This window comes from Coenobita brevimanus, chromosome 76 (assembly GCF_032717465.1).
Source record: "Coenobita brevimanus isolate Jiangsu-jjx chromosome 76, ASM3271746v2, whole genome shotgun sequence".
Lineage (NCBI taxonomy): Eukaryota > Metazoa > Arthropoda > Malacostraca > Decapoda > Coenobitidae > Coenobita > Coenobita brevimanus.
In genome coordinates, this window is record NC_137029.1 from 30300199 (window position 1) to 30372287 (window position 72089).

Below are 72089 nucleotides of genomic sequence, written 5' to 3' on the forward strand. Positions count from 1 at the left end.
TGCACATGTTACTGTACTGTTAAGTGAAGACAAAGGGGAACTGCAAGGCTTGGTGAATGAGTTTGGGAGTGTGTTTAAGAAATGGAAACTAAAGGTGAATGTAAGGAAGAGAAAAGTATGGTCTTTGAGAAAAATGAAGTCACTGGATGTACAGTGAGGCTGGATGAGGAGGAAAAGGAAACTGTGAGTGCATTTAAGTACTTGGGTAGTGTGATGAGTAAGAATGGAAGTTTAGACGGTGAAGCGCTTGAAAGGGTAAAACAGGGAAGAAAGGTTGCTGGTTCTTTGAAAGCAGTGATAAGGAACAGAGAAGTGAGCATGGAAGTAAAAAGGTCACTGCATGACAGTATTGATACCTACTTTAATGTATGGAAGTGAAGCTTGGACCTTGTTGGATGGACACAAGTCAAGACTGAGAGCAATGGAAGCAAGTTACTTGAGAGGAGCATGTGAGCTGCGTGGAGAGACAGACTAATGAATGAGGATATGAAGGAGTGCTGTGGTGTGGATGAGGATGTGATAGAAAGCATTAGGAGAAATACAGTGATGTGGTTTGGCCATATGGAAAGGATAGAGAGCAAGAGACTAACAAGGAGTGTATATGAGTGAGGTGGAGTGGGGGAGAGGAAGGGGGAGGCTGAGGATGAGCTGGAGGGATGGAGTGGAGAGAAATATGAAAGGGGTATGGGCTACAAACAAGGCAGTGAAGTGGCACTGGACAGGGTGACATGGAGGCAATTTGTTTGTGGCCATCCCTTACAGGACTGAGGCATCTGGCAATATAGATATACTTTTAACCTTTTTCACTTCTGTAAACTTTCATCAAAGTCCTCCATACATACACCACATCCTTTCACTTTTCATACGCATGCACCAACTTGCCAGCCTTGAATGCTGTACTGTCCTTCTAATCTTACTACCTATCACTATGCCATTACTTATTGTTGCTGCTGAGTAACCCTGGTCTGTCTGACCAAGCAACTCATCAGCCACCAGCAAGCAACCACTCCTGCAGGTTTGTCCCATGCAGTGAACTGTTCACCTTGTGGTAAACCACACCACAACACAGCGAGGCATGGGGAGGAATGCGCAGATTTGGTTCCCAGATGGATGCCACATTTGCGTCTCTCTACCCAGTTCACATGGACACCATAGTGCATTCCACATTAGCCTGTTACTTGGCTATATGGTTATCACCCCGCACTGTAAGTGATTTCCTGGGTAATAGGAAACCATTAGGCTTGTCACTCAGTGTCGAGTCCCCTTAGGATGTAGGCAGCATTTCATCAAGTGAGTGGATGGTGGTTGCCACCACCATTAGGGTTAAAGAACCTTTTATTTATCTATCTATATACTGTATCTAGAGCCAGACACCATGATCCTGTAAGGGGTGGCCATTTGTCACGAGTTTGTTGTTTACCCGTTTTATGGGGACAGGCACTAATCCTCCGCCAACCCACTTTTTGACACTTAAGGAACACGTATGAGTTGGTCATATGGTTACCACCCAATGCTGTAAATGGTTTCCTGGCTTACAGCAAACCACTGGGCTTGCAACTCAATGCAAAGCCACCTGAAAAGGAAAAAAAGAGCAATAAAAGTGTCAGGAAAGATGGGAGAAATAAGAATAGGGTTGACACAAAAAAAAATGATAAAGGTGAAGGAAGAAGTAGACAGCACTACATCAAGTTAGTGGACAATGGATGCCACCACCTACCACGAAAACCAGATACTGTATTAATAAAATGGAAATGTCAACAATACGATATCAATCAAAGTTGTTTTCTTTATTTTGTACTGTAGACAATATTCAAAGAGAAACAATTTAAAGTCCTATAGTATTTCCCACAAGGAAACAAGGAAGGAGCCTTCAACTTGGTTCTATAAAATGTATAAAAATTATATGCCACTTGTTTTCTTTTTTTTTTTTTTCTGGATTACATGGAACTAAATTCTAGTCTTCAGTTGTTTTTATATAATACATCTTCACAGAACCTTACCACTGACTTAAACCAAGTAAAAAAAATCTTATACATAGCAGGCTAATACATGCACTTACCAAAAGCTTAAATGAAATATTTTAATGGTATATCAGTGTCAGAACTCTTTGCAGCAATACTGATGAAAAATGCTAACTTCTGCTACCAGTAAACAGTGTCTTGACTGACGATGTAAGAACACACAAGGGCACTGTAAACTAACAAAATCCTGCTGAAGGTTCTACTTTGTACTGTCTTACACCTGCAGTTATGACTCCAGAAACAAGTATATCACAATAAATGGGGGTACTGATAACACCTTCAATCCAGTTCAAGTCTGCAGCTTCATCTTGATCCATAACTACATAATTCATTCTGTTTTTACACAGAAACAAAAATTCTTGGTTAAAGCAATGTTCATAAATTACAATTACCTACAGTTTCTCAATTACATATATCATTCCATAATGTCTAAAAAAAAAATACAAAAAAATAATGATAATGCTAACAGCATTATACTCAAAGCAAAGGCTGACAAACTGAAGTAAATAAGCTGATGTAGTCCTGACATGATTTTACTTGAAATAAAATTTTAAACTTTGTTTGAAACAAATTCATTCATGAAATAACCAAAAAATAAAGGTCTAAAAATGCAGCCCTCATTATTTATAACATTAATAGTAAACACTCAAACCAATAAGTAAGGCAGAATACCAAATAAATCCTTGGTACAGCACACTACATCTGGATCACTGTCACCAATGTGAAATTTTCAACCTATTCCACAAGAACAGATTAGCTAGCAGTAAAGTTTAAGCACTTCTGCTTCTGAGAGGATTACAAGAAAGATAACAAACGGCTGATTCAGCAGTTGGCATAATGGAAGAAACAGCCAACAAAGTTTCATTAGTTGTGACTATCACTGAAGCCACCATATGGTACCACAAGAACTATTACATATTAAACTATCATAGAAGTTCAAACTCTTTTCAGGTACAATATATATGGCTTTAGGATAACCTCTGTGCATTACTTCTCTTACCAGACATTTGACCAATCACAACAACTATCCCCTACAGGAAATACTTCTTAATCATAACAGTTACTAAGTTGTCCAACAATTGTTTGGACGGTGGTGACTGGTATGGTGGGAAGGTCTGCAACAGTGTCGTCTCAACATGCCGGGCAGCATCACAGTGGCTGCCTCATAAGTGCGGTGTTGTCATTGGTTTATTAAAGGAACCCGTTGGAAGAGGGCCTTGGGGGGGGACCCTTAGCCAAACTCAGCAGCAGGTTGACTCCTTCATTCACCTCTGGGTCCTCAACCAGCATCCTGGTTAGTTCCTCCTCATTCACCTGCACACCATGAGCACTACCTGAAGGGAAAGAGAGAGAGAAAAAAAACATCATTCCATTCTCTTTTTTCCCACCCAGTTGGGGGAAAAAAAAAAAAAAAGTCAAGATGCCCAATTAAAAAATAAGCCACATTTTGAATCACCCATCATTCAAGCCCATGGAATCCTGACTCCACCTTAGTGAATATATCATGGTAGGGCAAGCAGCTGCCTCACTCATGCATGTTCACTAAATTATATATATATATATATATATACACCTACCGGTATATATAATAATAATTACAGGGAGTGGTCGATGAGTTTCATACTGAAAACTCCAGCTTTATCAGTAGGGTTGGTAAGCAAGAATGTGTGAAAGGTGCCACATAGTAATAGTGTAGAATTATGCACTGGAAAAGAAGAGGATACAGCAAAGTTATACTTTAATCCTGCACTGAATATGGAGTATTTACCAGTAATTTGTACAGTATTTGTTAGTTTCATCTGAGTTGTGATGACACTTGTTTAATGTGTGGAAAAAATAAAACAAGAACTTATTTTTTCACAGCTTACCTGCATGAGACATAAAGAGTTCCTTGAGGAGATGTAACTCTTTCGTCAGGGTCTCAATATTCTTCTCCAGTTCATCATTCTCAGAGCGCAGCTGAGTGACCCTGTCCATCATCTGCTGTGTCTTCAACTTTGTCTTCTCCCTAGACTTCTTAACAGCCTGGTTATTGCGTTCTCGCCGTCTGCAAGGGGGAGGGAGGAAGACTTTATACAAGCAGTCATCACCTCAGTCCCTCAGCACAATGATGCTTAATCCCCCTGGCCTAATGATTTCATTTTTATTTAGACAAACTGAGAGGAAGGGGATGGGTGAATGGCTGAGAAAGGTTACAAACATGAATGTGGAGGGATGAATGCCTAGAAGCAGAGTGATGAAGCTCTGGGATGACACATAGAGACTTTTGGGACAGGTGTTTATGAAGAAAAATGGCTCAAGATCATCTCACACGGAGATCTGCCATCATGTGAAAAACCTGTATATGCTGGCATGGTCCATGGTTTTTAAATGTAAAGTACGGTAACCTATCTCATGCCTATTTTATTGACCATCTGTATCTGTATTCGTCCATAACAGGCCCAATGCAGGACTGAACCTTCTCAGAGAGGGAAAGTGATAACCAGAATTAACCCATTTCTGTTCTCATGAAACATGAATGGGGAAAGGGTGCCTGTAGGAAGAGTGATGCAAGTGAAAGTCAGTGTTGCAATGACTTTGTGTGTGTGTTACAGTCTGTATGTGTCTGTGGTGTATGAGTCTGTATATACACAGAATTAATAAGCCATTATATATGCTACAGCAATTCACTGTAGCTACAAGGTTGAACTCACTTTCGGTACTCCTCTGTGCTCTTGCATATGCTACGGCGAGAGGTGGTGGTGGGACCATTAGAAGAATCTTCTCCACTTTCACTGCTCACACCTTCCATCTTTGGGGCCATTACAACTCCAGCTGGAAAAATAAAATAAGGTACTAGTCATAGCAGGCATGATTTTTTTAGTTCCACAATCATTTCATTTTAATATACATCCTTTCTTTAGGTACATATACAGAAAAATCACATTACAGTACACTGGTTTATGGCTTATGCCTTTTACAGACACAATAACTGCCAACATATTCTTTTACATTAGCATCAGTCTCATGTAACTGAAAAAAGCAAATGAAGGAGAGAGAGAGAGAGAATCTTATCTACAGAACAGTATAGATCTCATCTTACTTGCTTAATTAATGCTTTTCTAGAAGCCTGATTGCCAAGTTAATGCTTCAATGCAGTGAAGGTTGAGATCCAGAAACTTCCAAACTGATTTCTTCGCTAAATGAAGTGGAGGTGAGGGTGGTGCAGGTGTCTGAGGATGGATGGCAGCTGGGTGGACTGCCAGGAGGATCTGTGAATTCAACCACCAGGGACTGTCCCCCCCCAAAGCACGAACCTCTCTCACTTGTTTAACCTGCAACAGACAAAACCAAATTAAGAATAATGTGCCAAGGAAAATGCTATACATCATCAATATCAAGAAAGAAACCTGTAGAAAAAAGAAACCTGTACTGTGCCTGGAATAAAAGCCCAGACTATCTAGAGACAGTCATGGCATATTAGTAAGTTGTATGACAGTCATCAGAGAGCCTGGGGTTTGATCCCCACCAAAGAACACGAAAAAATTTGGATGCATGGCTAGGCAGTCGCTCCAACCAACACATTTTAACAACTGCACCACCTATTTATATTTAAAAAAAAAAAAAAAAAAAAAAAAAAAAAAAAAAAAATCAAAACACCCAGTATATTTTCTGGCTAAAGGTTTGACAATATTTTACTTGCCATTTAACCATTTAGAAACGGGAAGCCACACCTAAGCCGCGAAACATTGCCTGACAGCAAGATTTCATTCTTAACGTTCTGAATGCGTTTTTCCCATTTTTAACCATTGGTTAAAAAAAAAAAAAAAAAGCCCAACAGAATTGTCTGGCTGGGGGCTTAGTTACCGTTTTTTTTTTTTTTTTTTTTTTCATATTCAGAAGTAAAGTACAACACATTTCAGCCTGTGTGATACAGTACTTTCAAGAGTATGACACGTAGTAAAACAGGCACAGATCTTGCAGTCACTGGCTTTAGTGATTTCATAACATCTCTTCCTTGGCGAATTATTCTGCAGAGTACGGCTCAATAACCTCTTCTAATATACTGTTGGAACTTGTATTAATATTAAAAAGATATTTACAAACACAGGGATGCTTGGGTGTAAGTCGCAAAATAAATCGCAAAGGTGCTACGAAGACTTCAATGCGTTAGAATACGGCCGACGTGCATCGATTGCAACTCGCACTTGTCGTGCCGCAGCTACTGACAATGACGCAACACTCAAGCCTTGTATTGCGTCACTTATATTCACTGGTAATACTAAAATCTCAGCGCACAATGATCTTCTACATGACGATTCACTAGAGAGCCATATCAATCCTATCGCATGCAAAGCAATAATAAATATCGCTTTATGTGACCTTCACCAATATACAGCGTTCCTTTATCCACAAGCATGTACCGGTATCGTCAATATGGCATATTCATTGTTACTGATACAAACTACAGTATTTCGTTAACGATATGACATCCAAGATAACGTTAAGACGTAACATTCAAAATTAATAACGAAGAGTGCTCCGAAGGTTCCTACGCTACCCAGAAAACCATATGCAGAAAACATCCTCTTAAACGATTTACCTGAGTTCACACTAGTTTTCTTCTCAACTATTACGTCGTACAACACAGCAAGCAGCCCCAAGCGGGAAAAAGACGTGTTTATGTGCGACAGTTGGTGTAACAGGACTGGTGTCACGTATGTACCGCCCTGCCCGCCAGCTGCTCACTCGCCTGGCCGCCTCCACGTCCGAGAGGCCCCCCCCCCCTTTTTTTTTTTACAACTCGTTCATGATTCCACTTCCTTGGCCTTATAGTATTAACTCCAACAATATTGTGACATCTATCTTTTGGTCAACTTTATTCTTGTTGTTACCAGATGATTTTATTAAACTCGTACTGAAGGCTACAGTGTTATCACTTATCTCTTGTTGAGGGATACATCTAACCCCCCAGTGGAACAGTATCTTCTGACAATAAATAGTAGTAAGAATGACGCTCAGTTTGATGGGATTATCACTACTGTAGTCGAAAAAAAAAAAGATGAATAAAATTTATTTTATCAGTTACAAATGAGTACAAAAGTAAAAACAGGCTGATGCATACGTAAGCATAAAGGAAACACACACACACACAATTCCCTTAAAAAGCAAACAACAAACATATCCCCTTGCTGAAGTGCTACATGTTGAAAATCGTTAAAAATCAATATTAACGGTACGTAATAAATAGTATTAATGTGAGAGCCACAGTAATTACTGACTCCAAGGGCTGGACGTCTACAAATATGAGCCTACGAAACCTCTAAAAAATGTTAATATATGACAAGGCACAGATCCTCCACTGTGTTAATAAACAAAACATTTGACAGAAGAGTTGCTTTGTTGTCATTTGGAATTCTGTAATTACGCAAATTCGGATTCAACCAGTGAATGCAATGTACCTCACACTCAGTCACATGTACTGTTGGTAAATAAAACTGATATATTTAAAACAGATCAAGCAAGCTAAACAGAACGCTATGCTTTAAAGCGATCAACACACCCCCACGAGGGATCCAAGCCATGACGCTGAAGGGAATGTATTCACGAAGATTTTTAGCCAAAGTCAGATTGCTTGTATTACGTTATCTTACCCATACAGATGTCAAATACGTCACAACCAAACTAAGGTGACTCTCAAGTGAAAAATACAAAACAGAGTAACTTTACTACTACCGAGATGTTTGTCGTAGAAATTGGCTAAGACCCTAAATGAATAATCCCACAGGTCATAGAGAACTCAAGCGTACCAACCCTCCCGCACAATGTGTTCCTCTGTGAACGGGGTGGTATCTGAAGCCGAATTTTATATTTTATATTCCAGTGGCCCACTGTCTTCGAAATATATTTCTGTGCTACTGTGCCATAAATTTACGTTCCGTTCGAAGTCATAATCTGAGTCACGTACTGTTTATCGTACATGTACTACCTCCTTTAATCAACTGCTGAGAACATATTTTGTCCCGGAACATACAGTAGATTTGTAAAACCAACAACCCCCTTGTGACTGCCTGACGACAAGAGTTAACTGATGATGTCTGGTTTACAGAGGATACCTGTTAAGTATACCTGGTGCATCTCAAAACTCCTTTCAGTTCAGATGATGGCCAAATGCAGTCGAACTGAAGCGTCTATTTTACCAATCTGTTTTGACCCGCTTCAGTTGTGGTCATGTGTAGTCATACGGAAGGGTGAATTTTCATAGTAACCAAGGAGATTCCTCCTACCTCATGACAAAGCTCAAGTTCATGTAACCACAACCTAATCAAGCTGTAAGGGGCCCAGTTGTCCGACAAAAACATACCGGCTATGGTAACCAAGGTGGATCGTTCCCACATCATAACTATGGATAACATACTTTCCAGCAACCACGACATACTATTCAAGGTGTGGAAGTAGCCAAGCCTTTACGTAAAACTAACATACAAATCGTAAGTCATCCTTACGCATGACTGATGATACACGATAGTATTGTAAGGGATGGTCCTATATATTATTCCGTCAGTCAAGGTCAACTATACCTTGCGAAGCCACAAAAAATACCACCTAGTTAGAACCGCGGTGGGGGAAGGAACGCTCTCTTCCCTCCGTCGCAGAGTTGCCACATTCAAGTGCTAAACTTGCTCTCAGGCGGACAAGCCGCTACATTAATAGAAAGTCTGGGAAATATTCACGTGCAGTAATTCTTAATCCCACACAATATCACTGCAATGGCGATAAAATGGTTAATAGTTGCTGAAATCTCAACGATATTCATATAAACTGGAATAAACATGTTCAAATTTGGCCATGCTTTCTTCTCGCTAGACGCTGAAGGTTGTCGCCAAATGTTCAAATTACCACTTACGCCTTGTCAGAACCGCCATATCATGATAGAACTTTCAGGTAGAGGTATACCCCTTTACTGCGATGACGTTCCCCATGGACTACTCGTATTTTATTCAGGTTCGGGAAGATCTGCAAAACTAGATTCTGTTTAACCTCGAGTGGTAGGAAGAATAGGGTACCAATGTTACGTAATCTTGTGAAGGGAATATACTCTCATGAATATAACTTTTGTCGAAATCGTGAACAACTTTCGGTGTGTGTGTGTGTATATATATGCCCAAGACGGCCACCTCTGTAAAGACTTCCAGAATATTACACAAATCCTTACAGCTATACTGTATCTATTCTAACCTAATGAAGATGCCTACACTATCTAACCTAACGAGGATTCCTAACCTCATTTAGCTCAGCTGCTGGCTGAGTGTAGTAAGTACTGGATAGTCGATTTGACCAGTAACCACGGAGACTCATTCCTACCTCAAAACTTAAACTCATCGAATTTCATGCAACCACAACTTAATACTGTACTGAAGTTCGTCCAGTGTAAACGGAGTGCAAACGTAAGACAACAGTCGCCAAAGGGAGGGGAATGTTCCTTGACCTAGCGAAAAAAGACGCCGCTACACTGGCAACCCTGCTCCTCTGCCCGCGCGCCAGCCCGCCTGTTGCTAGGCTCTCTGTTCACGTTTTGGGGCCAGCCAGCTATTTTCTACAGCTGAGAGTCTGACGGCCAGCCAAGACGTTAATGCAGGCGACACAAATACTGTTCTGCCACACCCACAATGCTAACAGCAGGTATTCGATGAAATAAAATAAATAAATACCGGGTACCTATCTGACAGGTAATAGGAAGCGTTGTGCCCATGATGCGGAGTCAGGATTCTAGGGACTTGAATGGCGAGTGTTTATGTAGGGGGAGGGGGAGGGCCGCTTTTCATTAGGCAAGCTGCTCATTAGGTCTCCCTTTATCGTGTTTTTACTTGCTTTCTTGACCGTATCTCATCACACCAACGGTTGGGGGTAAAGGGGTCGGGATGATTATAGTTTTGGAAGCTGGGGCTGACGTCTGCTAGGAGTCACCTGAACAAAATCTGGTGCAATTCTGACTAAGGTACCCCAATGCACCAACAGCATTTAAGGTGGGGAAAAAAAAAAAAAAAAAAAAAAAAAAGAACAGAAAATTGGGGAAGAGGAGGAGAGGGGTTAGGAACAACTGTAGCAGCAACAGCTGAAACTAGGTAATAACATTAGTATCACAAACAACAAGAGCACTCAATAACGTGAGATGGCGCTGGATGAAGCAAGCAAATTATTCCACTGCTGCACCGTTGACGAAAAATCACAAAAAATAAGTGCAATGAAACTGCAATAACCATTAAGGAAACGCAATTACTCAACCTATTTTTCCAAATTCATGAAACAGGAGCAAGTTGAAGGCGCTGGAAGATTGCAAGGTACCGTACAGTATTTCTTAATAATTTTTAGGTAATTCATCTGCTTCTTCAAAAGGTAATTCTTCGTTTTCATTAAAGCTACTTCTTCTTCAAAAGGGAATTCTTCTCCGTCATCTTCATTAAAGTTAATTCTTCAAAATGTCATTCTTCCTCATTAAAAGGCAATTAATCTCCTCCTCTCCTCTACAAAATCGCACCGCAGACGGAAAGTAATCGCAAAAACAGAACTGGTGGCGCCACGGAGGCTTGGCAGGCTTCGCAGGGTGAGATACACGCAGCCTGGCTTATCACTGGCCTCATCATAAGTGATATCAGTTCACTGGGGCCAATTAATCAGCAGTATAGAGAGGGGCCTAGGTATCAGCAATATTAAGTTCCTTTTTTTCGGGAACACATATAGACTGCTTAATTGATAACAGTGTCCATCCATCTATTTATTTATCTGCACACACACACACACACACACATCGTAAACTTCTGAGTGGCTAAATTTATTGGGAATACTGACTACATTATATCAGTAACACTACAGGAATACAGTAATGGGCGTTGTTTCTTGTCACTTTTTATTTTTTCCGACACCTACTTATTTATTTTGCCCTACGCACTTCTCTGCTTTGTTCAGTAGAAAGTAATGACTGCGGCCTTACTACTAAAGACTGAGAATTTAAACAGGATCATCACTGAAGTGTCACTGGAGGATTTGAAGCATCATCATCTTGCCAACTTATCCTTCTTAAGCCTTGGTATTTCATGTTACGTATAAGTTTTTAGATATTGGCCTAGTTTGCTGTAACGTACGAGACAAGGGTATCGTATGTAAATTAAATAGCAGGGGAAGATGTGTTACGAACATCGCAAACAGTTTCTTTTTGTACACTGGAAACAACGAAGAAAGCTCTGATGTTATAAGGCTGCCATCCCTACAAAATAACACCTCCGTCACGGCTCCAAGCAAAGCAAGAGGCAAGGAGAGAGCTGGACCGAATCAACCTTGACACACAGATCTCCTGCAGACACTCCAGACAGCCTCGATAAATTAAGCAACTGCGAAATACATATACTCCAAACACTACTCTCTCTTGCCATGCCTCAAGAGTAAGATGCTGAATTGTAAACGTCAATATTATACCACTACTATCCAGATCTTCTTATGAATAATAATAATAATAATAAAAATCATCATCAACCATTTCATAATCATAACGACGACGACAAAGTACTACCCTTACTACAAATAATAATAATAACCAAATACATTCAGCATGAAGAGATTGCAAAGTTAGGCCAGTTAGAGTGAATATAGTGCAGACTGAAAATACTCGTAGTTAGTGGCAAGGTCCACTTATGTCGGTGCAGTAACGATAACACAGATGTCCATGTCCTTGTGTCCTTGCAGGGGAGGGCCGTGGCTCATTACCATCGGCCGTGATGTTATTGTACCCTGCGTAGTATTTCATGTGGCTCTAGGGACTCCGTAATGCCTTTTCCTCGGCTATTTATTCTGCAAAAATCAATATCCCCCCGCATGCTTATTATGCAAAATGTGTCCATGTTAAGCAGATATGCAAAACAGACAAAATAACGTAAAAAGGGAAAAATAAATCGCTCTGGAAGACACACATAACAAACGAGAAAAAAAGGTGAAAAATGGAAAATAAATCGCTTAGGAAGAAGCACATAAGAGAAAATAAGGTGCAATGTGAAAAAAAAAAAATCGCGTACAAAGATACACATGACAAACGAGAAAACAAGGTGAAAATGGAAAGGAAATCGAAGATAAACACTAGAGAAAATAAGGAGTAAAATGGAAAATAAATCACTTATGGATATACTAACGAGAAAATATGGTGCAAAATGGAAAATAAACCGCTCAGGATGAGGTGCGACGAAGCCTCCTGTAGCATCTTGAGCCCTGGAGACAATACACAAGTGAGATAAGGCTAATATTTCTGGCGAGCACGTTTCTGGGGTGTGGTCGACGGCGGTGTGAGCGAGGGAAAGTTGCCACACGCCCTCTCTAAGCAAGGACATGAATAAGACCGTCTTAGCTCGACTGCTGGTGAATGCGAGGGAGAAGCAGCTGCACCCTCTCTCTCTCTTACTTGGTACAGCTGCGAGGATACGAAACAGAACGTCTCAGCTCGACTGTTGGTGTACGAGGGGGAATAGCTGCACTCTTGTGGTTGTCAGAGCCCCACCTACTAACTGCCAGTGAGTTTGAGATGTGGACATTCAAAAATAACCTATCCTCAACAAAGTACTCAGCCTTACGCACCCTCAACATACGCTATACCATTGCTTTCCGTTTCACCGTCTGTCATATCTATCCTACCCTCCCCTCTCTTTTACCCTTTACTCCATTCTTACCCTTGCTGCCCTGCTGTATCTCGCCAGTCAAAAGCAGCCCAACACTTAACTGAATGGGCACAGACAGGTTCACTATTTCTGGTACTCACAACTGTACTCTGGCAATGACTATGTTTGGATCCTGGGTACTGGAAAATTTGGGGGACGCCGTGGGATGTTGGCTTCGAGCTCCACTGAATGCCATTGATGCTGTGTGTGTGTGTGTGTGTGTGTGTGTGTGTGTGTGTGTGTGTGTGTGTGTGTGTGTAATAACCATACCTACACCATACCACTGTCTGCTGCCACCATCTTTCTGTCTCACTGGCTGCATCCTGTGTCTATCCTACACCCCTCCTAACATCCCCAGACCACTATCTCCCGTCTCACCGTCTGCATCCTGTCGCTCTCCTACCAACTCCTAATGCTCTTTGACTTCACTTTTACCCTCACTTATAGATCTTGTTTACTGTCGCTTCCACCAACCGATTCTTTTCACTCCAGAAACCAACACCCGTAGTGGAGGAATTACAAACTATCTCCTTTAAGACAATCAGTACAAGAAGTCAATAGCCACTGTAATCGGATCACACTGTTTAATTATAATATTTTTACCTGTATTTCCAGACGATTTTATTTAGCTTAGGAGACTTTTCGAACCGAAGGGGTTTAATATAGCCTTCATTAACCTCTTCACTATTGAGCTGCTCTCCAAACTTCAATAAAATCGTCTGGAGATAGCCAGAGTAATTCTCTCTCTCTCTCTCTCTCTCTCTCTCTCTCTCTCTCTCTCACGCCTTTCAGTTTAGTTGATGGCCAAGCATAGCCAGAATGGAGGGTTGATTGTAAGCAAGGAAACTCACTCCAACCATATAAGACTTATCAAATTTTATACAACCACGACTTCGTACCTGACATGTAGGGTGAGACTAATTCCTACCTCAAAACTCACTGATTTTATACATGGCTTAGTGCTTGTGCGGAAATGGCCCAGTTACCTCAGATGAAAACAAAGCGACTAGAGTAATTCTGCATATTACCCCTGAACCTCTTCGCTACATCTAACGATCATGCAAAACCAATTACCGATTAGCTTAACAACAACATCTGGGTTCTGACAAGGTTTCATGATGACGTAAGGAAAAAGCCAACCGCAAACGTACCCAAACATTTCCCAAGAAACCTGTCGCAATAAAAAAAAAAATATAAATAAATAAAAAAAAAGCCTCAAGTGACAGGTGAAGGGCAAGGCGATAGAGTTTCATGATACGAAGCAACACTTGAGTCACGCCACTTCTAATTCTCACACGCAATTAATGTGATAACCATTCAGATTATAACCCAAGGAAAATGCAGTTGAACCTTCAGTGCCATCGCTCTCCTCTTAGGGCACATGAACTCTTTTTGGAGCAGCAAGAAGAGTAAGAGGGAAAGGAGAGAGAGAAAAAAAAGGATGTAACTGTATTGAGTTAATATAGATACAACAGGCGATTCTTCGAAAGTAAAATTGCACGTTAAGAACAATAAAAAATCGAAGCCACAACATCAAGCATAAAAACCAGTGGCATCTACAGCAAGGAGAAAAAAAAGTCACCACACTGAAGACAGATAACCGTATGATAAACCTCCAAGTCATTATTACCCAAGGTAAATGCAGTTAGCCCACAAGCACGATGTCTTATTCTGGTCTTGCTAGGGTGAGAATATTTGTTTTTTTTCGGGGTAAAAGACTTCCCACAGATTTAATATTGAGGCGATTTCCACTACCCCCTTCAAGACCACGCCAAGCTCATATTTACTACCGTCCAGTGAATTTATTAAGTTTGTCCTCCACTGAACTGAAAGGGTTAATGGAAAGCAGATAAACCAGACACTATAAAAAGAAGGAAAAGTTCAAATTTAGTCTTATCCATGAAAGCAACTCCGACATGCTTCACTGCACTCTGCCGGGGGAAGAAGGAAGAGAGGGAGAGGAGAGGAGAGGAGAGGAGGAGAGGGAGAGAAGTGGGGAAAGAAGAAGTGACGAGAGGAGAGGGAGGGAGAGGGAGAAGGGTGAGGGAAAGGGACAACAGTGGTGGACAGGAAGAGGCGAGGGAAAGGGGAGGTGGACGGAAGAAGGGAAAGGGAAGAGGGAGGAGGGAAGAAAGAGGGATAGGGAGGAGATGAGTGGGAAAGGGGATGAAGGGGGTGAGAAGGAAAAGGTAAGCGAGACCTGGGAAGAAAGATGGGTGAGGAGGGAGCAATGAATGGGAGTGGGTACAGCAGAAAGGGACGAAAAGGGAGATGGGGAGGAATAGGAGGGTACAGGATGAGTGGAAGAAGAGGGATAGGTGAGGAGAGGCGAGGCGAGGGAGAAGGGGGATGGAAGGAGGAGCGGGAGGGAGAAGGGGGATGGGAAGGAGAGGAGGAAGGGAGCAAGCCACTGCGCAGAAATACTTGTTGTGCAGGTGAGGCGAAGCGAAGTGAAGCAACACACACGAGGGCAAGAACCTTATGATGAAAAAAAAATTAACCCACCCCCTCACACCAGCCATCCAAATACTGCTGTTGTCGCTGTGGTCCCAAGTTCATCTGATACATGAACCCGGTGAACTGCAAGCTTAATCTGTCCTGCAGCCCACCACCTTTTGCGGGGGACAGGGAAGTAGCTGAGGGCCGCTTGTTTAACCAGGCAGTGATGCCACGTGGTTATATCGGTGCCACAACGTGAAGGCGTCCCTCTCCAGCACAAGACCACCAAATAAACACGACATATCACGACTTGCATAAAAGAGCAAGGAAAAAAAGCTACGAAATAATTAGCACACAAAACTAACACATAAAGACAACAGTAATAACATAGCGAGTATTGGAGGTAACTAACAGATGGAACGAGGAAAATAACGGCCAGTCCCAAAATTTCCTTGCTAAGTGTAGGAGACCGAGGCTAGGTTGTCCCAATATTCATAGAAACTATCCTTCACTATCCCACGACCACTCGTAATATATATATATATATATATATATATATATATATATATATATATATATATATATATGGTATAAAAACTAACACGGCAATCAAACCTATCCATAGAAATACCAATGTCCTTAATTTTCCCTTCTGTTACGTGTAGTGGGGGGAGGCCAGGCTTTAAGATTCATATAAACTATCCACACACACCCGCGGAATTTCCTGGTATCAAACAATCATGATATACGAGAACTATCATTACAGAAGAACAAGGGAGATAACAGCCACTATTGTATTTCCCCCTGTCAAGTGTAGCCAGGTGTAGGGGGGAGAGGCTAGGCTGGTTACACTTCCTAGATCCCTAAAACCACCAGATATATAAATGAAAGGAAAAAAAAAAAACTACCATATTTCCCTTAGAGAGGAATAGGAGGTGAGTTAGATAATGTGCAATTAACCCTTTCAATACGATGACATTTTGGGAGGGAGGGGAATTGGGGGAGGCTGGAGAGATGGGAGGATGGGGTGGAGTTGTATGAGTGAAGGAGGGGGGGGGGTGAGTTGGAATAAAGATAGCCTGGTGGAGGACAGAATGACCTGGAGGGAATTCGTCTATGGCCACATCTTCCGGGATACATGGATGGACAGGTAGATAAATAGACAGACCAACAGGTACATGGAGAGAGAGAGAGAGAGAGAGAGAGAGAGAGAGAGAGAGAGAGAGAGAGAGAGAATCACCAAAGGATCACATACACCTTAAGAGGACACCAGTCGTGATCACATACAACTCAAGAGGACACCAGTCGTAATAAGCAGATAAACAACGCGGATGCAATGACCCGTGATAAGCAAGCAGGATATATAACTGATAACAAGAATAAACAGGGCACTGATAACAAGCCTGATAAGCAAAAAGATACCGACGCATGAGGTGTGTCCCGTTATCTTCGTGGTGACCTAATCAATTATTTTTTTTTATTACATCTACAGTCTTTACTGCAGTTTATTCAGCTGACGAAGGACCCTCATACCCCGATAAGTCCTGATAAAAGATAAGGATTAATTACGTGTTTAGTTTTACTGTCTGTACCTGTTACTTCTTGGCAATAAAACAAGTTACAATTTATTATTTTGTTTTGGTTCTTGCTTTTTTTTCATCTGAGGGAAATGGACATCTGTTAGGAATGAGTACTCTTGGGTCCGTATTCTCGTCGGTCAAGGAAGCTCCCTAACACCCTTTCCTAAGCGATTTAATTTGCTTAATAGACCTTACTCTCCTATTCCGTCTCATATAAAGCCTTCTAACATCTTCATACTCTGCATAAACAACGTACAAAAAAATGTTAACCAGCCATATCCAAAAATAAATCGCCAAAGAAGAGATGTTAGGAAGCCTCCTTACCCAACTAGACTACGAGCCTTGGTTACTAGCCAAATCAGATTTTTTTTTTTTTTTTTTTTTTTTTTTTTTTTTTTTGGTGAACAGAAGGAAAAACAAATTAAAAAGAATCCAAATACCATATTACAAGCGTCCTCTATTATAAACTGAAAAATTGTAGTTTGGGGGAGACTAATCTGAATACACCTGGACATCAATCGAGATGAAAGGGCTACAAGTATTTGTCAGGTTAGAGAAAAGGCACTATAGTCTTCGATAACTCCTTCACTACTTTGAGGCACTCTATTCCTTTCACTATAATCTGGCCTAAAATTGCCATATTTCAACCTTTAATGCTGAGTTATAGCTATAGGTTAACACTACAATACGATGCTAGTCACAAGGAGTGCTATGGAAAGATGTAGAGGGGGAGGGAGGAAGAGATGGTGAAAGAAAGGGGAGGAAAGGAGGAAGAACGGGAGGGGGAAGGAGGCAGGGAGGAAGAAATGGAGGGGAAAGAAGGCAGAGAGGAAGAAGAGGGGAGGGAGGAAAAGGTGGCCGCGCAAGAAGTGAGATTCTGCCATCGAACTTTCGGAGATAAACTGCAAAAGGACGAAAATACAACAACAAGCTAAGTAGTTTATTTTCATTTTGCTACCACATTATTTCCATTTCATTCAGTTTAGTGGAGATCTTAACAATTATAGGGAATAAATAATGCCTTCATTAACTCACTACGACGTGGTTTTCCTACAAACACACACAATCCGGTGGTAAAAGAAATGTAATATAAATGGCATCGTAGTGAGTGTTTAGGACACAAATCAAAATAAGCATAAATAACTGACGCATCCCTATTTAGCACCACGCTTATCTGTATTAGCTTGTTTGTTCCTCCTTGGCAACGGGGTCTTGGAAGGGTCTGCAGCACCCTTCCCTTAGCGATTTATTTTGTATGTTCAGTCTGAGATCTCTTTCACCTTTCAATCTCCATATTTTCTTGTACCCCTCTTACACTAAGGGTTAATTAGTCACATGGAGAATTAAACAAAAAACGTCACATTACTGAAGGAGTTAACGAGTCACATGCAGACATAAACTAGAGATGCCACACTGTCACATTCAAGGGGTTAACACGCCACAGAAACAATACGTCACATTACAGAACGGGTTGAGTAACATACAAAAATAAACAATAGATATCACATTGCAGAAGCGGTTGAAAAGACACATTCAGAAATAAAAGACGTCACATTACAGAGAAGGTTAACGAGTCACATGCAGAAATAATGTCAAGTACAGAAATAAACAAAAGACGTACTGTAATATCAGAGAGGGTTAACAAGTCACATGCAGAAATAATGTCATGTACAGAAATAAACAAAAGACGTCAGTGTAAAAAGAGGGTCAACGAGTCACACGCCTAAACAAACCAAGACGTCCCATGCAAAAATAACACTGGTAAGGACGAGGTGGCAAGGAGGCTCCCACGCTGACGAGACTACCGCCACAAACCCTAAGGTCATCAACATTCCAGACGACTTAATGGAGGACGTAAGCACCTAACAACGAGAAGCCTTCTCCGGGACTGAGTAAAGGTCGTATTGGCCTTTGCAAAACACGAAACACCCCCTACTGTAAGATATAAACCTCTTCTAAACACAATAAATGCTCTACAGGAAAAAACTGACCTTGCGGGTAAAGGAAAACCGTATACATTAGAAGACATGTACTGACCTTGCAAGACGGGAGGGGACTATTACTTCTACATAATGCAGCTAGTACGAACACCTGGTAACTACTTAACAATCTTCACAGGACGAAAATGGACCCTATAGGAAAAGATGCTGACCCCATATATGACCTATGCTGAATACGAAACAAGCCCTATGACGCACGAGAGGATTCTTGTTAAACATTAGACAGACCTACGCAACTAGATAGGACCCAAGGTAAACACGTGACCTTTTTTACAGGAAGAAACAAATGCCCAAGGAAAAGTTGAGTATTTTATATGATTCCTGCTAAAAAAGCAAACGTTATGTATATACACAAAAACACAAGACCTTACCTAATACCAGACAGGCCACAGAGGACCATTGGTAAACATCTGACAGGCACCACATGACACAAGACGCCAAATAATCAGTGATGGATGCGAGACACGTCCTACACAAGACACAGAATCCTTCATAAACATGAGATGGACCCTAATGTAAGAGATAATATCCTTGCCAAGTAACAGGGATGCTAAAAAACAAAAAACAAAAAAAAAATAAAAAAAAAAACTATAAGAGGAGGAAACTGATCTATATAATCCTTCAGAAAACGAACTAAATCCTATACAGCCAGACAGAACCCTACACAACAAAACAACCTTTGCGCAACAGGACGAGCCATATAAGCCGCGACAGGGCTCTTGCAAAATACCAGACATGCTATAGAGGTCGACACTGACGTCATTTGAAAAGGAGACTATCCTATTGGTTCCAAACACGTAACAAACCGCATACACCCACAGAGAACCATTGCACAACACTAAACAAGCCGATAAGATGAGACGGGGACCCTACGGAACGGGAGACAATATGTTCAGGGCGAAAGAGACCCTATGTGAAGAAGGGCTGCCCTACACAACCCCTGCTACATACAAAACAAACCCTATACAAGCAGAAATATACCCTACACAGCCACACACAGCCCTTGCACAAGAGGAGACAAGCCGGATAAGCAAGACGGAGCCCTCGCAACCAGCTTGCCCCCAAGGGTTAGTGAACTCGTGATGACATTGCGGAGTCAAGGTCGCCCCCCTCCACACACACACACACACACACACACACACACACACACACACACACACACACACTCTCTCTCTCTCTCTCTCTCTCTCCCTGCATCAAAACATCCCTAAAGGCGCACCACCACACCACCAGCAGCACCATCCCCCACCACCCGTACCCCGTCCCACAGTCCCCCCAACGACCAGGCCCCATCCCTCCCAAGGTCGCTGCTATTGCCCTATTGTTTATTTTCACACACCCAGCTCGCACATACGGTGACACGGCAACTCCCACATGGCAACTTTTAACGCTTTGTTGTCAAGGAATCATTTATTTTATTTTCTCTGGGGGGGGGGGAGATCAACTATCTTCCCACTTCTGTCCGAAGCTCAGTGAAAACCTGCGAAATCTAACTAAAGCCTTTGCTGGGTACGTGAGTGTCTCGTAATCACTCGACTTTTCCCGCGATGTTTTTAAATTTCAACCAAGCTTAATAGAGACATACCATTTTTATCCTACGTCTGGACAACCAGATCATTTGCTCAGTTGAAGAAGACCCGTGCCTGACAAAGTGTTCACCTCTTCAGCCCAAGGAAGAATTCTTTAACTTCTAATCTGACTCAATTTTAAAAAGACCTCGAGTTGTATTCTCGTAGGTTAAGGAAGCTCCCTAACACGACTTCCTGGCCGATTTATTTTGCTTATTACACCTTGACGTCCTTTTCTGAGTTAATTAAATCATTCCCATACCCCTATACTCTGCATATATAACGTAGAAAACGGTAATAGCCAACCGTATTAAAAAATAAGTCGGTAAGGAAGAGGTGTTACGGAGAATGAAGAGCCTTAGATTCAACCTTTGTTAACCCGTCAGGACGCTCAGGTGAATAAAATGCAAGGTAAGTCCTCGGGCTGAAGAGGCTAATTCTTGCAAAGTGTAGGGATCCGGGGCTAGGCTACAATAGATGAGAATATATAAGGGGTAGATGACCAGCCTAAGTCCTTTGTGGTATTGCTCTCTCTCTCTCTCTCTCTCTCTCTCTCTTCACACGACTCTGAAAATAACATCTAATTGGTTTAACTTTCACAACATACATTAGTCTCCCTCACAATGCCTTGGGGTGCAAAGATAATTCTCTCTCTCTCTCTCTCTCCATTCTTCCATCCCCTCATCACTCCCACACTAACTACATTCCTCATCCTCACTCCCCCCCTTCCCCTCTTCATAGCATCATTCTCCTCCCCACCCTCACCTCCATCTCCTTCCTTTATCTAACCTCTTCACAGCATCTCTCCTTCCCCTCCCCACCCTCATCCCATTCCCCTCTCCACCCTCATCCCACTCCCCTCTCCACCCCATCTCCTCATCATCAACCCCTCTTCGCAATACATATCACCTCCTCTCCTCACAGCTCCAACCTCACCTTCTTCCCTCACAACGCCATGCTCACCCCCTCTCCTCTAAACCTCACATTCTTTCCTCACAACCTCACTCTCACCTAGACTTCTTTGCCTCCCGTCATCCTTCACCTCGCGTCGTCTTTCAACTACTCTCACCTCCTCTCCTCAGTACCCCAGACCCACTTTCAATTCGCATCATTTTCACCTCCACTTTCATCAACCCCATCTTCATCACACTAACCGCTTGCTCAGTTCAACCTTCTTCCATTTCACCTTTGTTCTCCTCAAACCCTACCCTCTTCAACACATCTGTTTTTCATTATCCTCAGTCTTTCTCACTTTCACCTCTCTCCAGCATCCCTCCCCTTCTCACCTCTCCTCCCTCGCTCTCCTAACATCAATACTCCTCACTCTCCTCATACCCAGTCTCTCCTCCACACTCTCCACAGTTTTATCACACCCACTTGTTCTTCAGTCTCTTCCATCTCCCTCACTTTCACCTCTCTCCAACATCCCTCCCCCCTAACTTCTCCTCCCTCACACTCTCCTAACCTCAAACACTCCTCACTCCACTCTCCTCGTCCCCAGTCTCTCCTCCACACACTCTCCACATTTTTTCGAGTGCTCATTAACCTTTCCTGTGAGGTCAGAGGCATCAATCACTAATTCTACATAAAATATCGACGCATTAACTATAAATACAACAAATTCTAGCCTGATGTACTTGTACGGTTGGTCAATATTTTTTTTTTTACACGTCTTTGGGTCCGATTTTAAAAGGCGGTATTACCAGTGGATTATTATTGATCAGGTCTGAGATTAACACATATATGATTAATTTTTTGCCATAACTGGGATGTTCTCTCGCAGGAAGACCTAAAGGCATGGGAATATTATGCAATCTCCTTCCCTCGTCTTTCCTGCATAAACAATTCACCGTTACGATAGGAAATTGACCTTTGTGAGCAAGAGTCAAATTAAACGCAATGAATCAGGGGACTCTCTCTCTCTCTCTCTCTCTGCAATCCCCTGACGATTTTTTTCAGCTTATGATAATTTTTTTTCGGCACATGGGTGTAGATATAGCCTTCAACAAGTCCTTTATTGAAGTACGTTGCCTATAACCTGCCAAAGATCTCTAACCCCTTTCAGCTCAGTTGATGACAAAGCGAAACCATTTTAGACGGTTGATTTGACTAGTGACCAAGGAGACTCATTCCTGCCTCATAACTAAGGCTAAATTTCAGGCAACCACGGCTTTAGTATTCAAGATGTGACCCATTTTTGACAAGTGAAATCAAACGCACTAAGGTAAAATTCTCTCTCTCTCTCTCCTGGTGGTATGCTGATAAACTGAAAAGGTGTCATCGTACTAAAGGAATAAAGGAAATACAGACTGCATGTAAATATATGGTGACAAATCCTTACTTCTGGCCTATGATATTAAAAGTTTAAATATTTTCTTGCACTTTTTTGTCGTACATCTGGTATATATGTTTTATGATGGATGTGTTAATTAAAATGGTGTGTGTGTGTGTGTGTGTGTGTGTGTGTGTGTGTGTGTGTGTGTGTGTGTGTGTGTGGCAGAGAGAGAGAGAGAGATCACACACACATACACACTAACCTTTGACCTTTCTAAGAAGTGCTACGTTTGGAGGTTCCTCGGGGCGGGTCCGACTTGGCACTGAGCACTATCGTAAACAAAACAATAAACAGGAGAAAAACAACAACACAACATTCAAGGGTACAACGAGAAAGAGAGAGAGAGAGAGAGAGAGAGAGGTAACACTAACGTAAACAAAACAATAAACAAGAGAAAAACAACAACACAACATTCAAGGGTACAACAACCATAGAGAGAGAGAGAGAGAGAGAGAGAAAGAGAGAGAGAGAGGTAACACTAACGTAAACAAAACAATAAACAAGAGAAAAACAACAACACAACATTCAAGGGTACAACAACCATAGAGAGAGAGAGAGAGAGAGAGAGAGAGAGGTAACACTAACGTAAACAAAACAATAAACAAGAGAAAAACAACAACACAACATTCAAGGGTACAACAACCAGAGAGAGAGAGAGAGAGAGAGAGAGAGAGAGTCCTTATAATCGGAGGAGGTTCATCAATCCCTATACTCGGTTCATTTCTACGTGAGAGATCCTTAACACTTCTCGGCTCAGGTGATGGCCAGGTGTAGTCAGACTGGATAAACTTTGACTAGTAACCAAGGAGATTCATTTCCACCAATTTCACAGTATAGTGCCCTAGTTCCGTCAGATGAAAGAAGAAGAAAGACTAAACCTATCCCTTTTTTTTAACATTCAGTAAAGGAGTTCTCTGTTTTTTATTAAATAAAGTAAGTATTCTCCAGCTTACAGATATCACGTAAGTACTAAGTTGAATTAAATCACGTTAAAAAAAAGTAAAATCAAATTATATATTATGCATATTACGTAAATTATTAAGATTAAATTATGTACGTAGACGGAATATAGAAGGCGCTAAGACGCGAAGGCAGACACATCATCAAATATACACTGAAACGTCTTGAGCTGAAACCTATGACACAACTAAGATATTAAAAATAAACAATGCAAAATGATTACCGGATAAACTACACGTACCCATAATACTAACACAACCTTGCGACCGATACAGCAAACATTATGAACAAAAACAAAAACAAAACAGTATATTACGTTTCATTCCAATCCCCCCACCCCCTCCATTACACGGCGTGGGTACAGCCATGACTCAGCACCCACGTCGCACCCAAAGTCGTACTGTCCTGGGGTCGTATTGATTTATCTTCATAATCCTCCTTAACACGTGGTTTGTAGTAAAAATCATCTGGAGGTACCAATATTACTGAAAATGTAACTGAGCTGAAAGAATTGGAAATATAAATCAATAATGTACATACATTATATACATATATATTATATATACTGTACATATGTATTGTATATAAACATATATATATTACATACATATATATGTATACATATATGTACATATACACATAATTTATAAAACGCAAAACAAAAATAAATGTAAAACGATAAAGTACCCTGTAAGCCATTTCCAACCAACATCCTCCCACAGTAACAAAAATAGTCTCGAGGCAGTAAAAAAATGTCACGATTATATATGGAGGTTTGGAGGGTGAAGTGCTTGAAAGGGTACAGCAGGGAAGAAAGGTTGCTGGTTCCTTGAAAGCAGTGATAAGAAACAGGGAAGTGAGCATGGAAGTGAAAAAGTTACTACATGACAGTATTGTGATACCAACTCTAACGTACGGAAGTGAAGCTTGGACATTGTTGGAAGGACACAAGTCAAGAGTGAGAGCAGTGGAAATGAGTTATTTAAGTGGGGCCTGTGGAGTCACGTGGAGAGACAGGCTGACGAATGAGGATATAAAGGAGCGTTGTGGTGTGGATGTGGATGTGATAGGAAGCGTTATGAGGAACACACTGAGGTGGTTTGGCCATGTGGAGAGGATGGAGGGTGAAAGACTGACGAAGAGAGTGTATATGAGTGAGGTGGAGGGGGGAAGAGGGAGGGGGTGGCCGTGGATGAGATGGAGGGATGGGGTGGAGAGGTATATGAGAGAGGGGGGTGAGTTGGGAGCAGGGCAGTGAAATGGCGGGGGACAGGGCGACTTGGAGGCAATTTGTTTGTGGCCACCCCAAACGGGATTGAGGCGTCTGGCAATAGATAGATAGATTATATAGCTAAAAAATAAAAAAGTATACTGTCTCCAAATCATCACCGCCTTATTACAAAGAAAAAAAAAAAAGTATACATGTCTCCTCGATATCAACACCCCCTGACCAAAAAAAAAAAAAAAAAAAAAAAAAAAGGTCTTCCAATCACCAGAAAGAAAAACCACCTCCAATACCACAACATTAAAAAAAAAATGTTACGTCTCCTCCAAATCACCATCACCTGACTGCAAAATATAAAAAAAGATAGTCTCCAAATCACCGCCACCTCCGCCTAAAAAAAAAAAAAAAAAAAAAAAAAAAAAAAAAAAAAAATACATTACATCTTTTTCAACTCACCAGCTCCTTATTCTTTCAACTCACCAATCCCTCATTAAAAAAAATAAATTAAAAAGTACACTAAGTCTCCTCCAGATCATTACAACCCGATAACACACACACACACACACACACACACACACACACACACACACACACACACAAAGTATACTACGTTTCTTTCCAATCTCCACCCCCTCCCACACTCCACTGCACCACGTGGGTACAGGAGTGACTCAGCACCTAGTCGTACCCACTCGTAGCTTCCAAGGGTCGTATTCTCATGAGTCGTATTTTCCAGAGGTCGTATTCTCATCACAGTCGTATCTTCCAAGGGTCGTATTCTCATCACAGTCGTGTTTTCCAAGGGCCGTATTCTCACCACAGTCGTATCTTCCAGGGGGTCGTATTATCAGTCGTATCTTCCACGGGGTCGTATTATCATCAAGGTCGTGTCTTCCATGGGTCGTATTCCCATCACAGTCGTATCTTCCAGGGGTCGTATACTCATCACCAGGCGATTTATTCAGCCAAGGAGACGGTGAAAAACCCTTCGTTGTCCTGCTTAAGAGGCGATTTTTCCTATTTTCCTTGAGATGAGAGAGAGAGAGAGAGAGAGAGAGAGAGACTGTGCAAATTGAGTGACTAAAACCACACCACAAGACTAAGGGAAAAAAAGAGGCAATGTATAAATGAAATAAGTATGACAGAACACATAACTAACAAGACAATAAATAAATAAATAAAATACAGCCCCATGTGCAAACCGAATGACTAACAGAGCATAAAACACGGCTAAGTAAATAATAATAATAATAATAAAAGGAACAACACAATACTATAAGAGTTCTGGTGAGCCTCCTAGGTCTACAAGGCCATGAACCCAAGAGCTCTTGTATACCCAACACGCGACCACCATCACACGTGTGCCTGGGTTATCGTGTGTGTGTGTGTGTGTGTGTGTGTGTGTGTGTGTGTGTGTGTGTGTGTGTGTGTGTGAGAGAGAGAGAGAGAGAGAGAGAGAGAGAGAGAGAGAGAGAGAGAGGGGGGGATTGTAGCTTCGTACCTCTCTCTCAACATCCTGCCACCCCACTGTTTCTCATCAATCTGCCATCCCCCTCCTCTTACACCCCTGCCTACCAATCTCTCTCCCTCTCTCTCTCTCTCTCTCACACACACACACACAAACAAAGCGAGGACTTAGCCAGTCAGATGAGAAGAGCGCACGGCAACCGAAGCACCAGAATACCAGACACACCCCACTCTCACTCTCTCCATTTATCTCTTCCTTCCACATCAAGTTTGAAGAACGATGGTTGGGTAGATAGACAGAAGTGTCAGAGGTGAGGGAGGATAAGGATGTATTACATAACCATCAGCCCAATCCCTTGCACACACACACACACACACACACACACACACACACACACACACACACACACACACACACACACACACACACACACACACACACACACACACACACCACTCTACTCTTACACACAAGTTTTCGATAATCACCCCTGTAGTGGAACGTATCATCCTATTTCTTTTACTACTAGACCATCTGACTCGATTAGATCATTTACAACGAAAGGATGAAACGATACAATAATGTGGAGCTACCAGAAACTGACTTTTTTTTTTTTTTTTTTTTTTTAATTCGTGCACTGCGTGTCTCTTATGGAGCCACAAGCGCTTACCGATCCGACAGCATCGTTAAGCGTCTGCTCCTGCCGAGGGCAATATGGTTTCACCCCCTATTTTAACTCTTAAATGGTTATCATGTATGTCTGCATATACTAAACTTGACATGGACCTGATCTGATATACCGGGCATGCCCATGAGAAATTTCAGCTCATTCCACCCACGGTATGGCCTGTAGAGAGTTCCCAATGTCTGGTGAAAAATCGGGCACAAAAGTGGCTATGGTTTGCGCGCATCTGACCTACCACAACTATAATTTACACCACCGTTGTCAGCTCGTCGTTCCGCGTCTTTTGATTTATGGCACGTCGACATCAAATTCGAGGGGGTCAAATGTGAAGACACAGACAGACACAGACAACGCATAATCGCATAGTACCGGTATAAAAGATATTCACAAACTAAAACCATTTCTTGCTTGCAGAGTGTACCCCATCTTCATCCACCGCGACTCTGGTCACTCCTGTATTTTTCTTTTTCTTTGTTTTACGTCAACAGGATTCAGATATCAATTCCCACTAGTTTTTACACCTACGAGCGACAATGATTTTACTCGTTTACATCTCTCGTAGTAAAAGAGGTTACAAGGTATAACAACAGGGTGCACCAAAAATCTATCATCGTCATCCATCGCCACACTGTCATTGTCAAGGTCTCTCCGTGTGGTCACTGCACTTGGCCTCGTCTGTCAGGATTCACGAAGAGACTTAAGATCGATGCCCGGCTCTGTGTGTGTGTGTGTGTGTGTGTGTGTGTGTGTGTGTGTGTGTGTGTGTGTGAGAGAGAGAGAGAGAGAAACTGGTGCACTACTTTTCCAGGTCTACTCCTTCCTGCTTAGAAAAGAATAAGTTACATTCAAGGGGCACATCACCATACCTTACTTTGCACTACAGGAAAGACAGGGACGGAGAAGTACAGAACCTTTCCATATCCCCCATTCTTCCTGCTTATCATTATCTTAGTTACGAGAGAAAATCATCGTGTGTCTTGCGAATCGAGTAGTATTCTTGTTAGCTTAGGAGGGTCTTTAACACTTTTCTTTTTTTTGTGTATGCATATTGTACGCTGAGCAAGTCACTACGAGGACGCATTTTTTTTTGTTTTCAATATTATTCAACTAAGATTTTTCCAACAGGGAAGCTAATTTTACAGCTGCCTCAGAAAACCTCTTCAATACGAGGCCTTCATTACTTCATTCATTCCCTATCCACCGTCATCATCATCATCATTACTACCACCACCACCATCATCATCATCGTCATAATCACCACCACCACCATCATCATCGTCATGATCACCACCACCACCACCACCACCACCACCACCACCAAAGTCATAATCACCACCACCACCACCATCATCATTCAGACCTCTTTTCCCATCTAAAAGAGCAAACAAAAACTTGACAAGAAAAACTAACTAACCTTTGGGAATAAAATCATGTAAATAACGATAAATAACGGCGTCATGGTGGTGAGGTGGTTTCCTGCTACAGAGACCTGTCTAACTGCAACTCAGCTCAGACTCTTTATAAATGCGTCCACGTGTCTCCTTGGCTAACAACGCTCCTCCTACTATGCACGCTCCACGCTCAACCTCACCCCGTTGAAAACTCACCCCTTCCGCCTCCATTATGCAACACCCCGCCGCTGTTCTGGCAAATTTACCCTTGTGACCACCATGCATAGGGGTGATAATTCTAACGCCTCCCTGATCTAGCAAAACTTCCCTTGTGGCTACCATGCTTAAGGGTGAAAATTCTAACTACTAGCTTCATGGTAAATTCACCCTTCTGATTACCACGCAGGGACGTGATAACTTCCGAATCCTTACTTCATGGCAAAAACACCCCTGTGATTACCAAGAATAGGGGTGATAATTTCCAACACCCCACTTCATGGCAAAAACAACCTTATCATTACTATGCATATGGATGATAACTAACAAAATCTCACTTCATGGTAAATTCACCTTTGAGATTACCTTGCATAAGGGTGACAGCTCCCAACATCTCAGTTCCTATAGTACCTTTACCTTAACTTGGCCTTTTTCGTGACAAGCATCATATTTCTAGTATTAGTCTATTGTGAGGCAGTTGGAATAAAAGAACCGCTTGAGACGTGTGTGTGTGTGTGTGTGTGTGTGTGTGTGTGTGTGTGTGTGTGTGTGTGTGTGTGTGTGTGTGTGTGTGTGTGTGTGTGTGTGTGTGTGAGAGAGAGAGAGAGAGAGAGAGAGAGAGAGAGAGAGACGGGGCTTATGTAACGTTTCAACTCGTGTTAAAGCTGTCGGCATCGGGAGGTGAGGCGGACGTGTTCCAAGGTTATTTCTGTATCTATTAGCCTATCTATCTATCCATCTATCTATCTACATCAGTGTAATCTATCAGTCAAGTATGCATTTATTAATATCTATGGGACAGCTAATATTTCAAGGTTACATCTATCTTCAAGGCTGTTTTTCTATCTACCTGCCTACCTTTCTGTCTTGCATGTCTATCAATCTATCTGCCTCTATCTATATCTATCAATGTGCTCACCAGCCTGTCTGTCTATATATCTATTTATCTTAATGTCTATATATCATGTCTACAGAATGGCAGAAATGCGTCAAATTTTTACAGTTCTATCTATGTGCCTGTTTGTATAGTAACTGTATCTTTATCTACTGCCCCACGTCGCTTCCTGAGAGAGGTGACGTCAATATACGTTCCCTTAGGCACTTGTCCCTACTAGGCAAAGAACCCCTCCAGCATCACCCTCTCCATAACACTCCTTATCACCCCGCCTTTGTTCTCCGTCTCCCTCTCATTCTCATACACATTCTTCAACCATCCCAATCATCATCATTAGTAGTAGTAGTCGTAGTAGTAGTAGTAGTAGTAGTAGTAGTAGCAGTAGTAGTAGTAGTAATTGTAGCAGTAGTAGTATTTTTATGATTACTATTACCACTACTACTATTATTATTATTAGTAGTAGTAGTAGTAGCAGTAGTAGTAGATAGTAGTAACATTATTATTATTATTATTATCAAACCACGAAAGCAACAACAGCATAGGCCACACGGGTACCCAAAACAGGTAACAAGTTCAACCCCTTCAGTACGTGGCCTCTCTTGCTCCTATCCCCCACGATTCCATTAAAAACCCCTCGTACTGAAGGGGTTGAAGGAGCTCATTCTCATCCCTCTGGCGTGCGAAAGACAAATGAAGGTTAAATGCCAACTACCAAGACTTAGAGAGAGAGAGAGAGAGAGACCCATTTAATCCAGTGACGTACTTTCTATTTAATTATTTATTTATTTATTTTTCCTGAGACGTGAAACTGGAGAAACTATAGTCCATTCACTTTAACTTGGCCCAAACTGTCATCCTTTTGCTGCTTATTTCACGGAACTCAGTGGCAGGGAAAGACAATAGTGTAGCTCTTCATACTGTCTGGCACTTCTTCGTGACTAGCATCATACTCTATTGTTGCTCTACTGTTACAGCTCAACATTCAAAACGGAGGGATGATAAAGTGAACAGAGTATACATGAAGTTTCCCCATCAATAAGAGTAGTAGTAGTAGTAGTAGTAGTGGTAGTAGTAGTAGTAATAGTATCCAACAGAAGACCTAACCTGTCGGGGGAAAAAAAAAAAAAAAAAAAAAAAAAAGGAAATGTGCTTAGGGTGAAGATAATAGTTTCAATCCGGTTTTTCTAGTGAGTCCAAGTCAGACCGAAAATGTAATATAATAATCACACTATACAAATTGAGATCAAGGTTACACAGCTAGATATCAGGCTCAGAGATAAAGAAAATCAAGGTTACAAACAAAGTGGTCAAGGTTACAAATAGAGTTCAAGGTTACAAATAGAGAGAGAGATGAAGTTACAAATAAAGAGATCAAGGTTACTAAGAGGTCAAGATTATATAAAGATAAAGGCTGCACAGACAAACAAGGCTGGAAATGGAGATCAAGGTTACACAACAAAATGTCAGGGTTAAGACTAAAAAATTCAAGGTTATAAAGAAAGAAATTAAGGTTAAAATATTCATGGCCACAGATAAAAGAAAAAAAACAAACACACACAAGGATCACACGCCATTCCCCGTCACAAAAAACATTACGATTAGGATGTAAAATTTTAAAGAAAGCAAAATTTTAAACGTATGCCGCCATAATTCAAGGTTACACAGGAAATTTCTCAAAGGACAACGCGAAGTAAGTTAACAATAATATATTAATATGTATGAAGTTCAAGGTTGGAGCAAAATGATAGGCTATACCGATAAAAATTCCGAGATACAGCATAATTCGTAACAAAACGAATTATCAAGGTTAAGGTTACGTAGCACAATTTTTTGGAGACCCGAGAGAGAGGGAGGGGAATGCAGGGTGAAGGGATAACTAACCAGATTTTTACAAAACTTTCATTCTGGCGACCTATACAGTATTCTAATCTAGCGCTAAATTCAAAGCGGTGAACTTCAATGTGTGACTTCGAAATTAAACATACTTTTCTGTTGCTGAGAGAGAGAGATGAGGTGCGATGAAGAGGGAGACGAGGGGGGGGGGGCACCACATGCATCCCACAGATGTTCAAAGGTGAATAGGTGGGGAGGGAGAGGGAGGGAGAAAGGGGCAAGGAGTGGAGGGAGGGGAGAGGAGAGGGGCGAAGGAGGGGAGAGGGAATGTTAAGTGACAGGGGAGAAGGAGAGGGGAGCGAAAAAGGGAGGAGGGTGAGAGAATATTCCACACCTTACACAACACTCCCTCTCTTACCTCACCCTACCCACTCACCATTAACTTCTATCTTGCCCGTCTCACCGACAGCTTAATCGAAGAACCTTGAGCCTAAAACCCAATACAGCTTAATCTAATCCCTTACTCTATAGTCACTGTCAAATTATCCGTCTCAGCCTCCAGTCTAATCAAATAATCTTCAACTAACAACCTAACCTAACCTAACCTAGCCCAGTCCAACCTAACCTCACCTAACCCACTGACAGCCTAACCTAACCCATCCTAACCAACCTAACAGCGTGGCCAAACTCAATCTACCTTAACCTAACCAGACTAAAATTAAACTGATTTACTCTAATCAATCTAGACCCTTCTACCTCTCACCCTCAACCCTAGTCAAAGAACCTTCACACTATAACAAAAGGGTGTTATGTGGGTTATGTTAAGGTAAGACTTCGTGACGCTTTTTTCGCGGCGATTTTTTTCTGTACACCTTAATATCCTCTTGTATGTTATTAATGCACTCTATGTCGATATTAAAAATGAAATGAAAACACAGGTAGATGGTGAGTTGTAAGAAGAATAGTAACTCATGAAAAACAAAATACGACGCCTTCAAATGGGAGGGAGAGAGAGGGAGAGAGAGAGAGAGAGAGAAAATGATGTTCCTCTGGCGGACGTCAATCAATTTTATTCAGCAAAGAAAGGATTCAAAGGAGGAAGATAAGTACTTTCTGCTCAGCGTCGTAATAAAAGTCGTAAAGGGCGCCGAAATATAACCTCTGGGTCGTAATAAAAACTGAGGACTACAAATATGCCTGAAACTTATCCGCATTTCAAAAATTCTTCCTCTTTATTTCTTTTTGGTAATCCATAATAAACGCTATATGCAAGAGACGAAAAAAAATACAGACAAAAGAAAATGGGCACGGAGACTTGAGGCATCACCTGCAAAAACAAAGATATGAACTCAGAGATTGCCGTATTATCTGCAATATTATGAGACAAAGATATGAGCCTAGAGACCGTTGTGATATTACCTGCAAAAAGCGACAGAGAAATGGGGCCATATATTACTGTGGTATGACCTGCAAAAATAGACAGGTAAAGATGTGAGCCCAGAGATTGGTGTGGTAATGCCTGCAAAAACAAAGAAATGGGGCCGGGGATTGTTACAACACACACACACACCCTTGCTACGAGAAATACAGGCTTAATCATACGATCCTTTGAGAATCTCCAGCCAAGACAAGTTCCCCAGCCGGCTCCCTCCCCCGGGCTTCCTGCCAGTCTGAGGTTCCTTATTTACAAACATTCTTGAATTCAAACGTCGTATTCTAAGGAGGATTCGTAGCATTTTTTTTTTTTTAAATATAACTTATCTATTACTTCATTTTTATGCCTGTAATTATCTTGTCATCAAAATCTGCACTAATATTCAACATACCCGTAGCCTACAGGAAGATGGCCTTTTAAGACAATGTGCTGTACAAATTGCCAAGAAAGAGCCGTTAAGAAATCTCCAAAAGCACTACGAATACGATCCCAATTTGTATCCAACTCTTGTCTGGTTCCCTTTCTTGACATACGAGATGGAGATGGACGCCTTCACGCCGTGGCACAGATATAACTGGGGATACACTGCCCTGTTATACAAACGTCCCTCATCATTCCTACTCCCCAAAAGTGGGAAATGGACTGTAAACGGCCGAGTCCAGCCTGCAGTCCACCGGGTTCACGGAACTTGGGACTACAACTACTGATTTTACTTAAGACTCATAGTCACAACCTTACACGAGGCCCTACCATGTGTCAACGGGTCTACGTCCTCTTTATATACATAGTGTTCTTACACACTACAAAACCAGAAAAAAATACTCTCTTCACTCTGTGGACACTTTTTACAGCGTTCAACCCCTTCACTTCTACACATTCTCCTTGAAATGAATAAAATCGTCAGGAGAAAGGAAATAAAAATAATTACGTCAGCAGATTGAAAGGATGAAGGAGGCATCAGACTGACATGGGGGGGGGGTAAAACTAAAGGCATCAGTCTGAAATGTAAAGCTATAGAAAGACACCAATCAAAAGCTGAAGGAGCACAGCTAAAAAAGGCACCAGACTGAAGGGGTACAACTGAAGGAGTAAAGCTGGACACCAAACAAAAGGGGCAAAGCTAAAGGTGCCAATTTGAAGGGTAATGCTAAAAGAGGGTACCTGAAGGAGTAAAGCGAAAGGCATTAAGCTGAAGGAGTAAAGATGAAGAAGGTTTGTAAATACATCCCATGGTGACAGTGTCGAGATTGTTGGCAGCACTGCACATCCCCGACTCTCCCTAACCCTCACGCAGCATTACGTAATAGGCAGACACGTGTAGGTCTACCATACACCCTATTGGTTACACAAAGAGGCAACGCGATAAAATTTGACCGTGATAAAAGTGCAGACTGATATAAGCTGTTTTAGTCCTAACCTCTGTACACCATTAACCGGTTCCTTAATATGTGGCAACACCGCAAATTCAGTCACTACCTCCAGTTCTCCCACATCAGAGACCTCTAATATCTGGCTGTAACAAAATGCAAAGATAAGGTTCACAACAAAGACCTCTAATATCTGGCTATAACAAGACACATAGATAAGGTTTAAGTTCGTTCAAACTCTTGTACTCGTCTGAGTTTGTTACTAATATCACGTGGCAGAGGCGCATACCTGCTTTAGATCATTACAAACCAGCAAGGACCACCGTAAATTGAGCATATAACAAGTACACGGAGACTGAAATTTGTTTTAAGTTTTCATCTTTGCATTAGAGTGTGAGAAAGCTTGTTGTTACTCACGTGTCACCATCTCGTATCTTCAAATAACACCTTCCTTACATCCTTACATAGCAACAAAAGCTTACAAGATCGACATAATTAAAGATAAATAAAAGTATGGGTCTACCTTGCTAAGTGGCCTAATAGAATGCTTCGTAGCACCTCTTCCATGGCGAATTATTTGTTACTGATGGAAACTACGACAAACAACCTACGAATGTTCAATATCATACACAGGAGAATGTTAGAGTGTACTGTGCAAAATAAATCGCTAAGGAACCTGCGCTAACAAGCCTCTATGCTACTACACGTCATTCAACCACCACATACTTACAAATGTCACTTTCTTACATTCCCTACCTAGCAGCAGGGTCCTCTATAAATTAAGCAACAATAAAGTAGATAATAAAATAAAGTACATAATAAGCAATAATGTTGTAACTTGGTCCTATCCTTTGTTGATACTATATTATGCAATGATCCTTTGTTGATACATGTACTATAGAAGTCCATGGTCTCGTTACCAGGATCACGTGGCAACATCGCAGACACAGATGGGTCACGTGGCACATTGCAGACATACAGCTACGGTACTTAGAGCAACAAAATCTCCATCACTCTGACCAAAATAAAAGCACATAGAATTACGGAGCACAGAAAGACCTTCCGAAACAGACTGACAGAATTTACGGCTTACACAGGTAGATATTATTTTTTTGTCCTATCATGTACAGAAGTTCATCCACTACTACTCTGTTTACTTAGGGAATATCCGCCACTTTCCTCCCTAACGCATCAAATCAAAGAGAATCATCTATGGGCAGAGAAACATATCAAGCCTCTCACAGTTTAGGAATATTAGCCAGCCAAGGAAAGTGAAGAGCAGGTGTACGATATTATGCATACTTTTGTTCCATACTGTAGTACAATAAGCGTGCGTTTCTAAGGGACAATAATGTACACTTATTTTTGATCGTTACACAGGAGAAAAGTCCTACGTCAAATATAGCAAGAAAAATGTGGACAAGGGGGTGTAATGTGTCGGTATTCTCGTCTGGTAAGGAGACTCCCTAACACCTCATCCTTTGCTATTTATTTTTGGATATGGATAAATAATATCGTTTCATATGTTACGCAGAATGATGTCTGAAGGATATATATAACAGAATTGGACAGTAGGGTGTAATAAAAAAAATAAATCGCTTGGGAAAAGGTGTTGGGGAGCTTCCTTAACTGACGAGAATGCGGGTCAAAGTATATTTTGAAGGATATATATAAAACAGATTGGTCCAGTGGCGTGTTATAATAAAAATAAACCGCTTAAGAAATGATGTCAGGGAGCTTCCTTAATTTACCCGACGAGAATACGGGTCAAGATATTTTATGAAGGATATATATAAAATAGATTAGGACAGAAAGGTATAATAAAAATAAATCGCTTAAGAAAAGATGTTAGGGAGCACAGTTGGCGAGAACATGGGTCAAGGTACAGTATGTTTTGTTAGTCCTATTCTTCGTACAACAGCGCGGACTTGTTACTAGGTATACGTGGCAACAGCGCTATGACCTTCAGACCACCACTACCTACATAGCAGTGAAGGCCTCCATAGCAATACTACTGCTGGGAATGCTAAACTGCTACAGACTACTACTGAGAATGCTAAATACGTGTATAAGAAGGAGGATAACAGACACTTCCTTAGATCCCTATACAGCAAGGAAGATAACACTGCCACTTCTTTAGATCCCTATATAGCAAGGAAGATAACAGACAATTCTTTAGATCTCTATATAGCAAGGAAGATAACACTGCCACTTTCTTAGATCCCTATATAGCAAGGAAGATAACATTGCCATTTTCTTAGATCCCTGTATGGCAACGACGTCCATACAGGTAACAATATTCTACCACAACTACTGTGAAATCTAAATCGCAACATACTCCTATATTCTTTTTTTATGTTTATTTTGTTTATTTTTACAGGCAGGATAAGCATAGTACCTTCAAAGAGCTGTTTCATATACTGCGGATCTCTATACCGGTATGAAAAACTCTCCTTCAAACTGATACCATAGTCTGACACTCCTGGTCTGAATTCTAAACTGCTACCAGTACGTATTGTTCACTTTTTCTGTAAGTACTGATAACAGATAAAAGCCAAGTGCTGCGGGGAGATCAATGGAGTTCTTGAGCCACCCTACACTCCTCATCTCATCATAGTTTCTACTGGATTCCGGTATCATCGAAAAATTCTGGTCTTGTAGCACTGGCCAATTTCGTAACTATGTGATGTTCTTTATCAAACCCATCAGAACGAAAATAAATGTAATAAATGTTTCAGGAAGGACCGGTACATGGTTAGATGGATAGCCAAACAGACTGACTGGCAGATCGACACAGTTAAGTATAGATACCCGGTACAGCTATACCATTACCATATAAACATTTTCTTTTCATACGTAAATGACTACATTTACAATACGATTATTTATTACTTATTTATCCATTCATTTTCAACTACTTCACTTTATTACTTTCTCTACGACCAGACGACTTTATTCAGGCGACTATAACTTAACTGGGTATGAGGCGAGAATGCAGCAGGTGTGTGGTAAGGTGCACCTGTGTGTGTGTGTGTGTGTGTGTGTGTGTGTGAGAGAGAGAGAGAGAGAGAGAGAGAGAGAGAGAGAGAGAGAGAGAGAGAGAGAGAGAGAGAGGCAGGCAGGTGTAAGCCAAACCCTGTGACTCACTATTACCACCCAGCAGACAAATTTTCTACACTGCACACCTTCAGCACGAAAGGCCTTTCCAAAGAGGAAAAAAAAACAATGTAGTGAGGGAGGATAACTAGCCAGCATCAGGATTAATCTTGCTATACAAGTGCACATCAGATTTACAGGACACTTCCTATAAGTTTATATGACAATTGCCATCAAGTTACATAAATTACAGTATTCCCTAAAACATTCGCTTACGAAAAGTTACACAAAAATGTCCTTAAAGTCTGAGTCACCTAATTCAAACATTTGCTTGGCGTGATCCATTGAAGTTGAAGTGATTTTACGTTAACTTGAAATGTAAATTATAGGGCAGCCTCTCGTCAGTCATAAAATCACAAATGGTCACTATGTTCTGCTGCTTTGGATTAATGAGGTTCCCTTATAATAATTCTTCCCGCGTTTTTTTTTTTTTTTTTTTTTTTTTGCACTATTTTTAAATCCCGTCTACAATGACGATTTTTTTTTTTTTCCGGTCATACTTTCACCATACAATTCTGTTTCAAGATTTTATTCAGCTCTTACTATTATCCTAAGCTGACTAAAATCGCCGATGATACAAATAATAATAATAATAATAATAATAATAATAATAATAATAAAGAATCAATGGGTCAATGTTTACAATTTCCTAATACTCCTCATAAGTTACATAAAGACCATTAACTCACAACCCGTCATTAATGCGTATTGGTAAAAGTACATTAAGGTAAGATCCCTGGGAGCAATAAAATAAAAATACATCCCATCGCAAAAAAGAAAAAAATATGTAAATAACCCTTCACTCCGATTACGTCTTCTCATGTTATTACCATTACAGAATTCAGTTAATCTTAGAAGCTTTAAGAACTAGAGATAAAATTGCTATAATAACTCCATCCACTACGTGTCTCCCAAATTGAATAAAATCGCCTGGTATCATAAAGAACTACGTCACTGGACTGAAGAGGCTTAACTACAACAAACAGGATGCATCTCAAAGGTCAAAAGGCACCCTAATTACAACGCTGTACCACTTGTTGATTATAAAAACATTCTAGTATTATTAATGTTAATTTGGGACGTTAATTTCAACTACAGTAACAGGGTATCAAAGGCCACGTGTATTATTTAAAAAAAAAAGTTTTGGAGGGATTTTTCGAACTGAAGGGGTTATTTACAGTCTCCATTAACCAATCATTACAAGAGATCTTTCCTAAGTTAATTAAATCGTTCGCAAATAGCAGGAATGAAATAAATAGAAAAGGCATTAATTAGGTATAATGTTCATCACAACCGCCTATCAGTATCTCCATATTCTGACGAGTACAGTATATTTACACTGCCCTGACTCAATATCTCGAAAGGTCATGGAGTTGGTAACCATTTGCAAGTTGTTGCTAATTATCTGCAAGACGTTAACAATCTGCAAGTCTATGAACGCAGTATTTAATTTAGGCTGCCACAAGATCAACGCAGTATACAATTTAGCCTGCCACAAGACGATTTTGCTCAGCTGAGGATAAATCTAGTGACCTGGGGGGTTGAGCGCTACCGAGATTGACCACTGGACTGCTAGACATTCCCTCAGCCAAATACACCGTCTTGATTTATTCTGCATTACATATCTTAAATTTATAAGAGACAGCGAAACGGTTCTCACTACACTCAGCATCTCATTATTCTCTCTCTCTCTCTCTCTCTCTCTCTCTCTCTCTCTCTCTCACACACACACACACACACACACACACACAACCACCACTATTTATTCAACCAGCAAACGGGATTTATCAACTTTTTACAGCGATTATATCCTTTTATTACTATTATCGCCGGATTAATTTACTCGCCTCAAAGAATATGTATTTACCAGTATGATAAGAAACTCTAATAAATTCTTAACACCTTTCCCTTATCGATTTAGGCTGCAAACTACACCTCACTGTTCTCTTGTAGGCTACCGAGGGAACTTTATGTAGAAACTGAAGCTATGCGAACTGCTGAGATAATGTCAAGGTGAAATATAAAGGTATGATAAGCAAAATAAATCGCTAAGGAACAGGTGTTACGAAGCTTCCTATGCCACTTGAAAACAGCCCTGACGCCAGGACATTCAAAAATAAATAAACGAATAAATAAATAAAAATCCATGAAAGCGGTATTCTACTGTAATATGATTCACTTCCCCGCGCGACTTGTGCAGCACGGCAACACGCTAAAAATAGATCCACACACACACACACACACAGAAGTATCGGAGATTTCCCACACCAAGCATTCTCTCTGTCTGTCTGTCTCTCTCTCTCTCTCTCAAACGGACATGGGAAGGACATTATTTTCTAAGAAAGTAAGAACAACGAGGTCAAGAGGAAACCCTGAGATGGCCATGCGGGATAAGACAATCATGTTCAGCGATAAAGTGAAAAGCGGAGATAAAACGAAACGTGGGGAGATAAAGCATGTGGTAAGTGGAACATGGAGACAGTGAAACGAAGATGTAAAATGAAACGCTGATGAGGTGAAACGTAACGGTGAAACATAGATGAGGTGAAACGTAGATATGGTGAAACGCAGATAAGGTGAAAAGTCAGTGAAATACGAAGATTGTGAAACGTTAGGATAAGGTTAAGGTAAACGTGAACAGAAACGTGGATATAAAGGGAGATAGTGAAACATGTGGAGAGAGAAACCCAGTATCTGGTTTGGCAATGATAAAGAACTGTAATAACAATAGTAATCCACACATAAGGTTAGAGAATGCAGGCAAAGAACAAGGTGGAGGGATGAATTAAATAAGGTGCTAAAAGGTCGACAAGTAGGGGACTGAGTTTGGATGAGTGAAATGGAACAGGTAAGCATGTGAGAGGAAGGGATGGATAATAATCAATGAGGTGAGAGAAAGGGATAAAAAAAAAGCTTGGATGAGTGAGAAGGGATATGCAATGAGATGAGAGGAAGGGATGGACCAAGAGCATTGAGGTGAGAGGGAGGGATAGGTAAAGAGCAGTATGGAGGGATGAAGTCCGTACATGTGGTTAGTTTGAATTTATTTCGATACCTCGAAACGGAGTAAAAGAGGAGGGTAAAGAACAGATGAAAAGATGCAGACGTATATATGGTGGGCTAGGATGCAGGACTATGGCAACAGAATGGTCAAATATACAGGAGAGATGATGGGGCGAGAGGTAAAGAACAAGGACGAGATATGGAACACAATAACATCCTAGGAAATGACGGGAAATTAGGATAGCACAGTGGCTACTTAGAGTGGATGTGAGAAGACAGGTGGGCAGTGAATATGGCTGAGGGATGAGGCAGTCGAAATATGATGAGCTAGGACGGAAAACAGGGGTAATAGTGGCAACCTTGATGTGAAGTGTGAGAAGAGGTAGGCAGAGAACAACGTGGAGGGATAAGTCGATAATTTAGTTGGACCAGGTGTAAAACTACGGTATTTTAACAGGATGGCAATCCTATGATAGGGTGAAGGTAGGGGGGAGTGAGAGAATAGTCTGTGATTAGGTGCCCGTACATTCAGAACTTTGGTGACACAACGGAAAAATAAAAATGAAGCAATGGGAATAGACTGATAAGTGACAAGTTGGAGGAATGAAGCCTCCTACGATGGGTTATAATGGTAAACGACGGTACAATAACAGCAGCAATCTTGAGATAAATTGAAATGAAGAGGCACAGTACGTGATGAAGTAACGAAGTCGTAAACGTACTGGATTTCGACAAAAAAAAAATGACATCAATTAGGTGTGAATGCTAACAGATCGTTACTATACTTGATAAGCGAGTAAATTTAAAACGTCAAAAAAAAAAAAAAAAAAAAAAAAAACGCAAGCACTAAACCTCTACAGCATCAATAAGTATTATAGCACTTGCCACACGAGGGAAAAAAAAATATTCTACTGGAAAATCCTAGGCCTAGTGCCAAAAGTGCTAACCTGGCAACTCGGGCTCATAATACAATGCCATAATATCGTTTACGACCTGAACTCCACCTCCGCCACCACAACAGGCTCTCCACAAGGCTGGTAGTGAAGGTTGGAGGGTCCGGGTAGTGATCAGAAAATTATTGAATTAGCCGAAGACTGTACCCGTGCGATGACGTCTTTTCATGCATTCATGCCTCATCCTATCTTCCAACGACTGCATTCAGATAAAACAAAGTTCACCCATGGACATGGCTAAGCAGAAACTCGTACTAACAAGCCTGAAACGTCACGTAATCAACTGCTTAAAAAAAAAAAAAAAAAAAATTCTGGTAAAAAAAAAAAAGAGGAAGGGAGAGGCGTCCGGACCGATCAGTATTTTGCGGTTAAGTGAAAAAAAAAAAAAAAAAAAAAAAAAAAAAAAACGTGCTGAGGTACACATGTATGCCTGTAAAATGAGATCATCATATGACTCCTGCCCTCCCACCTAACCTCCCCCCCCCTTTCCTCCCTCTCAATCCCTGGCTGCAAACATCATTACGCAGTTGCATACCAACGAATATTTCCCGTTCTTCAATCCGGGAACATCGTTATAATTCCCTACTAAGTACGTTTAACTTCATCTTCCATGTTTCTCCTCCTCCTCCTTTCAAAAACACTTCCCTCTGAGTCCCCTACCTAAACATCACTACGCATTTTCATACCAACTAATTTTACGGCTTCATAATCCATTTTCATACCAACGAATTTTACGACTCCACAATCCAGTGTTCAAATTTCCTAACTTTTTCTCTATTTCCACATAAGTTTTCTTATTCTTTAAACATTTTTTTATCAGCCTTCCCCTCTTCCATCTTGGCACTTACACCAATAAGGCACTTACACAAACCTACAAATATAATGAATCGTCCCATTCTACTCTCTCTCTCTCTTCCTACCTACCTACGAATATAGTGAATCCTCCGTCACGAACATCCAATTAACTTACAGTATTCTACCTTCCACATTCTCTCTCTCTCTCTCTCTCTCTCTCTCTCTCTCTCTCTCTCGACATATTTACCCTTGCCATAAACACGATGACGCAGCTTCATACCAACAAATTTTATGGCTCCATATTTTAGGAACCTCAAATTAACCAAGTCTACCTTACAAAACCTATTAATACAGGACACAACCTCATCAACCTACTCTTGCAACTTTCTTCTGCATCTGCCTATTTCAACACTAACCCTCTGTATCTGAGAATGTTATTTTGTATTTTGGTAAACTATTTCAATCTCTGGTATACTATTACTATCTCCAGACAATTATATTTAACTAAGGGTACACTTTTCGAACTGGTGGAGTTAGATCTAGCCTTCAACTAATTTTCATACTAACCATACTCAGGAGAAACTTTTATTAATCAGAAGTTATATATAGCCATTACTAACTTTCATACTCAAGCAGAATTTAAAAAATAAAAAATCATCTGATAATAGCGTGAATAATAAAAGTAATTCATTCCCTTACCTAACTTCTCTGCTTCCTATTCCTAGAAAGCTTATTCACCTCTTACAGAACTGCTGATCTCCCTGCCAAAGAAAACACCACCAAGCCTCTCATCTACAACCCCCAAATATAACAACCCTTCCGCCTTCGGGTCGTCTTCTGAGCAACTTTGAAGATCTTCGTAACAACGCTCCTTTAGCGATTTGTTCTGCACATCTTTTGTTTCTGGCTGTTCCTGATGCATATTATATCGATATTAGGATTCAGTAACACACAGGAGAATGCTACGGCTTATGTGCAAAGAATATCGCCATGTAAGAACTGCTACCCGGACTCCTGTCACCTAAAGTATGCTTCTTCAACTCATAGTAACATCGTCCCACCCATTACACGTTCCTACTCCTACCTATTATATCACTCGTTTCCCTAGTCATTAACCCCTTCAACCAAATGACTTAGGGGAATTCCAGTAGCCTAGTCTCACCAATTCCTTCAATCAAGTGACTTAAAGAAATTCCAGTGTCCTACTCTCGAAATAGGTAATGCTAAAAACCTCACAGCTGTTGTCATTCCTTCACGTAACACCTACCACACTAGAAGCCACATTCATTGGCTATTTTTTAATTTCTGAACAATATAAGCTCACCTTATACTTTTATCTTGCCCCACACCTTGCCCCCACATAGCAACGAACACTAAAAAATAGGCCCAGTAATTCAGAGGAAAGCACAATAATACAAATGTATTCCCGAATACATATCACTGCTATTGAGGTTTATCGAAAAAACTGGGGCTTGAAATCTTTCTGCATACACCCCCAGACCCCAAATTAAATTAAAAACATGAAACCCAAAGACTTTTATAATACTTCACTACTATGTTAACTTGTTTATCGTAAAAATTAGTTTATGTACTTGAGAATACGCCCCCAGTTTCCTTTGCGGCGCCGAACCACAGTCACGTGTCCCCGCTCCTGCAGTCCTCCGCCTGACCTTGAAAAACTAGTTCCAGTATAGCCTGTTCTCGGCGACACCTCCGCGGGGCCCAACTTAACCACCGTCTGGCGCCCTCACTCCATAACTCCGCTAGTATTGTGTTAATTCGTGATTGCCAGTTTCTGCGTCAGGAGGAAGTTTATCTTAGCGAAATGTTCCTTGGGTATGGGGGTGGAAAGAGTGGATGAACGTCTCCCCACTTCACAAGAGACTAGAATGTCACCAATTAAACCCAGCACCTTCAAAACGTTTACTTAAAAATGCATCCCCAGATTAAAAATACATCCTCAATACCCTAAGCTTTTTTTAAGATTACAGGATGGGTCTTTGTAGGTTTCCTTCCTCCTCCACGTCAAACCTGAACTTTCCAAATATTGCAAACCGTTTAACCAACCATTCTGCTGTGGTTAGTGCATTTGGGTAGATATTTCAAGGCAACACCTGAGGACTTAAACTAAGACAAACTGTAGGTGGCAAAGGCTTAAAAAACTATCTCCGCTAAACCTTTCTCTTCCAAAACTATCTCCAATAAACCTTTCTCTTCCACTGGTACACCTAGGTAACAGTTTGTTCAGGCGTTAGTAACAGACTTTCTTCAGCCGAGTAATAATGCTCAAAGGAATAAATGCAGTAGACAACGGTGTGTGAATTTTTAGAAACACCACATTCAAACAGCAACTCATCACTTTGCTGCTAACATAACACACTAAAGCAGTGTAATTACGTGGCAACGGAGTGCAGAGACGGCGCCTAGTTCTAGCTTCCTGGGTGCCACTGTACCTCATGACCCCGTCGCTCTCACCTCTCGCACAAGCACCAAGTTTTATATACATAAATATTCTCAGCTCGCTCAATCCGGTGGTGTACTTTCTTACTTTAATCTTGCTTCTTCCACTCAGTTTTATTCAGCTTAAGCAGGGACTTCTCGAGCTTAACATTCAATGCGACATCTTCGTCTCTAGGTGTGAGTTTGGGAGGGCGTAAACTAATGACGGAAGGCAGTCTGACAAGAACTGCTTTTGTGGTCACCCCTTATGGGATTACGGTGTCTGGCTGCAGACAGACATTCCGAAGCTGAATACACAGGCTAATCACTGCAAGGATAAAATAAGGGAACATTCATCAGACGTTACTTTTCTCATCTTACTACGTTATTTTTCTTATCTTACTCTTGCTATCCTCGGACGACTGTATTCAGCGTAGGAGTTATTGTTCGAACTGGAGAAGTTAACTACCGGTATAACCTTTATCAACACCTGCACCATTTTAAAGGGCCTCCTAAGCAGAACGAAATCGTTGTGGTAGCATGTAATAAATAAAACTACCCCATCGCAATGTAGTTTTTTTTTTTTCATTCTACTACCATACACTTCCCACCAGTAAAAAAAAAAAAAAAAAAAAAAAAAAAAAAATCTGACCACTATTACAAACTGTAGTAACTTCACATTATCCTGCAAATCAAGATTCCAGATTTCCTTGCAAATTCCACAAGCATAAATCAATGACCAAAACAATGATCATTACATGCGCTGAATTACTTTTGCTACACACATACAGTACACGACGACACAATGATCAGTCGGTATACTGCGCAGAATTATAAACACACAGATGTTACCTGTTAAACCAAAATGAGAAAAGCTTATATTTACCACTCGTTAAACAATATGTCTAGCAACCTGATTATCTGTATTTTTCTCTTCGGCTCGCGAAGAATGCATACAGTTACATGGAGAAACTTACCTTTGTACTGTATACATAAGGTACTTTGGATTATAAACCTGATTACAATCGCACTGAGACAGGGTTAAAGAGATGTACCATATATCAGTTACCTGCACCAAATGACATTTTACGTAATAATATACCTGCCAACAACTGCATCACAAATATACAGCTCGATATAATAATTAGCCACATGAGATTCCATTCATAAAATAACAAAAGATCCAAAGGTCAAAATGCTCACGACCATTTCACGCCACTCAAAATCAAAGAAAGCATCTGGAAACTCACCATTGTTCCCAATCACTTCAAGTGACTTCGGTTCATTATCAGTCATATATGACACCCAGCACTATGTCATATATGTTAAGGATCGACCATTATTTTCCTCCTAACGACACAGGATTATCCATCAATTAACCAAGAGCCTTACTTGCTACGCGATAACATACGTAACACTTCCCTAGCAACAACCACCATCTGCTCTCCAAAACGCAACCAATATTTGAACCTACATCAGAACTGTCAGCTTTACACACGTCAGTGTCACGCACTATGCCGCGCATTCTGAGGCATCAAGTATTTAACAAATTGTGACCTGTTCGCTCTAAATTAACTAAACACTACTCCGTCTCACCAGTACTTACCGTACTTAACAATAAACTCTCTATCGATCGCAAGTAAGCTAGCTCTGGTTACTGCAAACTGTCACCAAGCACTGGACACACCCCACGATCTCATGTCAAGTGCCTCACTCTCCATGACGAAACCCTGGGTCCTGGCATTGCATCATGTTGAGCAGTCTAGCTACATGCTGCACCCACACCAAGCCAGCTGTCAAATCCCTTCTAACAAAAAGAACACTGCTAATACTTATAACTAAACCTCGTAATGCCTTGTACTTACGTCTCTTTACTTCATCTGCGTCTCTGCCGGGATATCACACAATAAAAATTAAACAAACACGAGAAAAGTACGAAAAATCGTAGAGCGGCGTCGGCGTCCCTCTTATTCTCTCGTAGCCATAGTTGGAAATGACTCAGTTGGCCAAACCGGAAGGCAGCTAGACCACAACATGGCACACTACTAGATATATAATGACGTCTCACGCATTGATTGCCTTTTCTCTATTATATTGGACTTTAATCACCCTATAAATGAAGCTAAAATCCTACATTGCGTCACTCTGAAATAAAAATCGATATGTGATTACGTTACTGGTGTTGCCTTGAGAGGTTGGCTAGCCTGGTGGATGACGAAACCAAAGGATGCTCAATGTCCGCAGCCTGTTTATATACCGCCGTAATATGTGCAGGAAGGATATAACTGACGCATGTCGTTATTTAGTAATGTTTCCATATATTGCTTATCAAGACGCAGAATCGTTTCATATTTACTCTTCCAATGAACTGTGAAAAAGAGTAATATTCAACACTGTCGAGCGAGATTTGGCAGTCTTCCCAGCGTTAGGCTTGCGATATCATCATCGTAGTAGTGTGGCTGCACTAGAAAGTAATGTTTATATTCAGTCATTTTCAAAACACACCTGTGTCAGTTCATCAGATTTCTTTGATTGTACCCATTACATATTTTCTACACAATAGAAGCGAGAGAGAGAGATTTGCGCCATTCATTCATTAAGATTTTAAACGATGTTAAAAAAAATTCTGTGTAGGGGCTAATAACAGTTTTCCCAGCACCTTATAATTTCTGTTCGGTTGAATTTGAAGGAAATCTCGTGTCCGAATGAGATTTATGTTATGATATATATTTGGTCTGTTTAGCCTACTGTTGTTTATCGAAGTAACTGTCAGCTAAATTAGCTTTAATACCAAACCACAGAAGAGAACCTTTCCGCCAGATCACAGTCAACAATAATCAGGAACATTGAATAACAAAGATGTAAGAATGTGAGAGGAGCGATAGAGGTGAAAGAAAGAAGGAGGGAGGGGAGGGTTTAGTGGGGTTAAGGCAGGTAAGGCTGGAGGAGAATAGCATTGATGGTGCCATCCAGAACACAGATTTATGGCGAAATGAGGGTACTGTACATATCCATCCACACCCACTCCCGATCCCTTGCAGCACTGCCTAGAAAGATTTTCAGTGTTATTCTTTTAATTTACAAGTGAACACACACACACACACACACACACACACACACACACACATTTATTTACTTGCTTGTTGAAAAAACGAAGGAACTAACCTCTGGTATCGCAATGCCTCTTGACAACGGAAAAATTATGCATGCGCTCACTTCCATTAATACTCGAGGATGCTCAAGTCCTTATATTTCTGTTTTATTTTTACTGTTGTTATCCAGTCAAGTAGAGGATCACAGTGCTGTGGCTTGTTCACTATAATTTAGCTCAGATTTTCGTCCTTTTGCAACTTATTTTCCTTATCTGAATGGCTGAAAAAGTCAGCTCTCTACCCTTTCCATTGTGCGTCTTCGTGATAAGCATCACTTTCTAGTTTAATCTATTGATGCAAATGAGCATTGAAGATGGAGAGAAAGTAGTTCATGGTCAAGCTTAAGTGAAGAGTACCGGTATAGCGTGAAATACAGCAAGGCAGCACGCAGTGTAATCTCTCTATATACAGTATACTACTCATGTCTTTAGGTACTATAGCATGTTTGTTTATATCTGACAAAGATGGGCCATTCTCGCAGCTTAAGTCGTGGCTGCACGAAATTTAGTGAACTTATGACGTAGGAAGTGTCTCCTTGGTCTATCTATCTATCTATCTATTGCCAGACACCACAATCCCGCAAAGGGTGGCCATTTGACATTGAGTTAGTTGTTTTACAGGGAGGGGCACCAACCCTCCACCAACCCACTTGTTGACACGTAGGGAGCACGTATGGTTTGGTTATATGGTTACCACCCAGTGACAGGAAAGATAGGAGAAATAGGAAGAGAGGAGGGCAGGCACAGAAAAAGAATGATAAAAGCTAAGGAAGTAGGCAGCACTACATCAAGTGAGTGGATGATGGTCACTGGTTAAAAATATCCTCTAATCTGAATACATGTGGCCATCAACTGAGTTGAATGGAGCTATGGATTTTTGTCAGACGATGACTGAAGGGTTAGCAACCTTGGATGATCCATTGCACCACGTTAGATGAAGAAAAATAGACAATGGTGCAGGAATGAAAATGCAAAATTTCAACAAGCATTAAACTCACACTACTCACTCAACTGTCCGATGACGGCTGTTTTGCAATAAACGAAAATATTGGTGAATCTGCTTATAGATCCTACAAGGACTGGCGACTCGTTTGATACTCCGTAAAAATAAACACAAACTGGTTATAGTCGTTTGTTGTCATCCAGGCATTTACTAACGGTGCCGAAAGCTTGAGAAAAATATTTTAATATATATAATCTCACCTATTTCATAGTTTGGATCAGAATTTCCAAATGGTTTTCAATAATGCAATATTGTAGAGAAATTAAGACATAAGTTTCACCACTATTTTGCTGTTTGCTGAATTTTTTATATAAAGGGGAAATCAAGGTTAAAATTAGAAGAACGGTGCCCTACTGACCGTGTGTTGTCGGCGAGTGGTAAAACTGGCATTTAGGACTTTACCCAGATTCCTTGCAATAATGGCTTCACCCGAAGTATTGAGTAGGATGGAGCAGAGAGCCGTCCAAGCAGAACAGATGATCGAGATGCTGACAAAACAGGTATCTTAAGCGATAAATTGTTGCTGGACATTTGTCAGCATGCAGTCAGCTTTCTCTTGTTACAGATCATTCATATTCGTAGTCTTCGTCTCATAATCTTATGGGATCTCGTGACTCTCTTGGACGCAGATCTAGCGGGCCTCCATGCCTAGATCGTTGTTTTCGTCACAGGACTTTATGATAGTGATTTCCATATTATAACCTTGATTTTCCAAAAAATTGCTCAGCCATAGAGAACATACTTACCAGCAGTAGATGTTTGTGAACACATCTTAGTCAGTCCATGAAATTTAAATTTTTAAGATTTCATATCGGGCATTCACTGTTTGAGCTGGTAGCTTGTTTAAGGCAAATGTCTTTCTAATGTGACTTCATCAGTATGATGGAATCATTGCTGCCTTTCCCCATCCTGAGAATCCTTGGACCAGGGATGAACATGACAGATCTGTCTCCAGGTTACTGACTTCTCATACACCTCTTTTGCTTTCTTATATTTTTCTTCATTCTTTTCTATTGAATGTATTGCACCCCCTACCACATACAGTTTTCATCTTTCAGCATTGCCCTCAACTTATAATTCCATAGGCATCCCTTTTTATGCCCATGTAATTGTTGCCAAATGTATTTATTCAGTAATTTCACATAATACTCATTTCTTTCCTTAGAAAAAAAAATCAAAATAATGTATTTCTCATTTACTAATGCCATCCATCACATTTATGCTATAGAGGTTATGAAAAAGATTGTTACTACTTGTAACATAGAAACTGACAAGTTCTTGGCCACTGACTTCCCAAGTTTCACTCCTCCATATTCTTCTGTTCTTTGAAAATTTAGACTCATAGCCTTGTGTCTCACATTCCATCCCATCATCAGTAATTTTGCTGCTATATCCATACCATAGTGAAGCAGGAGTAGAGAAACCGTAATTATATCCCCATTTATATGCTTGTATGCCAAAGCAATCAGTTCCATCCTCGTAAATGATTCTTCGTACGGTATATTGGCTTGTTTGTTCCAGTGGGCACTCTGATTACATAGCAGTTAACATTTAATGTTGCATGCTATATCTCCCTTCCACCATGACTCAAAACACATTACTGGAACATTTATTCAGGGTGTGGTCTAACCATTTTAAAAGTTCCAGACACATGGCATTGAAAAGTCCTAATCACTCCCATGATCTGAATTGCCCTCCCTGCCTTTTATTTTTTTTATAGTAAATTTTTCCTTCTTTCATACAGATTGCACAACTCCAGTCTTATGTTGTGGATACACAGAAGGAACAACTGCGACAGGAAAACCAGAAGTTACGTCAAGAAGTAGAAAAACTAAAAAACTGCCTTATTAATATTGAAAAGGCACAGGGAGTTAGTCAGGTACCATATTATACTTTGATGTTGGTGATGGTTAAATTTATGGTAATATTGGTGTGCTTATAAAATTTGAGTTTAATTCACTAGCTACATCACACAGCAGAAGCAATTGACAATCTTCTCACACAGTGTAACAGTAATCAGTATACCAGTTATGTTTAGCAAAGTACCAGTAATGTATCCATAATGTTCTGTGTACTGTATTGAGGTACTAGTATTCTATAAACATATCTAGTAATTAGTAAGCCCTTTACATAAGAGTAGTTGACTTTAAAAGCTTTACAAAACTAATGTTGCATGTTGTTTAGGCATTAGAAACCTGTGAAATGAGTGTGGATGTAGGCTGTGACCTTGCAAAAAGTTACAGGAATTTAATTAAGGTTTTATAAAGCAAAACACATTATACTCTACTGGGAAAGTGCAGTACAGTACTGGTACTGCAACAAAGTAAACTACATATAGCACAGTACAGTATTATGTATTGTATACCCTTAGTGCTTGGGCAGTTATAAGCCAGAGCTTGCATAATCTTAAGTGTACTTTCTTTGTGGGTGATAATCAGTTGTATGCCTCATTGCATATTTATTTTCCATTCCTTCTCATATTTCAGGTAGTCGATTTTACAGTACTGTATTTGTATCATGCTTTAGACACTGTAATATCCTGTCCAAAAAATACAGCTAGCTGTATAATGTTAAATGCAGAATAACAGTAGCCATCTTAGTTTCTTTTTGCAAATGATATTGTCCTATGCCTGCCAAAGTATTGTACTGTCTTTATGTGGTTCGTAGCAGTTTTGTGATTTTTGTGCAAGTCATACTGTATACACTTCACATTGGCTATTGTTACTATGAATAGTGTATGCTGACTTTTTTCAGTATTATGACTTTACCAAGACCACAGGAACTGCTCCTGTTGATGGAGCTACTGCTCAACCATCCACACAACCCACAGCCACCATTCCACAGCCAGAGAAGGTGAGAGCAGCGGTAGCACATTTGTTCTAACTGACAGAGATTCCTAACCCCTTTCAGGCCAATTGATGATCAGGTGTAGTTAGATTGAAGGGTCATTTTGACTAGTAATAAAGGAGAATCATTCCTACCTCATAACTAAGGCTCATCAAGTTTCTTGCAACCATGACATGGTACAGTGTGGGAGGAATTAGCTGGAATAAATTTTTAAGTCTCCTTTCGGGTGTTGGGGTTTTTAGGGATTGTCTCCAACCCTTTCAACCTTTGAGGCCTCTCCAAAGGTAAATAAAATTGACAGTAGTCAGAAGTACCAGGAAAAAAGGAGGGGGAGGGGCAGAAGGGCTGTCATATTGTAGTATTGTACTGTAGTGGTTACTGCTTGAGAGATAAGTTGTGATTTATTATTGTTTTGTGTTGCACAGTACTCTGTTCCAGTTTAATGTCCATGATCGTAAGAAATGTTTTATGCATATATGGTGTACAGAGTTTTTAACCAATAGTTTTTATTGTACTACAGAAGGAAAAAGCTGAGAAGTCAGAAAAGAAGGAAAAAAAGAAAGCTGAAGGTGAAGAGAAAGGAGGAAAGGGAAAGAAAGCAGAAGATGAGGCTCCAGTGGATGTGTCACGCCTTGACTTCCGAGTGGGCAAGATCTTATCAGCTAAGAAGCATCCAGATGCTGATGCTCTGTATGTGGAGGAGGTAGGGATGACAGCAGGTACATTAAAGTATTATAACTTTTTTTTTTTTTTCTTTTATGACACTGAAAGTACAGTACAGTAAGTCCTTGGATACTGTACAGGTATATGTAATGATTTTTACACTTAGTTCTTTTTACTAATTATGACAAAATGTATTATATTCATCATAATATATTTTTATAAGTGTGCATGCAAAAGCATCCATAGTATTCATCCATCCATCCACCCATCATCCAATCCTACATTACCCCATGAGGAGCGTAGGAGCCTGGGGCTAGGCAGTTTGACCCGACATTTAAGATGAGAGTGAACATTTAAGATGAGAGTGAAGATGAATAATATGAATATTGTTTATAATAATACTGTATTTTTATCTTTATGGATGGTTTGTAATAATAAAAGCCATCAAGTTACTATTATATTGTTGTTCCATTAAATGAAATTGCATTGTACCACTTATTTTTATACTCAACAGTAATGTAACAGTTAGCTTAGCCATATAGGCAAGGCAGACTGAAAGAGTGGAAAATAATAGAGGAGAAAGAAAGAGAGAGAGTTGAAAGTATTGTAATAGGGAAATAGTGGTAAATGATAGCTAATGGAGGTGTCCAAGTTGTCCAGTGTGCATTAACCCTTTAAGCATGGACACTTATTGTAGCTACATTTGCTTCCATTACATTATTATTCACCTAGCTATGGGGAAACCTCTGATGGTGAAGTACTGTAGTTAGAAAGTTCTACTAACCCCTTCATTATAATGACATTTCCCACACATTCTTACTGTGTGCAGTATTTGTTAGTCATGCATTGTTATTCAGATTAGGGAGAAGTCTCATGTAATGGAAGCATAATCTATCTATCTATCTACCTATTGCCAGACGCCTTAATCCCGTAAGGGGTGGCCACAAACAAATCGCCTCCATGTCGCCCTGTCCCTTGCAATTTCACTGCCCTGCTCCCACACTCCCCTCTCTCATATGTAATGTGTGATATTAATTTGTTTGTGTAATTAGATTGATGTAGGAGAGAACAAGCCTCGGACAGTGGTGTCAGGGTTGGTGAAATTTGTGCCATTGGACGAGATGCAGAATCGTATGGTGGTGCTACTTTGTAACCTTAAGCCAGCCAAGATGCGTGGTATTACTTCCGAAGCCATGGTCATGTGTGCCTCTACACCAGAAAAGGTAACTCTGTACCCTGTAGTTAAGATATGCAAATTTTGTTCTTTACTGTGTACCGTATATTTATAGGGCATCAGAAAAAGTCACTGTCCAGTAGAAGATACTGCTCAGTGTACAGGGCCACAAAGTTTTTAAAGTAGAGTGTGCTCAGATGTAAAATGTTTCATAATTATTTTTCCTCATTTATAAATACTTGCCATTGTTGAGAAGCAGTGATGAGGGTAGCAGATACAGTACATTGAAAGTTTTGTGAATGAAAGTGAAGCAGCTGCTACTAGAAGTGAGGTGTTGGACTGCTGCAGTTTAAATATGTTGAACTTTAGAGTATCTTTTCTGATTTACAGGTAGAGATCTTGTCTCCACCAGCAGGCAGCCAGCCAGGTGACTTGGTAGAGTTTGAAGGATACACTCGTTCCCCCGACTCCGTTCTAAATCCCAAGAAGAAGATATTTGAGGCATGTGCCCCAGATCTGCGCACTGATGCCAATAAAGTGGCAGTGTATAAGGGTGTTCCTTTCACTGTCCCAGGCAAGGGTGTCGTGGTGGCCCAGACCCTTGTTGACGTCCAAGTCAAGTAATAATGTTGCTGGTCCTGCTAGCAAGAATTTTGTAAGATTGTTGCTTTATTTATTTTTATGATTGAATTTTGTTTCCTATTGCAGTACGGTACTGTATATACTTATTAATTGGGCATAGCAAGAATTTTCTAAGATTGTTGTTTTTATGCAGCTATTTTTATGACACTTTTGTCTCATTACAGTACAGTACTGTATATACATCTGAAGGAATTGTGGTGTCCAAAACAACCTACAGTATTTATTGTCATAAAAATGACAGATGCGTAATTTAGAAATGGGGAAGCAATAGAGCTTATGGAGATACCATAGCTGTCATCAATAATGTACAAACATTAATATTTTGGTATATAAATTTCTTGTTTACATCTACAATATGTAATGAAAGTTTCAGAGAAACCATTGTGTGCTGTACTTTGTTTTGCCTGTATTTTGTTCCTGAATTACTAAGGATTTAACTGTCCCATTTTCACTCTTGGTGAAGTTGTTGCCTACTGTGTATTTCTAAAGAAACTTCTTTTAAGTTGCAAGAAGGGTGTTTGTGCAGAGGCTATTGGATTGTTTTTAATAAATTTAGCAGATTATTAAATGTAATAATTTCATTACCCTTTGAAGTGTAGTTATCCATTTAATGTTATCCCAGATTCCTTACTCACATGAAACCTTAAGCTAATTTTCAGCATTAGTATCCAATAACACAACTTACCATCTATCCTTCATCAGTACCAAATCATATGTGCACATTACATTTTCAAAAATATCTTAATTTATATCTCGGTTACCATTTACAATATCTTGATCCCTATCGGTATCTGTTTATGCTGTTACAAATTTATTTAAATACTATTACTCCCCATGTCATGTGAAAAAGACACATTATATTACTAACCATTATCATTCTACCTGACCCCTTCAAAAGATGTATTATGTATTTTGCCCTTGCTACCTCCAGCTGATTTTAGGCAATTTGGGAAAGATCTCTCATATTAAAGGACACGCTGAAAGAGACAGTTAACCTCTCCAGTTCAAAAACAATATCTCCTAAGCTGTACAGAACAAAAAGAATGTGGAAAAATATATCAATGGATTAAAGTGGTTAAGTGATAAAGAATAATCATTTTTACCACACTCTACACTAGTTATGACTTTATTTCACATGTAGGGTATATACCTTATAACAGGGGTTTTCAGAAAGCAGCAGCTATCTTAAACAGTACAATCCTATAAGCTCTTAACAACACTACCAAATAAATTATACTTGCAACTTGTCTGTTTCATAAACAACACAAACTGTTGTTTCGATAAAATTACTATGATCTGATCAAGGTTTTTAAAAATAAAAAAACTACTAAGCACTTAAACTACGTCTGCATCTTATTTAATATACAGTACAATGTACTGGGAACACCCATGTTCTTAAATACTGTATAATTCCTATACCTGTAAATATTCACAATCCATGTTAAGTCACTGTCACATTAAAAACCAGTGTTCCTCAAAATCTGATTAAAGGCTATAACATGTAGCAGAGAACAGTGTGAAACTAACTAATTGGAAAAATGCACAATAATTGTTACATAAGGTCTAAAATGGTACTGCACATCCATTCAAATGAAATGCTATGAACACAAATATTGGAGAATAAAATACAAACACCCTGAAACATAAATTTCCTTTTGTACAGGACCAATGAAAAAATCCATAAAGATGAGGGCATACAGGTTGTTGATGGGGGGGGGGGGAAGTGATCTGGCAAGGCAAAGTGAAAGGAAATTGGAGTAACTGACTATGACAGTGAGACGGGTGGAAGGAAGTGAGAGAGACTGAGATGCGATGGAGAGACATGGTGCAAAAGTACATAAGGGAAGATGAAGTGTGACTTACAAGTGACAGCAATGCCTGGAGGTTCTTTTGTTGAGGCCACAACTGCGGGATAATGTCAGGGATAACTACTGGCTTCAAATGTATATGTTATACAAGGTCAATATTCTGGCTTCTACAGATTGGAAAGATCAGCCTAGAAACATTTTGTTAAAACATGTTCATGACTGGTCACTTCATATCAATAATATGCTGGTACATTAACTTTACACATGGCTAACATATTCAGATAAAATTACAATATACTGAGTTGAGACGAAGGATGGGACTTGAATGTATTGGTGTTGTGATTACAAGGCTCAGACAGATGATTTGGGCATGCTGACAGGATGGAGGATGCCAGTTTGGTGTGGAAGGTGAGAGTGTAAACATCAGGGGTAGGGCTGTGAGAGGCGGACCAAAAATGACCTGGAACAAGGTCTTAGCGTGATCTCAGGGATAAGAGACAATAGGGAGGCTGCCAGAGACTAAGCAGCATCAAGAGCTGCCATAAGGTGACCAAGGCTGATGCATGCAAGCATGCTGGAGCCTTTTTAAACAATGTGATACGAATGAATGGCACAGTACTTAACTGTTGCAGATAAACATACATACATACATATGCAAGTCTTATATCTTCTAATTTGAAACTACTTCAGCTCAGTTCTGATAACAAACAACTTTAGTACAACCTGCAGCAGATATCACAGATTACACTCATATACCTGGAATCGGATAATTAAGATATGGTCTTCAACACTCACTAAAATCTGATTGCAAAACAGACAGTGCTGTACTGTACAAAAAATATGTATTTAATATATATTCTGGATTACATTACTCTGTGATGAACAATTACCATCAGCAAAAATCACCACATTCAACATAATGACATGTTCAAAGAAATGCATGATCCAACTATATACAATGCCTCACAAAAAGAACACAAACTTGTGACAAAGAACATGAGACTAAAGTTAGACTAGATATGTGACTGAACCTTAAAATATGCAGTGTAGGATCATTATTACTAATTTTTTTACCCCCGAGGTGAGAGGAATTTAGAGGACAAGGTTGGAGAAAGGGCCAGGGGAGCAGATGTTGGTATTTTATCACACATACACTTACACATACATACATACACACTACTAAACCACCACTATCCATTAGTCTGCCCTTACACCAACCCTGTCTTACATTTCCCTCTGGCACTGGGGGGGGGGGGAGATATTAGTGATTGTGATAGTACTGTGTAAACTAACCGAACAAGTACAGTATATAAAAAAATTCATATTATAAAACTGACATCTCAAAAACTCCTATCCATACTCCTTCACAATGACAGAAGATACTCTGATATTTAGAAAAATTAATTTGAGGTCGATATCTCAAGCCTTTCAGTCTAATGATGCTTTTTCCATTTTATTTTCTGTAAATATAAACTTCTATTCAGGTCAGGGGACTTTCTGAATTAAAAGGGGTACATGTAGCATTAGTGAAACCAACACCATACTATGTTTCCCCTGAAGCTAAATAAAATTGTCTGGCCATTAAAAAAAAAAAAAAAAAAAATTCTTAGGCTGAAAGGGTTAAGAGCTTCTAATACTACTGCTTACAAGTTGCGCTCATGGGGTTCCTTGAATGAGTAATTAATGTAGTCAAAAATATCCTCTTCACTGGATACTGCCAAGGGCTCCCCAGGCACACCTAAAAAAAAAATAAACAAATGAAAATAAAAAAATAATTAGTTACCTATTTGACTCTATCGGATATGTTTATGTTAAGCTACAGAATGTGGTGAATGTTTTTAGCACATCAGATAGAGCCAGGATTCCAGGGGCTTGAATGATGATTGAATGGAAGTATGGCTCACTGGACTTGGCAAACCTGAGTTGTCTGGACGTTGCTACTCCTCATCCTGCCCTAGGGAGGGAAAGGAGGTCCAGATGATGATGATGATGCTGACCTACTTGCTTACTGTGTAGCCACAATAGGGAAGCTTCACCATAACTATTTATGGTACTGATTGTCTGTAGTTTTGCAAATGCTGCTTTTGTGTTCACTGCCTAAAAACTTCATATTAACACAACACAGATCTAAGGTACTAATTACAGGGTATGAAATTTTGGCATCATTAAACTGTAACCTTTAAAAGTAGTACAAGGTCATTCATATTTGGAACATGTACTTAGATTAACCTAAGGTAGCTTCCTGTGTAACATCAACAAGATCTGAAGACAAAGGTGTGGAAGAAATAAATGTAGCATGGGTACATTTTCATTTGTCTCAATAACTGGCTAATTGTATGCTTAACAGTAACCATATTCCTTTCAGATAATGAGAGGGACCACAGCTATATTTCTGTAGTTACAGCTTTACAGCATTTGTGGTTTCCTCTAAAACAAAGTGCAAAGAAAAATAATAATAATACCAAAACAGTTAGCTTCACTATATATATGGCAAAGCTTAACAATAATACATACATGCATACACACATCATCTAATCCTGCGTTGCCCCATGAGGAGTGTAGGAGCCCAGGGCTAGGCAAGTCGGTCCTGACATTTAAGATGAGCGTGACTAGCCTCACTTATCTGAGTGGCATTACGTGAGCAACTAATCCCTACCCCTTGGATATAAACTTGCACAGGCTCAATCTGATTGGAGTGCACTAATTACCCACTAAATCACCAGGCACCATAAGCTGGTTATATGGTTACTACCCAGTGTAGTAAATGGTTTCCTGGTGTACAGGAAATCATTTGGCTCATCACTAGCCTACGTGTAGTCACCTGTAGACAGAAGGAAGAGGAAAGAATGAAGGAAAGAATAACAGAGGAGGAAGGAAGGAAAGAAGGAAGGGAGGGAAGGAGAGTCACCCGTGAGCAGCACTACATTGAGTGAGTGGATGGTGAGCGCCCCCACCTACCACAAATATATATATATATATATATCTCATCCATCCATCATCCAATCCTACACTGCCCCAAGAGGAGCATAGGAGTCCGGGGCTAGGCAGTTGGTCCCGACATTTAAGATGAGAGTGACCGGCCTCACTCATCCCTGAGTGGCATTACATGAGCAATCAACTCCAACCACTCCTTGGATATAAACCTTCATCGGCTCAATCCGACTGGAGCGCAATAATTACCCACTAAACCACCAGGTGCCAAAATTTGGTTATATGGTTACCACCCAGCATAGTAAATAGTTTATATACAGTATATATATATATATATATATATATATATATATATATATATATATATATATATATATATATATATATATATATATATATATTGGAGAAATGCACATTACATGTGCGTACATACGTGGAGTGTTCTGGCGCTCCAGCTGGGACTCGAACCCGGGACCAACAGACAGAAGTCAGACACCGTTATCACTACACCACGGCGTGATTCATTCATTCATTATCTAATCCATCGTTGCCCCATAAGAAGCACAGGAACCTGGGGCTAGGCATGTTGGTCCTGACGTTTAAGATGAGTGTGACCAGCCTCACTCATCTCTGAGTGGCATTATGTGAGCAATAAACCCAAACCATCTCTTGTATATAAACCTGCACCGGTTCAATCTGATTGGAGTGACTTCATTGCCCACTACACCACCAGGTGCCGTAATTTGGTTATAAGGTTACCACCCAGTATAGTAAATGGTTTCCTGGTGTACAGGAAACCATTTGGCTTGTCATTCAGTGTAGAGTCACCTGTACACAGAAGGAAGAGCAAAAAATGAAGGTAAGAAAGAGAGGAGGGATGGAAAGAAGGAAGAGAGGAAATAAATACATCATAATACAACATAACTCACAAACAACACAGAACTAACATTGCATTATGATTTCAATACTGTTAGTACATATTCTGCCAATTTTAAAGTCCTTTTGTACAAAAACTTATAAGACCATACTAAATTAAAGACTGCCTATGAATTTTTCACAGCTTCCTATAAAGCTGATTTTCAATCTTCTAATTTACTGTACAAGTTGTATGAAAAAAAGTTGTGGTAGTATTTTGGCCCACATCCCTGACTTCCAGAACGACTGCTGTACTCAATGAAATGGGCATCATCAACAATACAATACCAACTGATAACTCTCTGACTCACCAGTGGTGCCAACAGGTCTGATGCAGTACTCATTCAAAGTGAAACCCTCCTGAAGTGCATGGGCTCGCATATTCTTGTTAAAGAGGTCTGACCCAGTGAAGTAAAGTATTCCACAGAAGTACTGGTCGTGGGGTAGGACTCGGATGTCTAAACGTCTGTAAGGCAGGTCACTCGATAGCTGACACACACCCTGCCAGAAAATTGCTATTTGTATCTCCCACATTTAGTACTGGTATTTCCATCAGCCTTCTCCATTACAGTATGTCCTGGTCAAGGGATAGAAACTGAGTTTCTAGACATCTGTAGGGCAGGTCTCTATCAATATACACCCTGGAGAAAGCCAGTGATGTGCATCTCTTACATATCATACCTCTACAGATTCTTCTTTACTTTCCTAACCTAATCTTCAGCCTCTAAAAGACCAACTGATACACATCCTTGAGGAAAACAAGTCGTGGTGGCAGTAAAAGTAGTTGTTGCTCCAGGTTACTCTGAAGCATGAACCCAGCGAACTGCAGACTGAAGTTGTTCTTCTCTGTCCTTTCAGAGGATAAGGAGAGATTTGAGGAACATTACCACAACAAAGCTGCAAAGCTGTCCGGCTGTACTGGCGCCACCATGATGTACCGTTGTACCAAGATCCTGCTAAGATATCAATACAAATACTGATAAACTGACTACATGATACAATCTGATCACCTTGGTGAGCATAAAGCTATGAAAAGAAACCTCAAGAGTGTACAATGGTCACATACTCTTAAATGTTTTGTCTCATTGCAGCCAAGCCTTGGATCCATTTATAACAAGAATAAAATTATACAAAACTGAAAGGATTGATAATCAAGCTGGGTGACCACTAACCATGAACTTGGTGTCCCCCTGAGAGAGTGTATCGGTGATCAAGTGTTTTGTTCGCAGCCTCTCCACCACCCGATTCAAAAGCCTCTTGGATACCTCATTATTCTTTTTGCCTGTGCCTCCACCACTGTCCTGGGAGACGTAGGAAGGGTGCGTCACCAGGGTGTCCACATCTCCGCTTGTTTTGGCACCACGTCTGACCCGAGAGAAGAAACAAAGTTTTCACTTTTTTTTTTTCCAAACAATTTGAACAGAGGATGGGGAAAAAAAAAAAATCATACACCACACTAAATGTGTCCTCCATTCATAAAAAATCTGTACCAGTCTGACGACCTGCCGTGAACTGAAGTTTTTGGGGAAACTAATCTGGGGAAGTGAATTCCAAAGAAAAGTCATTCGAGGAATAAGGGAATTTGATAGGTGACAGTCATATCATGAGCATTACCAGATGCCTGTATGGCACAAGGAAAGGCATGGAGAGGTGGCACAATCTGAACAGAATACCAAAGTGCACTAATGGCTGTGAAAGGGCTGGGTGTGGTACTGTAATACTGTATGATCAGAACCGTTAACCTCAACTGAAACAAAATTAAGCCAGATGCATAAATGATGAATAAATATTTTGTAAATAACTGACATAGTTAATACAACCCTAATTTAACAAAAGAATAATGCACCCATACTGTGAAGTAATACAGCTACCTGTATGAGCCACAAATAGTGACGATGTACTCTGGATCTATTGCAGTAATGTGCTTCTTCAGAAGGGCTTCAATCTCTTCTATCTCCTCCCTTGAGATTCGTTTCTCAAAGTCGTCAAAGTGTCTGGAAGTTTCAAATACAGTACCATAAAAAATTAGAGGTAGATAAATTTCATTTCATTCATTCATCCTTCATCCATCCAGTGTTGCCCCATGAGGAGCAGAGAGGCCTGGGGCTAGGCAAGTTTGTCCTGACATTTAAACGTGAGTGACCAGCCTCATTCATCCCTGAGTGGCATTACGTGATCAATAAACTCCAACCACCCCTTGCATATAAACCTGCACCGGCTCAATCCGATTGGAGCGCTTTAATTACCCACGAAACCACCTGGCATCATAATTTGGTTATATGGTTACAACCCTGCATAGCAAATGGTTTCCTGATGTGCAAGAAACCATTTGGTTTGTCACTCAATTTCAGGTTTAGATATTTATAACATACAAATAAGTCAAATATTCATTATTACTGTCATCACCATCCAGACCTTTTTCTCCCCACATACAGACGGGGTGAGGTAGGATCCAGAAATGACAAAAGAGACTGTAAGAAAGTGGGAGAGCAATCAACTGCATACCCAGTGAAATGGGCCATACAGTCATTGACACCAGTGTCTTCAGGTTAGCTCTCAGCCAGTCAAGCTGCTCATTCACAACTCTGCCATTTGTAGCTCTGTCACTGCAGGAAGTACTGTACTACACACCTATCTGTCTGTGAAACGGGCCACACAGTCACTGACACCAATGTCTTCAGTTCCAGCTCTCAACCAGCCACTCAGCTGCTCATTCACAATTCTGCCATTTGAAACTCTGTCAGTAAAGGTAGTAGGTTGGAGCGCTCACCATCCATTCACTCGATGTACTGCAGCTCTCGGGTGACTGCCCTTTCCTTTCTTCCTTCCTCTTCTGTCATTATTTCCTTCATTCAATGTAGTGCTAGTCTCGGGTGACTGCCTTTTCCCTTCTTCCTTTCTCTTCTGTCTCTCTTTCCTCCTCTTTCTGCCTATGGGTGACTGTACACTGAGTGACAAGCCAAATGGTTTCCTGTACACCAGGAAACCATTTACAATGCTGTGTGGTACCCATATAACCAAACCATGGCTCCTGGTGATTTAGTGAGCAATTAAGGCGCTCCAATCAGATTGCGCCGGTGCAGGTTTACATCCAAGGGATGGTTGGGGTTTACTGCTCACGTAATGCCACTCAGGGATGAGTGAGGCTGGTCACTCTCATCTTAAATGTCAGGACTAACTTGCTTAGCCCTGGGCTCCTATGCTCCTCATGGGGCAACACAGGATTGGATGATGGATGGCCTGCACATCAATCTGTCAACCCTCATATCAGTACCCTCACTCTCATGCATGTCCTCCTCCTGAGGACTGCTTATTAGATGTGAAAGGCTCTTAGGTACAGTACTAATCCATAGTTCCTAACCCACCATGATTGAAAAGTGAGCTGACTTTGTATTAAGAAGCTATGGAGACATCACACATACTTGCCTAACTCCAACACTGTACAGTATACTAAACCACACACAAAGACAACCATCTACTGAAACATGCTTAGCTACCATCATAAACACTGCAAGAATTCAAATTTTACAACAACATCCAGCAAATGCGAAGCCTTCAATATTCTTCTTACTCACAATGTCATAGGCCTATGCTTTTTCCACATCCATAAGTACTGTACCTATACTGTAAATACTTTAACAATCTTACATTCTCTCTCACATGCTTTTGCCATAACCTCCCTTACAGAAAATATGAGATCCACACAACCCTGGCCACTCCCCTGTTCGCCTTTCACCAAACATTCTGATGCCTTGCTTGAAACTAAATAAATGATATCACCAGGTATAATGCCGCGGAATCATTGCATGTACCTGTCCAATGCCTTATCATTTTGTTACATTCCCACTATTGCAGTACATACAATACAGTGATCTATTAGTAATAATCACAAATGCCGTATAATAAAAAGTGTAACTGACTACAACTTAACAGTTATTGTTTCATACCAACCTGTTAACAATCTTCAATACAAATATGTTAGCTACGGCATCATGCACGCCTGCACTGTAATAAATTATAACCTAGGACATGTAGTGAGCTCACTTGAGGCCAATACGCTGGTGGTGATTGAGCAGGTTTTCTTGTTTTCGTAGATCATCCAGACTGGTGATTTTGTATTCCTCAACCAGCTGGCGTGCTTTGGCTGGACCTATGCCAGACACCCGTGTCAGCAAGTTGATGGCAACATTGGTGTCATCTGCTCGGATCTACAGTAGAGATTATGATCATATTGTGTCCATCTATGACACAAAGAACACTTGAGAAGTACATAAACACATTCTGAAGGGCATTATTCAGTGCTTAAATAGACCAACTATTTTCACTCCTTAGATAACTTTCCACATTGCAGCAGCCCTGTATACAGTTCTGTCACCTTAACTTGGCGTACAGTTTTGTTCTTTTATATAGCATATCTCACATAGCTCAATGGGGGAGAGAGAGAGAGAGAGAGAGAAAGAGAGAGAGAGAGAGAGAGAGAGAGAGAGAGAGAGAGAAACTAATATGGCTGGTCCTTCATGCTTTACATAGCACATTTCCACGACTATCACCACATTTCAGTAGTAATCTATTATTACAATTCAGCATTCACAATGGAGAAATGGCAATTTTGATCAAGTTAAAGTAAAAAGAATACCAGTAAAGCTTTCTTGCCCTGAAGTCCCTTCTCAAACCTTATCCTAAGTTTTCCTTGATCTTCCTACTGGGATCTATACCTAATCAGTATGGTGGCGACCATCATCCACTCACTTGATGTAGTGCTGCCTACTTCTTCCTTAGCCTTTATCATTCTTTTTCTGTGCCTGCTCTCCTCTCTTCCTATTTCTCCCATCCATCCTGTCACTACTTAATGCTTTTCTTTCCGTTACAGGTGGCTTTACATTGAGTGACAAGCCAAATGGTTTCCTGTAAGCCAAGAAACCATTTACAACGCTGTGTGGTAACCATATAACCAAACCATACGTGCTCCCTACGTGTCAAGTGGGTTGGTGGAGGGTTAGTGCCTCTCCCTGTAAAACAAATAACTCAGAGTCAAATGGCCACCCCGTACAGGATTATGGCGTCTGGCAATAGATAGATAGATAGATAGATAGAATTAGCTATTCATATTTCACTTTTAGCTACTCATATTTCACTTTTCTCAAGCATGAAGTACCAGCAAATATTTGAAACTGGCTCATGTGACTTTATACTGTACAAACACGAGTTGCTGACTACTCTTTTTACTGACTTGGCCTAAAATTGCCATCTCTCCACCTTGAATACTGAGTTTTAATAACAGGTCAGCAATACCATGTCATGCTAGTCATGAAGAAGTATTATGAAAAGGATGTGAAGCCTCAACACTGTCTTTCTCTATTACTGAGCTATGTGGGGGGGGGGGGAAGCCAAGTTAAGTTAAAATGAGTATGTGTTTTCATATACTGTGGATGACTGCGGAAAATATGCTGATTTTCACATGGCACAATGACAAAATATGAATAACAATATATAGTAGAGTAAATACAGTATCAGCTCTTATATGGGACACAAGACTTTTATTTTCACCTCCGTATCCGTAACTAACTGATCTTCAAATGAAGGCTGGGTCCCACCAAAAACGATTACTTTTCCTATTGCAGTATTAGAGAATCATCTCTAAAGCTTCATTAAAGTGTCAATGTACATCTGGTGCTTTGACTCAGTGTATCATACATTTCAGCCCATAACTTGCTTAAGGAGGCAACTGATATACTAAGAACAATATCAGTATGAGTATGAACTACTAACCATGAACTTCACATCTTGACAACTTAATAATGAACAATGGCAGTTTATGAGGCATGATCAAAGCTGACAAACAGGTACCTGGTATATAATGAAAAATATGTTTGAGTTCAGGCTACTGAATAAGGAACTACAGTACTTGGTCTGAAAAATCTCTTACTTTTTCAATTTTCTCAAGTTTTCCTGTCTTGAGGATTTCGTCAATCTTATCGCCAATCTTGGTGCCAACGCCCTTCAGCTCCTTCGCCTCCGTGCCACTCTTGATGCGTGTGGGGTGCTTTGCAATGGCTGCTGCTGCGTTACGATATGCATTATACTTGTGGATGTTGCGGCTCACATTGCGCTCATAATCAGCCAACTCTGCAATATATTGAAAAAGCTTATCTGAGTAAATGTTACTACCCGATAGGTAATATACTGATGAAGCATATCTGGGTAAAAGTACGGTAAGGCTGTAATATACTGACGGAGCATAAATGAGTAAATGTAATACTGTACTGTATACTTAAGACACATATACTGTATGAGTAAATGTAACTGTAATACAGTATATGGTACTCAAGAAGCATATCTGAATAAATGTAGACAACAGTACGGTACCACATCACACCTGTTGAAAGAAAGGGTAACTGTGATGAGATGGTGAATGGAGACAGAGGCTTATGATAGCCCCTTCAATTCCTATTCAATTTTTGCTATCTTCCAGGCAATTATTTTTGGCTCAGGAGAGACTTTTCAAACTAGTGAGGTGAGATTTAGCCTTCATTAACCTCTCTACTACTTCAGTGCTCTCAGACACTGAATAAAATCTGGAAATAAAAACAATATAAGTCATCATACTGAAAATGTTAAATCAGTTTAAGTGCAGATAACTTGGTACTGTTACAGTAGTCAATTCTATAAACGATGAGAATAGTAGTGTGGCTCAAGGAAGTATTGCAGGTTATAATGTCCAGTGCTATGAACAGAGACAGATTTACAGTGGCATGGGGGCATATAGTACTGAGCATGCACCTCCACCTGTCCCATATGCAGCAAACCAACGATCAAGTGTGCCGTATATACTATAATCTATCTATCTATCTATCTACTGCCAGACGCCATAATCCCGACAGGGGTGCCCATTTGACTTTGAGTTATTTGTTTTATGGGGAGGGGCACTAACCCTCCACCAACCCACTTGTTGACACATAGGGAGCATACTGTAATACCAGTAATAATAAAAGAACAAAGTTATTTACCAAAATACATGAAATCAGCAGATTATATAATGTAATTTGAGCACCATTTCAATAAAGGGGGATATGGTAATAAATTCAGCAAGTTCTGGTAATGTCATCATGAATTCCAACTTAAGGCATTTCTGCTAGGAACCCCTCCTCCCCAAAAAGTTTTCCGAAGTGCTGAATCCAACCCTCATGAAAGTCCATTAAAAAACAAAGGACTGAGAGCAGAGGTTGCACAATGACTGCATAAAGGTGTGTCAGTACCTGTATTTACATATGGATTGGAGACCTTGGTATGGCATGTCTGAAAAGTCAAAGTTTGAGAGCAGTTGAAATGGGACTGCCTTTTTTAATTCTTACTCTTTTCTAACAACATTATATTCCACTTTGGAGAGACTTTTCAAACAGGTCACGATGTGTTTATTGCTGACATGAGGTATAAGGTAAAGGGAATAACAATATACTTACCAGTGAGAAAGTCGCATATATCGGCATTGGGGTTGTCGTCACTGGAGGGGGCTTTCCTCTTCCCACTCATTTTTAAGGGCTTAACTTCAATAATACAAGTTTCAAAGTCACTGTAGCTCTTAAATAAACTTTTATCTTGTCCGTGGTGGGTGTGTATTGACCTGTCTTGGTAATTTACAGAAACATTACAGGCTTAAACAAGCTGCCGCTAGAGTTTCGCGACGTAGCTGTAAACAGTGTCACCGAATCCTTCCCAATATCTACCATTTCAAATTTTCTAATCAGACTCACCATCACAATATGAATATGTGATACACAACACTATTTGCTCTCTGAGTTTGTTTCTGGGTCTCCCCTGTCAATATATATATCCCCAAACTAGGAGCTATTACATGTTTCAATAATTCAATGTCAAACATTCGAACACAAGGCAACAAGGGAAAAAAAACGCGAAATTAGTGGTACACTGATACATTGTTTAAGATTTTTACTTGCAAGCAAACAGCTTGTACTATGATGAAATTAGAATATCTATCAAGTCTCCAGATTACTGTCCCAACAACAAATCAGCCACCATAATGTACAGTAGTTATTCACTGCAAACGTCACTGATGTTCTGCTGCTTCTGCTCCTTCCTCAGAGTCAGAACGGCAGAATTTGTTGGAAGGAAGCGAGCAGATATTTTGGCTGGCTAATGACAAATTAACCTTGACCTACTAATTTTAGGAGAGAAACTATAATTATAGCAACGTGGGTTCAATTCTCAACAAGTACCGAAGGATGACCTTACGGCGAAAGCACCCCACGATCACCTCGTATGTAAACAAAACTCATGTGGTTGGGCGTTTGTGTATGCGTATCGCAACAAAATAGGGTTTGTTCTGGCCTCACGTTGGTTAAAGTCCTACAAAACAACTGAGGGGCACTGTCTCCTGCTCACTAACGTTAATTAAGTGTTAGAACTGGAGTTAATATGTAATATTGTACCTAGTTTGCTTTTACCCATTTTAAGCGACCTTAGTGGAACTGCCCCACTAATGTTTTTAACACCGTATAGGCTACCCCCTTCCTTAAGGGACTAAACATTGCATTTTTGTAGGTTTGAAGACTATTGTTGGAGTATGTAGCTCGTTGTGATTGGATGCGCGTCCTGACGTGAACAAGGGACCAGTAGGTGTGATTGAATGTTTGACCTATTGGTTGACAGTGGTACATAAATTACCTCGCCAACAGATGGTGTTACTCCACCATCCATTCAGCCCAGAAAGAGTAAATGGACAACTGAGTTGAACAGTGCCACTCCCCAGTAGCAAGCACTTGTTGAATTACTCCAGCCACATAGCGTTCACTCATTTCACATTCACCATCACTGGTACACAGTGAATCACTCTTCTGTAACATCATTGTACTGAAGCAGCTGCAGTAATTTTCGCCTTATCTAAACTGAATTCAGGATACAGTATATAAATTTACTGTATTTTCACCTTATCTAAACTGAATTCAGGATATGTAAGTTTACTGTACTTTCCTTTGTATTTAGGTATAGTTGCAGAAATGGCTGAAGAATGGAAAGAAAAGATAATTCAGGAAAAGCTAGGTGGAAAGAAGGACTGGACTGATGAAGAGCGAGCAGAGTTATGTCGACAGCTGGACCATGACCTGGACCAACACATTGATAACATGGGCAAGAAAAAGTACGAGGGAGGCTGGACTGAGGAAAACTGGAGAGAGGTGTGTCTGTGTGCTCTGCCAGTTTAACTTGCCATCCCCATCTTGAATGCTGAGCTATAACAGTAGATTAATGTTAGGATATGATGCTAGTCATGGAGAAGTGCTGTGGAAGGATTTAGAGCAGCAGCATTGTCTTTTTATGCCAGTGGGGTATGTGAAGCAAGCTTCAAAAGGACAGAAGTCTGGGTCATTAAAGTGAACAGGGTATAGTAATCATATTCTTATCTGCTTAGAAGGATCCCAGTCTTCGTTTCGTTGGTGATTTATTTTGCATATTACTACCTTTATTCTCTTGTGTGTAATTTAAATTCTTTTCTATTAAAGTATATTTAACAAAACCATACGTAAGATTACTGTATAGTATTACCAATAACATAGCTTTGCAGAAGTAGCATGAAAGAATGTATTATCAACATAGGTTTAGAATAATAGCATGCAAAAGTTTAGTAATGAACAGAAATAAACTGTTAAGGATAAGGTACAGGGAAGCCTCCTTAGCTAAGAAGAAAACCGGTGTTAGTTCTCTTCATTGTCATTGTTAGAAAAACTAGAAATACATCCACCCACATTTTATTACTCCTCCTACAAGAAAGATAAGACGAGTTAAAATGACAGTTTCTTTGTTAAAATATAAAGGTACACTAAAAGATTCCTGTATCAATAGTTCTTTTACCAGAATTTTATTTTGATCCAGAGAATGCTCGTCACATATCATATAATTTACCGTATAACAAGAACTTAATGTGTTTCCATTTCTTGCAGCAAATGGCGGAGCACCCTCTGTTTGCCCCATATCTACAGGAGGAGGGGGTAACAGAAGGGGAGGCACCCATCAACCCTCTCAGTGAAGGACTCGCACAACTCAAGTTTGATCCTGACCACAATTCTCCACAAGGTGTCTTATTTTTAACCTTAATTTTAAACTATACTCTGTCCACTTTTACTTGGCCTAAAATTGCCATCTGTTAATCTTGAATGATGAGATGTAACAAAAGATGTACGGTACACTAGAGTATGGTGTTGGTCACAAATAAGTTTGTAGAAATGATGTAGAGCCTTAATATTGTCTTAATCTGCCACTGAACTATGGGAAATAAAGTGATGCGTGATGAAAATCTGTGGTGAATTAATGTAGGCAAATTACAGTATACTGTAACTATAGTAGGGCACCAAGTTTCATGCCTAATAGAGACTGTGAAAAGTACCACCAAACTTGGGTTATTGATCTAATGGGAAATAAGCTTATAGGGACTGGGTCCATAAGAAGGCTCATTTCCCTAGTGTATATCCTACTTTAACTGTGCCCTAAAGTTACCTGAAATGTTGCCATTAACCTGCCTTTGAACCTCGGTAGCCAACCCCGTGAAGCAGTGAACTCTGGGGGTGATGCAGTGTTACATTTTTTTGCAACTGCATCATTAAATAGGCAGGGCTGGTCTTGAATTTCAGTCCCTGACACACTGACTCCTTCCTGGGGCCTCCTATTTAAACACCGTAACAAATAATGTTCAACCACTAGCATAATTGAGCTGTACCTGGTCACTGTTTTTGCTCATCTACCTCCGGTGCCTGGTTCAAAATACTTCTTTGCAAGGGCTAGATTGGTTGTTAATATTCGGATGTCCTGTATCGATCTGCTAATTTAACTGTACGGTATTTTCCTAAAGTTATATTGGTCCAGTAATCAAGAAAAATAATATAATTTGTGCATTTTATATTTCTATCTATCTATCTATTGCCAGACGCCTTAATCCCTTACGGGGTGGCCACAAACAAATCGCCTCCACGTCGCCCTGTCTCCCGCCATTTCACTGCCCTGCTCCCAACTCACAGCCCTCTCTCTCATATACCTCTCCACTCCATCCCTCCATCTCATCCTCGGCCCCCCCCTCCCTCTCCCCCCCTCCACCTCACTCACATACACTCTCCTCGTCAGTCTATCACCCTTCATCCTCTCCACATGGCCAAACCACCTCAACGTGTTCCTCCTAACACTTCCTATCACATCCACATCCACGCCACAACGCTCCTTTATATCCTCATTTGTCAGCCTGTCTCTCCATGTGACTCCACAGGCTCCACTTAAATAACTCATTTCCACTGCTCTCACTCTTGACTTGTGTCCTTCCAACAGTGTACAAGCTTCACTTCCATACGTTAGAGTTGGTATCACAATACTGTCTCGTCTTATATTTATTCCAGCATCATCATCATCATCATCATCATCATCATCCGGACCTCCTTTCCCACCCTAGGGCAGGGTGAGGAGTAGCAATGTCCAGACAGCCCAAATTTACCCAGTCCAATGGGCCACATTTCCATTCACTCATCATTCAAGCCTCTGGAATCCTGGCTCTATCAGATACACCAAAAGCATTCACCATGTTCTGCAGGTTCACATAAACGTATCTGATTAAGTCAGTCCGGACACTGCCATGTTAAAAAGGGGTGCCAAATCCCTGATCATGCACTTCTCCTCACAACATTCACCCAGCCAGCTCAATCTCTTGTTAGTTCCCTAGCCTCACCGACTTCCAAACCTCTCTTCCTCACACACTCATTAACCATATCTCTCCACCTTCTCCTTGGCCTACCTCGCCTCCTTCCTCCTTCAAATTCGTTCTGATATACCTTTTTCACCACTCTATTGTATCCATTCTCTCCACAAGACCATACCATCTCAGTACACTCTCTTCGATTCTGGTGTCCATCGACTTCCTCACTCCACATCTTTCACAAATCACATTATTTCATATCCTATCCACCTTCTGTACTCCACATGCATTCCTCAGCAGTTCCATCTCCACTGCTCTCACTCTTGACTTTTCATTTTCTTACAAACAAGGATCCTTCTCACAAGCTTTCTCGCTATCGATCTTACCTCAGATATTTCATCCACACATCCTTTGCCACTCTTAAAGCCACACTTTTCATCATGCACTAGTGTAAAGGCCCAAACTGAAACTTAACAAATTAATCACTGGTCTGGCCTGGATTTGATTCTGGGCCCTCGCGCTTAATATGCGCGCACGTTACCACCGAGCCAAAGATAGGATCCCCACATGCTAAGGAACGCGGGGCTTTTATACACCCCATTACATCACTCTTTTCTCCCTCTGGTGATTAACTTGGTCAGTTTCGAACGCACATGGTAGCGTAGCACACATTGATTGGAGGCCACCATTAGGGGGAGCCCGCGAACCACACAGACAGCTCACTCCTGAGATGTAAGGTTTAAGATACTTTCAACATCATGGTCCTCTAAGCCCCGCCTCACATCCCACACCGCTGCCAGCCAGTGTAAAGGCCCAAGCTGAAACT

At 40.5% G+C, this 72089-nt stretch overlaps 4 protein-coding genes across 7 annotated transcripts in view; 2 read left to right on the top strand and 2 right to left on the bottom strand.

Moving 5' to 3' along the window:
• Positions 1-1772: 1772 nt before the first annotated feature.
• On the bottom strand, positions 1773-46425 carry LOC145408233 (CCAAT/enhancer-binding protein gamma-like). 3 transcript variants are annotated; one of them, XM_080278990.1, is made up of 5 exons: positions 46309-46425; positions 5104-5335; positions 4715-4835; positions 3890-4068; positions 1773-3355 (listed from the first exon to the last, which is right to left on the bottom strand). In XM_080278990.1, the coding sequence occupies exons 3-5, from the start codon at positions 4822-4824 to the stop codon at positions 3213-3215; spliced, it is 432 nt and encodes a 143-aa protein (XP_080135116.1). In that variant the 5' UTR covers positions 4825-4835; positions 5104-5335; positions 46309-46425; the 3' UTR covers positions 1773-3212. The 3 variants fall into 3 exon arrangements, with proteins under 3 accessions (XP_080135116.1, XP_080135117.1, XP_080135119.1); XM_080278991.1 differs by lacking the exon at positions 46309-46425 and adding an exon at positions 46050-46167; XM_080278993.1 differs by lacking the exon at positions 46309-46425 and adding an exon at positions 25496-25626.
• A 2525-nt stretch (positions 46426-48950) lies between these two features.
• Positions 48951-54477, top strand: AIMP1 (aaRS-interacting multifunctional protein 1). The gene is made up of 6 exons (XM_080279068.1): positions 48951-49097; positions 50342-50476; positions 51352-51450; positions 51965-52147; positions 53160-53330; positions 53672-54477. The coding sequence occupies exons 1-6, from the start codon at positions 49017-49019 to the stop codon at positions 53903-53905; spliced, it is 903 nt and encodes a 300-aa protein (XP_080135194.1). The 5' UTR covers positions 48951-49016; the 3' UTR covers positions 53906-54477.
• A 1175-nt stretch (positions 54478-55652) lies between these two features.
• Positions 55653-67249, bottom strand: LOC145408278 (DNA polymerase beta-like). Its single transcript, XM_080279045.1, has 7 exons — positions 67038-67249; positions 65504-65703; positions 63622-63785; positions 61449-61571; positions 60750-60942; positions 59889-60078; positions 55653-57469 (listed from the first exon to the last, which is right to left on the bottom strand). Exons 1-7 carry the CDS (start codon positions 67105-67107, stop codon positions 57375-57377), a joined length of 1035 nt encoding a protein of 344 aa, XP_080135171.1. The 5' UTR covers positions 67108-67249; the 3' UTR covers positions 55653-57374.
• A 562-nt stretch (positions 67250-67811) lies between these two features.
• Dpit47 (DNA polymerase interacting tpr containing protein of 47kD) overlaps positions 67812-72089 on the top strand; it is an 8260-nt gene continuing 3982 nt past the window's right edge. Inside the window, exons 1-3 of one of the 2 annotated variants that reach the window (XM_080278987.1) lie at positions 67812-67852; positions 68578-68768; positions 69531-69663. In XM_080278987.1, coding sequence (XP_080135113.1) covers positions 68592-68768; positions 69531-69663 — 310 coding nt within the window. In that variant the 5' untranslated portion in view covers positions 67812-67852; positions 68578-68591. The other variant, XM_080278986.1, reaches the window with a different exon arrangement.

Coding starts and splice junctions, on each gene's coding strand:
- LOC145408233 (XM_080278990.1), bottom strand. CDS start 4,824: ATGGCCCCAAAGATGGAAGGTGTGAGCAGTGAAAGTGGAGAAGATTCT. Junction 4,069..4,714: donor AGCACAGAGGAGTACCGAAA/GTGAGTTCAACC, acceptor TCCCCCTTGCAG/ACGGCGAGAACGCAATAACC. Junction 3,356..3,889: donor ACTCTTTATGTCTCATGCAG/GTAAGCTGTGAA, acceptor CTTTCCCTTCAG/GTAGTGCTCATGGTGTGCAG.
- AIMP1 (XM_080279068.1), top strand. CDS start 49,017: ATGGCTTCACCCGAAGTATTGAGTAGGATGGAGCAGAGAGCCGTCCAA. Junction 49,098..50,341: donor TCGAGATGCTGACAAAACAG/GTATCTTAAGCG, acceptor TCTTTCATACAG/ATTGCACAACTCCAGTCTTA. Junction 50,477..51,351: donor AGGCACAGGGAGTTAGTCAG/GTACCATATTAT, acceptor GACTTTTTTCAG/TATTATGACTTTACCAAGAC.
- LOC145408278 (XM_080279045.1), bottom strand. CDS start 67,107: ATGAGTGGGAAGAGGAAAGCCCCCTCCAGTGACGACAACCCCAATGCC. Junction 63,786..65,503: donor AACTTGAGAAAATTGAAAAA/GTAAGAGATTTT, acceptor TCTCTACTGTAG/ATCCGAGCAGATGACACCAA. Junction 61,572..63,621: donor CACCAGCGTATTGGCCTCAA/GTGAGCTCACTA, acceptor TGAAACTTCCAG/ACACTTTGACGACTTTGAGA.